The sequence below is a fragment of the Triticum aestivum genome, chromosome 3A (assembly GCF_018294505.1).
Source record: "Triticum aestivum cultivar Chinese Spring chromosome 3A, IWGSC CS RefSeq v2.1, whole genome shotgun sequence".
NCBI lineage: Eukaryota > Viridiplantae > Streptophyta > Magnoliopsida > Poales > Poaceae > Triticum > Triticum aestivum.
Window position 1 is genome coordinate 744,405,657 of NC_057800.1, and position 72,089 is coordinate 744,477,745.

Consider the following 72,089-nt stretch of genomic DNA (forward strand, 5'->3'; position numbering starts at 1 on the left):
GTGGTGCTATCCTACATCCACGTTGATGGAGACTTCAACCCACAAAGGGTAACGGTTACGCGACTCCACACAGGGCTCCACCCAAGGGTAACGGTTGCGCGAGTCCACACAGGGCTCCACCCACGAAGGGTCCACGAAGAAGCAACCACCCACAAAGGGTCCACGAAGAAGCAACCTTGCCTATCCCACCATGGCCATCGCCCACACAGGACTTGCCTCACTAGCGGTAGACCTTCACGAAGTAGGCGATATCCTTGCCCTTACAAACTCCTTGGTTCAACTCCACAATCTTGTCGGAGGCTCCCAAGTGACACCTAGCCAATCTAGGAGACACCACTCTCCAAGAAGTAACAAATGGTGTGTAGGTAATGAACTCCTTGCTCTTGTGCTTCAAATGATAGTCTCCCCAACACTCAACTCTCTCTCATAGGATTTGGATTTGGTGGAAAGAAGATTTGAGTGGAAAGCAACTTGGGAAGGCTAGAGATCAAGATTCATATGGTAGGAATGGAATATCTTGGTCTCAACACATGAGTAGGTGGTTCTCTCTCAGAACATATGAGTTGGAATGGTGTGTGTGTTCTGGTGGCTCTCTCCTCGAATGAGAAGAAGGTGGAGGGGTATATATAGCCTCCACACAAAATCCAACCGTTACACACAGTTTTCCAATCTCGGTGGGACCGAATCAATAAACTCGGTCTGACCGAAAATGTAAACCTAGTGACCGTTAGAGATTTCGGTGGGACTGACTGGATCAACTCGGTGAGATCGATGTGCTAGGGTTAGGGTAAATCCAAAACTCGGTTTGACCAATTACTCAAACTCGGTGGGACCGATTTGGGTAACAAGTGAAACTGAGATTTGGCCAAGCAAACTCGGTGGAACCGATTGCATATCTTGGTGGGACCGAGAATATTGCAATGGGTAACAGAGAGTTTGCAAGCCCATCTCGGTGAGACCGAGATCCCATCGGTGGGACCAAACTGATTAGGGTTTGGCAGTGGCTTATGACAAGTGAAACTCGGTGGCGCCGGATAGGAAAAATTGGTAGGACCGAGTTTGGCTTAGGGTTTAGGTCATATGTGCAAGTGGGAAAGTAGCTGAGGGTTTTGGAGCATATCACTAAGCACATGAAGCAAGAGGCTCATTAAGCAACACCTCATCCCTCCTTAATAGTATTGGCTTTTCCTAAAGACTCAATGTGATCTTGGATCACTAAAATGTAAAATGAGGAGTCTTGAGCTTGAAGCTTTAGCCAATCCTTTGTCCCTAGCATCTTGAAGGAGTTCCCACAACCTTTAGTCCATGCCACTCCTTTGTTGAACTTATCTGAAACATGCTAGATTGAGATGTTAGTCCAACAAGAGATATGTTGTCATCAATTATCAAAACCACCTAGGGAGCACTTGTGCTTTCACCCACGCGCCTGCCGGGTCCCACTAGCTGTGATGCCAGGTGGGCCCCATCGCTGGGGGGGACCGGGAGGAGAATCCAAAGGAGGCCAATGATGGGCTGATCTTCCTACCAATCACCCACGAGCAAGCAACGACACACTTCCTGGAACTGGTGGCAACTCCGGTTGAGCCCGCCATTCTGCATGCACCAACGGCCAAGCGCAGCCGCCCCTGCCGCCCCGCCAAGCCACCCGGAACGGCCACCAGGCGCAGCTACCGCCTCTCAAGCAAGAAGAAGCTGTTCCCGGAGAACCAAGGCAACATCATGACGCAGGCAAGGAAGCTGGTCATGTCCAAAAGGAGACTTGCCATACCAGAGCGTGGCGAGACAGAAGAGCAACGCCTACTTGAGTACAGGAGAGCCTTTGATGAACTACTCTCACCTGTCCAGATAGAGGCCCTTGCCTCGATTGCAAGGGCGGGAAAGAGAGGCTCGGCCGTGCCAGTGCCGGCCTCCGCCTAGGGCGGAAAGGCGGCCGTTGGTCGAGCAATTTACCTATGGAAAACAACTGGATTGTATGGAACGTGAGGGGTTTGAACAACCCGGCTAGGAGAACTGTAGTTAAGGAGGTGCTGTACCAGAACAATGTATCCCTAGTATGTTTGCAAAAAACAAAGCTATCTTTCATCGACAGAGCCATGGTGAACCAATGTTGTGGCACAGAATTCTCTGAGTTTGCATACCTGCCGGCTGTTGGGTCAAGAGGAGGTGTGTTATTGGCATGGAAGGGCGACCACTACTCCATGACCACCATTGCAGTTCAGGGGTACATGGTGGCGGCTGTGGGAAAAGATGCCAAGGGAACCCCAGTGGGTGTGATTGGGGTATATGGTCCGCAGATCTGGGAGGAAAAGATTGCATTCCTTCGGGAGCTCAAAGACACTATTCAGGGCAGTATCCCCAATGGCACTGCCCTGGCGCTGGTCGGCGATTTCAACGTCATCGCCGGCGCAGCCGACAAGAACAACCAGAGGATCAACAGACGCTGCATCACAGTCTTCAGAAACTTCATCAATGAACTTCAACTGAAGGACCTATATCTCCATGGCCGTAGATATACGTGGAGCAACGAGCAAGCAAACGCTACGATGGTGAAGCTAGACAGAGTTCTCATCAATGGAGACTGGGAGGAGGCAATGCCCAACTGCATGCTCCAAGCTTTATCCTCGGACATATCCGACCACTGTCCTCTCCTCCTCAACTGTGAGATTGCTTTCCGTCAGCGCAGAACATTCAGATTCCAGAACCACTGGGTGAAACTTGACGGCTTCGACGAGGTAGTTCAAGGGGCTTGGCATGGGGCACCGATGTCGGGGGATCCGGTCGGCCAATTTGCAGGAAGGCTTGCGGCCACAGCTAAAGCTCTGAAACAATGGCAAGGCCAATTCTGCAACGACATCAAACTGAAATCGGCCATTACAAGTGAGATCATTGGACAGCTTGACCGGGCCATGGATCTTCGACCCTTGTCAACAGCAGAGAGACAACTCCGTGCCGCCTTGAAGATGCAGAGGCCGGGGTATGCAGCGCTTGACAGAGCCATCTGGCGGGAGAAATCAAGAGTGAAGGGCATTAAAGAGGGAGACGCATGTGCAAAATTCTTCAAAGCGAAAGCATCAGCTAGAAGGAGAAAGAACTTCATCATCAAGTTACAGGTCGACGGGCTGATTATCACAGACCAAGACGTAAAAGTGAAGGCTATCCACTCCTTTTTCGAGCCTATTTTCGGAGCAAAGAAACCCCGCTCCAGGAAACTGAACCTGTCCAGGATTGGATACACAAGACTAAACCTTGCAGAGATGTACGAGGCTATCACGAAGGAAGAAATCCTGGTGAATATCAAGGAGTTGGATGGATACAGTGCCCCAGGGCCTGATGGGTTTACGGGCTTGTTCTACAAGCGGTGTTGGCCCATAATCAAAGAGGATCTGACAAGGGCTGTCCGGGCCATACAAGCGAACGCATCGACGCACCTGCATCGGCTGAACCAAGCTACTATGATCCTCCTCCCAAATAATGTAGAGACCCTGACCACAAAAGACTTCATACCCGTCAGCCTTGTCTGTAGCTTCGCCAAACTAATCACCAAGATTATGGCCACGAGGATACAGTGCCGGATGAATGAGCTGGTCGGCCCTTGCCAGAATGCGTTTATCAGAGGGCGCACCATCCACGACAACTTCTGTTACGTCAGCGGGCTGGCCAAAGCTCTCCGGCGTGCGAACACGCCGGCGATAATGGTGAAGCTAGACATCCAACGCGCCTTCGATACCGTTTCATGGGAGTTCCTGCTTGAGCTGCTTGCTGCAAGAGCTTTTGGGAGAGGATTCGCCAACTGTTTGTCAGCACTCCTCAGCTCCTCTTCGACAAGGATCCTGGTCAATGGTGATCTATCTGAACCGATCAATTTAGTGAAGGGACTGAGGCAGGGAGACCCACTATCACCGCTACTGTTCGTACTGGTCATGGACTGCCTTGCTATGCTCATCAACAAGGCGGTGACGGCCGGGATTTTGGGACCGATCGGCAGTCAACAACTACCCTTCAGGCTCTCGCTGTATGCAGACGACGCAATCTTGTTCATCAACCCATGCCGCAAGGAGGTACTGGCACTGGCACAAATTCTCAAGCTCTTCAGTGAAGCTACGCGCCTACACACCAACTTTGCAAAATCTTCGGTCTCCACGATCTGCTGCAATGGGATCGACCTCCAACAACTGCTGCAGGACATGGGCTGCCCCATCAAAGAATTTCCCTGCACTTATCTGGGCATGCCACTGACGGACAAGAAGCTAAAGAAGAATGACCTACAGCCGATCTGCGACAAGCTCATTGCAAGGATGAAGGGGTGGAAGCTTGCCTTTCTTTCCCTTGATGGGCGGCTGGATCTGGTCAAGACAGTGCTCTCGGCGATGCCGATTTTTCAAATGCTCGCATTGATACTACCTGGGTGGCTGGCTAAGCTGATCGACAAGGTTCGTCGTGGATTCCTCTAGGAGGGCAGTGAGGTGGCGGCCGGAGGCAAATGCCTCGTCAACTGGGGTACTGTCTGTCGACCAAAGGAGTTTGGAGGGCTCGACATCACCAACCTGATAGCCCAAAGTCACGCCCTACGGATGAGGTGGATGTGGCTCTCCTGGAACGACGGCACCAAAGCATGGCAGGTGCTGGAGTTGCCTATCGACTCATCGGTCAGATCTCTGTTCAACGCGTCTATTGACTTCCAGCTGGGCAAGGGCAACTGCATTCTCTTTTGGAAGGAGCCGTGGTATAAGGGCATCAATCTACAGGACACCTTCCCGGTGCTGTTCCAACATTGCACCAGGAAAAACCTCACCGTTGCGCAGGCCTTGGAGAACAACAGATGGATCCGGCACCTAAAAGCCAACCTCTCGGCTCAGGCGACGAGGGAATTCCTGAAACCGTGGGAGGCAATCCAAAATATTCAATTAACTCAAGAACCTGACCATGTCCAATGGAAATGGACAGCAGACGCCGTGTACACGGCGAGATCGGCATACAAGATTCAGTTTGAGGGCTGCACTCGGCCATCTTGAGTTGCATTCCTTTGGAAATCTGATGCACCGGGCAAATGCAAACTTTTTGCGTGGCGCTGCTGGGACGATGCAACACAGCCGATGTCTTTGCGAGGAAAGGCTGGCCTCACAATCCGTCTTGCTCTCTTTGCAATGGGCCAATGGGGGATATCGTGCACCTGCTAGCTTCCTGCCCCGTATCCATCCGAATTTGGCAACATATCATCGCTCGCTGCAACCTTCATCCGGGCCTCGCTCCATCCTCCGCTACAACCTCCCTGGGGACTTGGATCGAGCAGTCTAATGGCCTCATTTCTTCATCAGCTAGGAAGCCATGGAGTGCACTCGTACAGCTGGTCTGGTGGTCATTATGGAATGAACGCAATGCACGGATATTCAGAAACCAGCCATCGCCACAAAGGACCGTAGTTTCTCGAGCAACCATGGCCGGGCCATTCGCACCAACAAACAGCATCATCGGCACTGCCATTGCGCAACACCTTCGCCAAAGCAAGACCGCCATGGAGGATCGCCTCTACCCACCGCCATAGATCATCTTCATGACTCGTACAAAGGGCAACATGGAAATAACGGAGCATCGCTACAGCGCCAACCTCCCATCAACCACGGGTCCCTCCAGGCAAGAACATATACAAAACGATGGCCCAAAGAGGGTACACATCACATGTGGTGCCTGGTTATGGTTTGATCCTGGGAGAACCAGATCCAAGGTTACCCCTGGAGCTTAATACCTCCGTGGCGCATTCCGGAAGGTTACAACGCCCACAAGCTTTTTCATCGTAAGGCTTTCGCCTGGTAGTAACGCCATCACACCACGTTGTGAGATGAGGTCGGGCCTGCCAAAACAAGGAACCGACAACAACTAGATTTGAGCGGCCCGAGCCCTCTAGCTCAGTGGCACGATTGCCCATGCGACGGCCAGAAGCTGTCGATGGGGAGACACGGCAGAGCATGCCCGAAGACGTGCCGCCTGAGTTCAAGCCACATCGGGGGAGAGCCTTTGTTGTTGTGCCGCCTGAGTTCAAGCCACGTCGCTTTGCGGGGGTGCTACATCCTGCCACCAGTCAACAACGCACCACACCATTTGGAATCCGTTGTTGTGCCTAGAAGGACGGGCCGCCAAAGTCCCAGGCCAGCATGCCGGCAGCGTGACACCAAGCCTTGCTAGACCACCAGATCTCCAATGCCCCATGTGAGAGGCTCCCGCCTCCGCCAGCCACCAGTAAGCTTTGCTTGGAGGCATTTGCCTGCGGCGGCAGGAGAAGGAGAGGGAGGACTGGGTGCCGGTGACGCTCCCTTCGGCTTCCGCTCGAGCAGCCTCGCTGAGGTGTCGCGGGGGAGTTCTGTTGCACACGGTTTACGAAGTCTATCTTTGTGTAATTGACTTTAATCACCCATAGTTATTATCTTTCGACAACATTGTGGCCGCGAACCAGCATGTGGTTTGATGGTTAGGAGGACAGTGGTATCTCCTGTCCACTAGAGTTCAAGTCCCAGACTTGACATTGGTGCTCGCAATGCGTTTAGTGAGAGAAGACGTTCCCGTCGACTACTAAGGCTGTTTAATCCCTCAAAAAGAAATGAATTTTGGTGTGAATCAACTAGGGATTTGAGAGGGGATTTGAGAGAGGAGTTCACAATACAGAGAACTGGAGCGGCGTCCTAAGCTCCCGTCCATTCCTTTCCTTATCTCTATCTTCCTTCTTTACACTCTTGTCCTCCTGACATTTATAATTTACACATTAGTACATCATACCAAATACAAATTTACCACTAAACTCAACACTCCCCCTCAAGATGGGGCAAACACACCATATAACCCCATCTTGCTACATAAGCTAGAAAACAATTTTTCAGCGAGACCTTTGGTCAAAATATCCGCTAGTTGGTTTGAAGAGCTCACATAATGCATACATATTATTCCTTGGTCAAGTTTCTCTTTGATAAAGTGTCGGTCAATTTCTATGTGCTTTGTTCTACAATGTTGAACCGGGTTATGTGCTATATCTAGCGCAGCCTTATTATCACAATACATCATCAATGGTCTTGCCTGGAATAGACCCAACTCCATCAGTATGATTTTTAGCCATAAGACTTCATATACTCCATGAGCCATAGCTCTGAATTCTACTTCTGCAATGGACCTTGCAACAACATTTTGTTTCTTACTACGCCAAGTAACTATGTTTCCTCCAACAAACGTACAGTATCCCGACGTAGACCTTCTATCATCTAATGAACCGGCCCAATCAGCATCAGTATAACATTCTATTTGTAAATTGCCACTTGACTTATACAAAAACCTCGACCTGGGCACCCCTTTAAATACCAAATGATTCGATTTACTGCATCCATGTGGTGAGTTTTAGGACTATGCATAAACTGGCTCACCACGCTTACGACAAAAGCTATATCAGGACGAGTATGCGATAAATAGATCAAACGGCCAACAAGTCTCTGATATTGTTCCCGGTCAACAGGTTCCCCTGACTCACTAGTCAATCGGTGGTTTTGTTCAATTGGTGTTAATGCTGGACGACACCCAGACATACCAGTTTCTGACAAGAGATCTAGCACATATTTTCTTTGAGATAGATAGATACCTCTTGAGCTTCGTGAGACTTCAATTCCAAGAAAGTACCTCATTTCTCCTAGATCCTTGACTTCGAACTCGTTCCTCAAATGTTGCTTCACTCTTTCAATACCTTGATCATCATCTCCTGTAATAACAATATCATCAACATAGACAATTAATATCGTCAATTTTCCACCACATCTTTTATAAAATAAAGTATGGTCGGCATTGCTCTGGCTGAAACCCAATTTCAGCATAGCTTTTCTAAACCGACCAAACCACGCACGAGGAGATTGTTTTAGGCCATACAGTGAACGGCGGAGTTTCAAGACCTTTCCTTTAGTTTGTACCGTGTTGAAACCTGGTGGTATATGCATATAAATTTCCTCCTGAAGGTCTCCATGTAAGAATGCATTTTTTACATCCATCTGAAACAAATTCCATCCAAGATTAGCTGCACAAGATATCAAAGTTCTTACTGTATTCATTTTTGCTACAGGGGCAAATGTTTCCTCATAATCAACACCACGAGTCTGCGTGTAGCCTTTGGCCACCAACCGAGCTTTATACCTTTCTATTTTACCTTCGGGGTTACCCTTAATGGTATAAACCCATTTGCATCCGACTGGTTCCTTGCCCTTCAGCCATTCTACCAATTGCCATGTATTATTCTTTTCTAGAGCCTACATTTCCTCCAACATTGCTGCTTTCCATTTAGGATCATTCACTGCATCCTTCCAATCTTTAGGTACTGATATGGAATCCAAGGATGCAATAAAGCTCCTAAAAGAGGAAGTACACCTGTCATATGAAACAAATTTTGCAAGATCATGTTTATATCCAACACAATCCTTCAGACACGCGGGTACATCTACTTTTCTTTTTTCTTTCGTAAGGCAATTGGCTCATCATTTATTTGAGTACTAGAGGATGATATATGGGTTTCAGTACCTTCAACATCACCCTCATCATGGGCCATTTCTTCACTTGTTGGTGCCTCCTCTAGTACTTGTGATTGATTCACAACTTGTTCATCAACTTCCTGAGGTACACCTTCCCCATCTTCTGTTTCCATCTCCTCTTGACCTGAAAGATTTTCATACGCTTCAGATATTAATGTATTATCACCTTCTACATTTGTATTGGTAGTTTCCTCCCCCTCGATTTCATCTTCTGAGCGTATGATATCCCCAATAGGTATTATTACAGTTCCCCTATCATTGCTCTCTCCTATGATATTCTCCCCCTTGTTGCCTGTACCATTGTCATTCCCTTTTAAGGAATAGAATGGTTCTTTTTCGTGAAAGGTAACATCCATACTCACAAAGAATCTCCTTTCAGTAGGCGACCAACACCGATATCCCTTTTTTGTGGAAGAATAGCCCACAAAGATACATTTGACGGCTCTTGGATCAAGTTTTCCTGCTGAACTCCTGTAATCATGAACAAAACAGGTACATCCAAATATTTTTGGTGGCACAATAAATGAGTTAGAGCCATACAAACATTCGATAGGAGTCTTATGGCCCAGAACTCTAGAAGGCATACGGTTTATTAGATAGGCAGCAGTTTTGACCGCTTCTCCCCAAAGGAATTTTGGCACATTCATCATAAACATGAGAGCTCGAGCAACTTCCAGTAGATGTCTATTCTTTCTCTCTGCCACCCCATTTTGTTCTGCAGTATTCACACAAGTTGTTTGATGTATAATACCATAAGAAGACAAGAAATTACTAAATTTACCATTGATATATTCGGTACCATTATCGGAGCGTAATATTTTCACATTCATGCCAAACTGGTTACGCACCATATTAAAAAAATCTTTGAATGTAGGGAGAACTTCAGATTTATGCTTTAGGAGGTACAGCCATGTGCACCTACTAAAACCATCAATGAAGGTCACATAATATCTATCCCCTGTGAGGGCAGTTACAACTGATGGACCCCATACATCCGAATGCACCACATCAAAAGGTATCTTACTTCTCTCATTACTACTAGGATAATTGGTTCTAGTGTGTTTAGCCAGTTCACACACATCACACAAAAGCTTCTCCTTACAATAATTTTTAACTTGAGATGGAAACATGCGACCAAGGGCTTGGAATGACAGATGCCCTAGTCTATAATGCATCAGTAGAAATTCATCAGTGGTCAAACTATTCATCATACTGAGGGCATATGGAGATGGAGACGAGGCATTGGTAAGGTAGTAGAGGCCGTCGTGCTCAATTCCAGTCCCAAGATTTCTTCTTGTCTTCAGATCCTGAAATGTACATGAGTGAGGGTCGAAGGATGCCTTGCAATTACGTGAGTTTGTAATTGAACTAACTGACAAGAGGTCCACTGGCAAATTAGGGACATGCAAGACTGGGCTTGAGGACAGAGATGGAGTACAATTAATGTTCCCATAACCCATTATCGGATCTAAGGATCCATCAGCCATGCGTACCCTATCCCTTCCAGAACAAGGGGTAAATGATGAAAAGTTCTTAGATGAGCCTGTCATGTGATTTGTGGCCCCTGAATCAATTATCCAAGATGTTAAAAAATTATTCGTACCTTTCCCAGAATGAGCATCAGATGTAGCTTCAGCAGGGCCTTCTGAAGTATTTGCCATAAGTTTGCCTTTAGATTCTTCAAGTGCTTGGGCTGTTACAGCAGACCGTTCTCCCCCAGATAAAGTAAGATGAGCTCGATCTGGTGTTCTTGCATTACTACCGCCACTAGTGAATCTGTTAAATTGTTTCGGTTGCCATCCAGGAGGATAACCAACTATATCAAAACAACTCTTCTTCAAATGGCCTGGTTTTTTACAGTGGTCACACACCATCTTAGGCTTTCTCTGTAGTCGAATCTAGTAGCATTTGCTTGCTCATTTCTTGAAGTACCAGGAGACTGAATTTGCTTAACTGAAGATAGTGCAGCTCTGCTATCAACATTTGTTTGTGAAGTTGTGATCTGATTGGCCAGCCGTGTTTCTTCCTCAAGTATACTTGAGATGGCTTGATCCAATGTAGGCCAATCTGCTGTGGCTTGTATGAGTTGGGAACGGAGATTGAACTCTGAGTTCAGACCATCAAGAAAAGTCTGAACCAACAATGGTTCAAACCACTCTCGAAGGAGGGGTACGTCCCTGGGATCATGTTCCTTAAATGGTCTAAAATACTCCAGGTCTCTATAGAGTTTCTTGATTTCTCCCGCAAATTCAGTCACTGTCTTCTGCTCTTGCTTGATCTGCCTCAATTCATGGAAAATCCTACTGACTTGCATCTTGTTCGATTTTCCTGAGAACTGTTTCTCAATGCTTCTCCACACCTCAGCTGCAGACTGAAACCCTTCAACTTGTTCCCTAATAGTCTTCTCCATCGACCCCAACAGCCATACCATAACTCGCTTTTGATTCTGATCCCATTGCTCTTGTGTGACATCCGTTGGTTTTTTTTCATCGTCCTTCAAAAATTTCTGAAGTCCATGTGACTCCAGAATCAATGTGGCGTTCCGAGACCAGCTAAAAAAATCACCCGGACCAGTTAACCTGACAGGATTGGGTTCCAGGGTCTTCAAAATTTCAGAAGTACTGCTTGTCTTTGTTTGTGCCTGCTCCATCAGCTGTGAAATCATACGCTGCATACTTTCACACAATTTCTCAATACCGGAATCCCTACTGGTATCTCCCATGACCACTGAACAATTAGTGTATTTCTGGAAAAAACGAACAGCTACAATCCTTCACACAGTTCAATCCTCTCTACACCGAGTTACCACAAAACAGGAAGATTCAATCCACCACAAGCTGCTGGACTAAAAACACTTCTACCTTATTGAGACAAAAGGCAATACCAGCTGGTCCGTGGCAGTTCCTACTTAGTGCAGCACAGGAACACTTTAGAGTTCAGACCTGTACACCACGACGACGGCAACGGAGCAGCACAAAGGCAACGTGGAGCGGAACAGCAGGAGGATGCCGCCTGCCAGGAGGACGGCGGCACAAAGGCACTGCGGCGCAGCCGGAAGATGCGGCCCCGCACGAGGACGACGGCGACCTTGGCGAAGTTTGGCTGCCACGCACAAAAGCGGACAGCCGCTTACGACCACGACGAGCAGCAAACTTAATCAGATCAAATCCGGGTCCAGGACCGATTGCTCTGGTGCCATGTTGAATCCCTCAAAAAGGAACGAATTTTGATGTGAATCAACTAGGGATTTGAGAGGGGATTTGAGAGAGGAGTTCACAATACAGAGAACTGGAGCGGCGTCCTGAGCTGCCGTCCATTCCTTTCCTTATCTCTATCTTCCTTCTTTACACTCTTGTCCTCCTGACATTTATAATTTACACATTAGTACATCATACCAAATACAAATTTACCACTAAACTCAACGAAGGCATATATGGCGACTTTATCAATCTCAAATTGATCTGCCGGCTCGGCCTCTCGGAGGCACTCATAAGAGTAGGATGTAGGTGCGTGCGTTCATAGGGTTGATTGTCTACTCGTGTATGCGAGCGATTTCAATTGTACCATGCAAAAAAAAAAAAACAGTGTGGGCCTTATTACGAACAACACAGTTAGCCTTTCCCAGCGAGTTTGTGCACCATACGTAACTGAAATTGGGGCACGCGCGGTTTATTTTTTTTCAACCTTAGGCAACTTAGTCATCACACACAATTTCTCAGTGCATGCGATTGGGGCTATAGTACGTACCTGTACTGGTTTGAGCTAAAGGTCTCAGTGCATGCGTCAGGCTCTGTTAGCACCACATGCACCAAGACATTGAGTTCTTTTGTTCTCATCAAGAATTTCTTCGCAAGGACAAATCATGATGTTCACGTCGCCGATGGACAATAATTTGTCTGCAACACGGTGTACAAGACTGGCATGTAATGTCTTCGCATGGACAAATCATGATGCTCATGCTTTCGGTGCTGCAGTGCAACGGTGTACAACTCTGGCCTGACATTCTTGACTCGTCGATGCCGGTCATGAAATTGTGTGTCTGGTTGTCAGGTCGAGTACCTCGCCATTTACTAGTCGATGTCTACTTGAGTACAATTGTTATTATGTTTGAGATGTTTTGTACTTCCTCCGTCTAGTTGTGTAAGGCTAGTCACAGTGGGAGTAATTTAGCTAGTAACATAGTGCACCCCAAAAAAATTTGCTTATGTGGCAAGCATTTAATGTGAGGTGGTCACATAATATCTTACTGTAGCAAAGTGCTTCCCAAGACAAGATGAGTCTACAAGCTAATAAATGAAGCCATCTATGACACTACTATCATGTTACTTTGCATATGACACTAGTCTAAGTTACTCCCCACTATGACCAGCCTAAGTCACCTTACGAAAACAAAATAATCCCAAAACATTTAGGCACGGTACATTAACTCCCTTCTTGTTTCTTGTTTTGTGACATATCAACCAATAAGAGATGTGGGCCGCGCATGCTTTCAATGACTTGAGACTACCAAACATGACATACAGTGAAGTTCATTGCATGAAATGCTATTAATTAGCAAAAAGACATTAAGTTTTCTCGTTTTCTTCTCCACCTTAGTTGCGGTGCACAACATAAGATGACTTACACACCTAGACGGAGGGAGTACTTCTAATAAAGTTTTTTACAACAGATTTGAATCTTTTTTCTAAATAATGTTTGATTGGAGGCTTACTGTGCATTTTACTTACCGGTGAAGGTCCAAATTTGCAGACCAGTGGTCACGCTCTGTGAGCGCCGCATGCATGCACCAAGACTTTTGAGTTCTTTTGTTCCTATCAAGAATGTCTTCGCAAGGACAAATCAAGCTGTTCACGGATGCTGCACTGCAACATGGTGTACAGACGCTGGTCTATCATGTCTTCCCAAGGACAAATGATGATGTCGATGACTCGATGCTGCACTTCAACAAGGTGTATAACTCTGGCCTGACGTCCTTGACTAAACGATGCCAGTCAATGAACAGCCACGAAATTGTGTGTGTGGTTGCACCATGAACCTTCCCAACCGCCATTCGATGTAGCAATGATTCAAGCTGTGACGGACGGACGGAAATGCATTTTCGGTGCAGATCCATCCATGGCGTCACGACCAGGGCGCGAGGACTTTGTACCAAATGTGTTTGTACGTCCCTTGTTAAACACGACGGCTGACAGTCACATGCTCACAGCAGACAGTGTGAATCAATGGACATGGTGACGAAGTTGCAGGGCAGAATCCACAACTCCACAGTCTAGTAATATTTCCCACAAAAAAAAAAGATCCTGCCGATGGAATACAACATTTTACAGTAGAAGTTATAGGGCGTTATGACCTCAGGTCCCACCGGAATATCACAGCAACCACATCTCTTCTAGGATGGAGGTAGCTTAAGAGTGAAGAGGCAACGACCCTAATGCAACCGACTCATTGTTATATGAACTAGACGGTCTCGGCAGAAGGGCGGCCCACCCTAGGCCTTTGCATGCGATCGTCGTGGTGGTGGGAAGGACGGTGCCTTGGTGTCAAGGGTACTTTCTGGTGTGGTGTCGGGTGGTGCCCCGAGGTCTTGGATGCTTCACTGCTTCCCGCTGGTCCATTTTGCTGGCCGGCGTTGTTCTGGTCGGTGAGGTGGGGAGGAAGGGGAGGACCGACCGTCGTTGAAAAATGAGCGGACTTCGGTCATGACGAGGGATAGTGTTGTCTACGCGCCGTTACCCTGATGAAGGCATAGTCATTCCATGTCCCATCTGGTCGCCCGGGCTACTCCGGTGAAAACCCTTGGTATGGGTTCCAGATCAAACAATGGCAACACTCGGCAACGTTCTTGTTCTTGGGGGCATCGTTGTGGAGTAGCCACCGGAGGGGCATGGAGGTGGAGCGGTGTCCTAAACACCACATCGATGACGGCGGGTCTCGGTAGCATGGCACAGCAGAGTCTCGGTGGCGGATGCATCTTGATGGATGAGTGCGGGGTGGTGGTGTTGTTTGGCGTTGTCGCAGCTGGCCTGGCAAGGATAATGCGGATCTCTATCCAGAAGATGTGTCAACTGTTCAATGGTGGTGGCGACTTCTGAAGCATGTGCATGTGGTAACGGTTAGGGTCTGCTGGATCAAATATGTGCTCCCGGTACGCCATTCGGGTGGCTTCGTCATGACCCCCAAGATCTAGATGGCGAGGTGTTGTGATGGCATATCTATTGTCGAGTTTGTAGGTGCGCAGTGGTGGCTTCAGGTTGTTTGATTATGTTTTTATTAGACCTTTGATTTTTTTTGGCAAAACTCTATATATATTCATCAAACATCATGACAGTACAAAGAACAAAAGAAGTAATAAAAATCGCATCCATGTCCGTAGATCACCTAGCGACAACTACAAGCAGTGGAGCGAGCCGAAGCCGCGTTGCCGTCATCGCTCCTTCCTCACTGGACCCAGGCATACCTTGCTATAGTAGATAGTCAGAAAGTCGTCATGCTAAGGGCCCAATAGACCAGCGCACCAGAATAGCAACCACTGCCCGATGAAGAGAAATGTAGATCAGACCAACTTGTAGACACAAGAACATAGACAAATGAAAGACCACATACACACAATTCCGCCAAAAGGCAACACCGACCGAATCCAGCAAGATTCGCCACAGACGCATCTCCACACGCCCTCCAATGACGAGAGATGCAATGCTGTGACAGGAGCTAGACGGAGAGAACTTTATTCCATCTTGAGAAAGCTGTTGTCATACCTTCATGAGTATAACACAAACCCTAAAAAGACTAAAAAAACACCTAAAACCGAAGTATGAGCCCTCAAGCCGGCCAGGGCCAGGATCCTCACTGATTAACATCAAATTTAGAAAGAGTTAAATACACCGTAGGTGCCTCAACTTGTCTTGCATAATCAATTTGATGCCTAAAGTTGCAAAATACATAAAACTGGTGCTCAAACTTGTTCAGGTGTGCAAATACGGTGCCTCCTTACGTATTTGAATGTATGTCAAGCCCATGTGGCATACTAGCATGGTGGTGACCCACCCGTCAGTGGTTGAGAAAGGAAAGTGATGATAGCTCCGTGCCTGATGATTTTTTTTACAGAAACACACTCGTATTTTAATTTTTTTTTGCATAGAAAAGATATGAAATACAGTGTATAGTGCTCGATCTGTCCACTGGGCCGAAACATGACATGTGTTCACCTATTAGCTAGAAAGTTATGTAGACACTTTCCACGTACTGCTCTGCAATTTCCCCGCAAAAAAAGCTATCGGTTTTATTTTTATTTTATTTCGAGGTTCCTGTCTAGTTTCGTGACTCGTAAATCTCCCATATAAAAAATAAAATATAAATTATTTCTTATTTTAAATATATTTTTAATTTTAATTATTGTGTACTTTGAAGATGTAGACATGAACTTTTTCAAAAAGTTATGGGAACTGAAATAGTTCAACCTATACTAGAAATTACTATGTCAATTTATGTCTGTTCATTCTGGACAACAAGCACACACTATTATTGTTTATCTTCATTGTATTTCTAAAATATTTAATTAGTAACAAATTGACAAAGTTGTATTTTGTAAACTACTCAACATGCATTAAAGTATTGGGTTGAACTTTTTAATACAATTATTCAAAATGTTACAGAATTATTTTTTAATACACGTTGAACTTTTTAAAAAATACACATTGCCAATTTTTTAATGCAAAACAAAAAAAATCAAAAACATGTTATAGTTTGTAATACATGCGAACCATTTTTAAAAAACATGTTGACCATTTTTCAAATGCACTAACACATTCTTTAAGTTTATGGCAGTTGTAATTTTTCCTATATTTCTTTTCTCCTGCATGGTAAAATTAATATAAAAACTAAAAATAAAGAACTTGAAAAAATAAAACTTGTGCAGGTCCATAGAAGCACCATATAAAAATAAAAATCACTTCAAGAGTTACATAGCAACCAAATCAGATCTTTGGAGCACAGTGGCCACTAAGAATGCAGGGTGTAATATAACATAATTTCGTATGACATAAGTATTTTAGAAATACAATCAAGATAAACAATAATAGTGTGTGCTTGTTGTCCAGAATGAACAGACATAAATTGACACAGTAATTTCTAATATAGGTTGAACTATTTCAGTTCCCATAAATTTTTGAAAAAGTTCTTGTCTACCTCTTCAAAGTACACAATAACTAAAATTAAAAATATATTTAAAATAAGAAATAATTCATATTGTATTTTTATATGGGGACATTTACGTGTCAGGAACTAAACATGACCCTGGAAATAAAATAAAAATAAAATCGATAGCTAACGCATTACGAAAATTGCAGAGCAGTACGTGGAAAGTGTCTACACAGCTTTCTAGCTAATAGGTGAAAGCACGTCATGTTTCAGCTCAGTGGACAGATCGAGCAGTATACACCGTATTTCATGTCTTTTCTATGCGAATAAATAAAATACGAGTGGGTTTCTGTAAAGAAAATCATCAGGTGTGGAGCTATCAGCACTTTTCCTTCTCAACCACTGACAGGTGGGTCACCGCCATGCTGGCATGCCACATGGGCTCGACGTACCTTCAAATACGAAAGAGGCACCATATTTGCACGCCCAGACAAGTTTGTGCATCAGTTTTGTGTATTTTGCAACTTTAGGCATCAAACTGATCATGCAAAACAAGTTGAGACACCTACAGTGTATTTTACTCATTTAGAAATGGTGCTCTAATTTATCTATTTTTATTTTATATTTTTATACTGGAATGACCCATTTCCATTAATTAAATAACGGAAATACAAAACCATCCAGAGTTTAAGGAGACGGGAAAGGAAGAGGAGTCCAAAGCATCGCCGGAAAACCCACCAAAGGAGCTCGCCTACGAGACACCTGCTTTGGGGCGAAAAGCCAACAACACCTAGCCAACGGCTCAGAAAACAGTACCATAAGAGAACAGGTTCACAAGCGAGCATAAGTTTCTAAGGGGACACTCATGCAGGAGCAAAACATAGGCAGCAAAAGGAGTTTAAAACGCCTCTAAGGCTCGTAACACGTGTATAAGAAGCAGCAGCAGGAGCAGCACATCACCAGACACACAACTAAGAAAATCAATGGCCATCCCACTCAGCTCGGAGCTCCTCTCCCAGCCCCAACAATGGCAGCTCCTCCTCCTTCTGGCACTCGTCTCCCTCGTGCTCTTAACAAGGAGACTGCTCTCAAGTTACCGCCAGGCCCAGCCCGGGCTCCAATCCTGGGGAACCTGCACCAGCTAGGTCAGTTGCCACACCGGTGCCTACGGGATCTTGCACGGCAGCATGGGACGGTGATGCAGCTGCAGCTGTTGGAATTATGTGTCCTGCAACTATATTCAAATTGCTTGGAATTATTAATATTTGGAATACCTCATTATGAAATTGTACATGTATTTATACATGGAATTGATTTACATGTCTAGTATGGAATTGTTACTTGTTGGAATGTACTTTAAGTAATACATGCTTAAGGAAGTTGGTTGATTATCAGTGGAATACAATATACTATTCGACAAAAGTAACGAGCGAACGTTCTGGAATTGACAAAAGGTCCGAACGATTTCACAGCCGTCTGATCTGCATCTATCGTCGCGAGTGAATTGCCTCGTTGCATCTCAGTGTCTCTCGCGCGAGGGAGTTATCCCGCGCCCCTCTCTCCCTCTGGCAAGTGGCCCCGCCCGCCGCGGCTTCCTCCAATCCCCACTTCCCTCGCCTACGATCCCCTCTCTTCTTCTCCCGAACTGCAACGGCTCTCGCTCCACTCCGCCCACTCCTTCCACTTCGCCATTACTTCTCCTCTTCCTCTTCCTCCGAGCAATTCGACTCCAAACCGCTCGAGTTTCTGCAGATATGGCACGCACGGGCGCTGGTTGCTTCCGCGGCGGTCGTCGGCGACTTGTTCCGGTGAGATTTTCCTGCCCCCCCCCCCCCCGGTTGTGTTTCCGTTGTTGGGTAAAGCCTGGGGTTCCGCGGATGAGAGCGCCATAGTTGGTTTTGATGTTGTAGCGACCTGTTTTTCGTCGAGTTGTTTTGATCGAGTTGCGAGTGCATATGTGAGTTCATTCCATTCTAGGTCGTACGGGGGGAGGGGGATAAATTGTCGATTAGGCGTAGATGGCGATGAAATAGGTGGTTGAAGACCGTTTTTGACGGTGGGTGGCTTGTATGAGTCTGATCTGCACGTGGTTCCTTCCATTTTTAACAATTTTTTGGAATGTGGATGTGAAGTCTATACCCACCCCCTCCCTGATGTGTTTTCGGATGCAGATCTGGGATGTTGTATTGCGTGAGGTGTTGCTTGTTTAGATTCACATTTGCAACTGTAAATTGTGGTCGGTGCACAACTATCAGGACTCGTTCATTAAAGTTACCACCGGAATTGTTAAGTGTTACCACGAAATCCATGCTAGCACATGCTTCAGATACAGCTTACTTGCATAATGTTTTTTCCAAGTCCTTTTTTGCTTTGTCATTAGCACTGATTTTTGTTAGCGGTTACCCTGCAACCTGTCTGTGGTCCACTTGTTTTATATCTATCATTCTGTTTGATTTTTGCCATGTCTTATTTACTTCAAACTAGCACTTGGATTGTTAAGTAGTTGCCATTTTAATTACTCTATCTGCATTTTCAAATCACCCATTTGTCTCAGTATCTATTTTCAATGACATTTTAAGAAAGCTCAGTATCTATTTTTCAATGACATTTTAAGAAAGTTATCATGGCTGTTAAGTTCTGGCTATCAGTCTCATTCATACAAGTTACCAGACTTTTTGTTTTGTTATCTCATTGGTTGTTGTGTCTTCCAATTCACCTTTTGTAACTCCTTACTTGGCAGTCCTTTAATATTGTTTTGTTTCTCAGGGGCACGATGCCAAGGAAGCGCAAAGGTTCTGGTGATGACCATGAGGGTGTTCCTTCCAAAAAGCCGAAGCGCCCTCCACCTCGGAACAGGGCTTCGCCAAACTCACTTCTGGCTGCGTGTAAAGATCTGTCTGATGGTAGAAAAAAATGCTATCGATGAAATGGACTTTAAAAGCCTTCGAGAGATCAAGTGCGACCACCTCTTTAATTTTCTTAGTGAGTGGCTTGCTGGGTTATACGAGCCAGACTCCCGTGAAGTGGTTGTTCCGGGGCGTGGGAGGATCCCTGTTAACGAAGAGTCGGTTCATCGTGTGATGGGTGTGCCCCGTGGTGGGAATGATGTCCCTTACAGTCTGCCCACAGAAGCTGATATTGAGTTAGGGATTGAGATGTTTGGTGAGCTTGGTCACACACCGAAGACGACTGATGTCCTTGATCTCATAACAAGTTCTTCCAATTATGATGAGGAGTTCAAGCGGATGTGGCTTATGCTTGCCGGCAATACTGTCATTGCTCCTACTACATCCAACAAGATCAGCCCTAGATGGTATGGTGTGCTGGTAAGTACTGGTAACTTATGCTTTCGTGGCTGATAACTTGCATCATGTTCACATGGTAACTGTATTGCTTTATATCATGTAGATTTTTTGTTCATTTACTTCCTTGTTTTTTCAGCAAAACATTAATACAGTCAAGGACTTGAATTGGTGCAAGTTCATTGCTGATGAGCTCCATAAGGCACTTTTGAAGGGGAGGCCTACAAAGGGGTGTCTTCTTTTCTACAATGTAAGCGATGGTGCTTTTTTTTCTTTTCCTGCTGTCTGGTTGTGTATTTCTGACAGCAATGACTCTTTTTTACCAGCTTGTGTACATTGATGCTATCGATCTTACTGGTCTTGGTATCTCATTGCCCGTTGGAGCGTTTGCTATCAATGTTTGGACTAAATTGCATAGTATGGATGTCCAAGCGGATGAAATTTCTTATGGCAAACTACCGGTAACTTTGTTTTTCTTTTCCTTCTAATCAGTTCATGTACTTACTGCAAATGCATTTGTTCTTTATACTTTTCTTTACTCGTTTTCATTCTCAACAAATCACCAGTTGAAACCCCAGTTTGGCATCGATTTCTGCTTGTTTGGCAGTTTACAAGGTCTTGGGAAGTTCATGCACACCCCACCAAACTGCAATGAAGAGGTATGCTTTTTTTGTTTATATCTATTCTGGTAATTTGTAGCCTTTTTCTTTGTTGTTGATACATTTTTTGATGGTAACTAATGACTATGCAATCTTATAAGTGTTTTTGTATTACACATCTGAATTTTTTTCTTCATTAGCTATTTTTATGTTGTGTTTTTATGGTGGTAACTTTTGTTGCATACACATGGTAATTTTGTGTCTGTTTTACCTGATAAATCATGTTTTACCAATCTAAATTTTATTTTTTAACAGCTGATAACTTGTGTTGTAATTGGTTGATACTTTCTGTTGCACTCACATGATAACTTTAGAATGGAAATCCTGTCTATTTTTTAGTTCTCTTACATTATCTTGTTTTGTTTCTTTTATTAATGAGTAGAGACTTGCAAAGGCTTCTGAGTTCGTGGGTCGGTTTTCATCTGGCTTGGTTGGCCTGCTTGGCGATCTTGTGCAAGGGTTCGTCTCACTTGATGATGAAGGCTGTTCATATGTGTCTCGTCGACTAGACACTGATCTTAGGGCGATTTCTTTTGCTACCTGGAATATGGCAAAGCCCTCTCCTGCCCACCGTGCCCGTCAATCGGAGAGTCCCGGCAAGAATATTATGGATGAGTCTGATACTGACCATGATATGGATGAAAACGACGAGGACGAATCTGATGATGATGATGATGACTTTACGGTTTTGTATCATGGTTCTTCTTCCCGCAGCGGGGCAGAGAATGTGGCCTCTGGCAGCAGGGCAGCGGATGTGGATACAACTCACTCAGGCAATGCAAACACTGAATTGCGTGACAGTGTAACAGAAAATGTAGAAGGCATACCTGATAGTGTAGCAGGAAATGCGGACCCAACTCAATCAAGCGATGCAAATGCTGAAGCGTGTGACAGTGTAGCAGGAAATGTCGAAGGCATATCAGACCATGCGGGCGATGAACCTGTTATTGAGTCCCAGATATTGCTCACTGGTACTTCTAACACGGTGTAAAGCAGCTCAGGGGATGACGTGCTCAGCCAGCGTGATATGACAGACACGCAGTTTGATTTGGCCACTGACTCTTCTGTTAAAAGATGCGGTGCTCAGCTTGCCAAAAATTTGACTTACATGCGGAGGCGCAAGAAGTTGAAGCTACCATCTCCACCCCGTTCTGTTCTGCCACCTGAGCCTGTCCAGCTGTCAGAAAGGGACATCCATTTATCTGTCATGAAAGTTGTTGTAGAAGAGCTTGGGATCCGTGTGGCTGACAAGGGCACCGGTGAGGTCATTCGACCCTCAACTGGTACTAAACAGGTTCCACGCAGGTGAAATATCCTTTTGTATTTTTCTACTTCTTGTATTTTCTTCAGTTCTAACACTGCATGGTAGCTTCAACTGATTTTATGTGATAACTTCAGTAGGACCCTTCTGATAACTTCACCTTTTTTGTCTTACACACATCTTCTAAACTACTGGTCCAACCTCTTTGTTCACTACTTAATTTTATTTTTTTAGGGCACCCTGCAAACAAGTTGGTACACTTGAGGCGTCATCCAGTATCCCAAAGTCTAGGTAATTTGTTGGACCAATTGGTCTTCAATTGATTATCTTTTGTTAAAAAAATATGTTGCAGATTTTTCATTATTATTTTTGCATGGTAGTTTTGAACTGTTTGTCTGGTAATTTTAGTAGTATTACAATGATAACCTGTAACTGTCTCCTTGTTTCTATGCATCTATGCTCTTTTTATATGGTAACTTTTTTTTAGGATTCACACCTGCTACTTCTTATAAATAGCTATTTGTGGCTGTTCATTTTAACACTACATCTCACAACTTATCTTTTTTTTGCAGGAAGTCAAGTGGAATTAATGCCGCTAAAAAGGTGTGGTTTACCAATACTAGGTCTTCTCCTCGACTAAGAGCAGCATCTTCATAGCCGATAGAGGTTGTGGATCTTGAAGATCAGCCCACGTTGACGTCTCCTGTTATCGTTTCACAACCTATTGTGATGGGCTCTTCGCCAGCATCCGTCGAAGCAGCAGCTGCTCCCGAAGTTGCATCTGATGCTGTTGAATCTGTAGAACAACTGGCTACAGTGGCCACCGTCACTGCTGTTGTTGAAGAGCTTGCCACTGCAGCTGTTAATGATGAAATTGATGCTGATGAAACTCCTGTCGCGGACACTGGTATGCACTGATTGATAACTAGTCTGATGTTAAACATACATATCTAGTTTGTTCAATGTGATAACTTTTTTTGCCCTCTCATTTTATGCAGCTCAACATGTTACTGAACCCGTCACCGAAGCTGCCCAAGTGTCCATGCCCCCTGAAGCCGGAGTGGCTGTTGTAGTGACTGGTGTTGATGTAGGAAAAACAGCTCCAGGTATGGACTGTTCTGATGGTAACTATAACATTTTGTGGTGGTAACTCTTACTTGTTTATGATGGTAATTATAGTGTATTTTCTGATGGTAATTGTACTTGTATACTGCAGTCCCAGCTGTCAATTCTGATGCTCAAGATGAAATTGTTGAACTTCAAGTTGCGGATGATTCCCAGAATGTCCAATTACATCACCAAGTTCAAGCTGGAGACATTGTTGTTACTCCAGAAGCTGCAAGTGATGATGATGTATTTAGAGTTGATGGCGATTTCACCCCACCAAGCTGCTCTCTTGGACTTGGCTCCATTTTTGGTGTGACGCCTGAAGCTCCACCAGTGGTAGCTGCGGTTCAGGGTATTCCTTCATCACCTTATGCACCACAAACAGTAGCAGGAGCACCACAAGCAACAGAAGTGCTAGAATCAGTAGCCGCACCGCAAGCAGCAGAAGTACTACATGCAGCAACTACAACATTAGGTGATTTAGACGCGATCGTAGCGCCTGCCTCTACTGTCGCGGAGAAAGTTGAGGGCATAGACGTTGAACCGGCTGCTTGGGCGCTGCCTGCCAACTCCGGTAAGTGAAGACCTTTTTGTGTCTTCGCTTCACAGCAACGATTGAATGATGGAGGCACTTGATCAAAGACTTTTTTAACTGTTTTTATGTGCTTTCTTCCGTATTTAAGTCAGTTTTTTTCCTTTTCCCTATGTCTGTGTGCATGTGTGGATGAATGTAATATGACTCTTTATGCTTTTGTGTTATGTGAAATGAACCATTTTGTGATTCTCGTTCACCACAATTTATGTGTTGTGCTTTTGTATTTATTTATCTGTATGTGTGTACTCCTGATTGTGATTACTGATTACAATGTATTATTTTTACCTCCCATGACAACATTAATGTGTGTTGTTTTCATAATATAACCCCCCTTCTCCCACCTGGTAACTTACCTTCTCCCACCTGGTAACTTGATATGCTACATGATGGTAACACCTCTCATTACTCTGACAACATGCTCCACTAGCCTACCTTAGACCATATGTTCTATGGTGATCCAAGCTAACCAATTTTTTTGCATGACATCTTCTGCATTTTTTTATGGTCACGGTTAATAACAATTTTTTTGAACATTTTTTCATGTTTTTGCCTGAACAGTGATGTCCTGGTAAATGTAATTGTTTTGGCATGATAACTTTGACTCTAACAACATATTATCTTACCCAATAAGTTTTTTTTCACAACACTCCTATTTTTTGTTGTGTTGATAATTCACTCATTACTTTTAGATGGTAACATCCATTGGATTATACTGGTAACTATCACTCTATCCCAACGTTACCTTGCCCAACAAATATTTCTGGCGATAGCCCCTTGTTTTTTAGTGTGCCCACGGAGCTCATGAGTGTTATTTTCTATATATGCATTTTTTTGGTTTGCTTATCGTTAATATCCTTTTCTCATGCCCCTAATCTTACCTGTTTTTTTATGTTCATGAAAAGACCGTCGTGTTCGGGTGTACGATGTCGAACTTGACGATGATGAAGTACTTATATGGTGGGAAGAATTTGAACATAACAACCCATCAGCCAAAGGAAAAGATGTTGTGCAAGGAGGTAATCAATTTTTGTTAGTTTGAGAATGCCAAAGTTGTGACGTACCATATCAATGCCTGCTGATAACTTCTGTCCAAACTGCTGATAAATTATACATAAACATTCTGATAACTTATGATCTACCACTTTTGGTTGAAACCCTTTAGATTGTTTAACCTTTTTTATCATCACCAATCCTTGCTAAGCCTTTCATATTGTGTTGCAGATAATTGTCAAAGTCCCACATTTGCTACACCACACTTACCCCAACCCAAAGAGTGTATGCAGCCCAGTTCCACACCTAGATCACTATTTCAGAAAGTTAGGGTTACCCGCCCATCACAATACCTGCTGCCGCCATTTTCGGACCTCATCCCTAGCGAAGACGATGAGGCTATTTACGCTGAAGTTATCAAGCACACAACTGATTCAAACTCCAAGATTAAGGAGTAATATACGACTATTTTCTTAGTTTTTCATGCATTTTTGTTGCCATTCCATTTGTTTTTTAGACTCTTCCCCTCTGGTATTGCAGCGTCAGGGTAATCAACATTGATGGGAGGTGGGTCACACTCGGTGAGCTTGCTAATTGTGTGAGAGAAACGGAGCAGGTTTCAACCAGTATTGCTGAGTTGCATGTTCGTGTTCTTCAATATTTGGAAATGCCAAACAAAATTATCTTCCCTTGGTTGTTGTCCGTTTATCTGCTTATTGGAGACTTCAACTGTAAATCTGTACTTCATCATTTCCGACGGAACCAGCACTACATTCTGAGCAATCAAAATGAGGTACTTTCTGGGTTTTCTTGCCACTCTACACTTTTAATATCCATTGTCTACACTTTTTTTATTTTTACAGTGCATTTTTTCATGATAACTTCATTATACACAATCTGGTATGATAGTTCATTTACTTTTGCATGGTAACTTTAGCACTCAGTTTCTGGTAACTTGTTTCCTCTGCCATGATAACTTATATTGTTTTGCATGGTAACTTTAGCACTCAGTTTATGGTAACTTGTTTCTTCTGCCATGATAACTTTTTCTTGTGTTCCCTGTATTTAAATATGGCTCCCTCTTTTTTGTTACTGCTATGATTATTGTACCTTCTATTCCTTGCCTTGCAAAAGTTGGGACCGGGACCAGATGCCGGTCATTGGTATGTACTGTCGCTGAATCTTAAGGCGAAACGATTTGAGGTGTTGGATTCGTTGCGTGAAGAAGATAGTCCATCTTTAATCGAGCACGCAACAAGGTACATGAATGCTATAAAGAAGGCTTGGTTGATTTCATACAAGGACTCACACAAGCAAATTCAAGATTATGAACTCGTGTATATTGATGTTTTTAAACAAGAGAACAGGTTAGTTGTTTATCTGTGTTCCCTATTTTAGATCTAGCCCCATTTGTTTGATAACATGTTTTATGTACTCACACACATACTCTGTTTTCAGCATTGATTGTGGCTACTTCGCTTTCATGTCTTTGGAACTGTGGAATGGGAAAATTATTCCTGCGTTCACCCATGAGCAAGTACCGGCACTCAGAAATTTTTTGACATCGAGGTGGCTAAATCACACTCAAAACAGGTGCAAAGAGTGGCGCTACCATTTGTTTGGCAACAGTTCGTGAGGTATCAACTGTCATCATCTTCTTTTTTTTCGTTGTGAGAGCATTTTTCAGTGCTGGTCTTAAATTGATGGTAACTAGTCGAAAGAAGCATTTTAGTATTTTCTTGGTTGGCACACTAGTTGTTTTTTAGTGTCTTGTCATCACACATAGAAGAAATTCAGTACCAGATGGTAACATATAGCTTACGTGGCTGCTATTTTTCTTATATAAATAGGCTGATAACTAGTTTGTTCTCTCATTCTTTGTTGGTCATGAAATTTATCTGGTAACTTGCATTTAGTGTCGCTGATAACTAGTATGAATAAGAGCTGATAGTTTTCCAAAAAAAATAGCTGGAATAACTTTTTTCGATTGTAGATAGTGTTGAAAACTCATTGTAGTGTAATGACACATGTAAAACATATAGGAAACTGATGACAGCCCACAAATAACTTACCCAATATGTTTATGATAACTTTCACCACATAATTCTTAAAACTCCAGCCCACAAATCTGCTGATAACTTAAATAAATATAGGTGCTATAATTCGGATTACATTTTTTGCACTGATAACAATCAGCAAAACAAATGAAAATAAGTTTCTTGTCCATTCATTTGTAGCGACGATCTTGTTTTTCTCTTTCATTCATCTTGCTAGAGGTGATGTGCACCTCCGCTTGTCGTGGTGCACACTGCCACAAACACTGCACTTTCTTTGTTTTGCTGGTTTTGCAGTGTCAAAGGGATGCTGATGCTTCTTTGTTTTCAGCCGTCCTTTCGTGACAGTCTTCGGAGGGTCTAGTATCGTTTTTGTGTTTGAGGAATGGGATGCAGCGGCTGGCATGTTGGTGCTAGCTTGTATTGTCACAGGGATGCTTGTTTGTCCCGTGTTTGGGTTCTCCATGTTAGGTATGTTTCTTTGTTGTTCGGCATGGACAGCTTCACTCGTTGCGACCACTGGAATAGAACATGGGTCTTGTTGTGATTGGAACGATCCTCTAGCTTCTTCCTTGTCCTTTCTGGCCTTCTTACGTTGGCTTTTTGTTAGCGCGTCCATTTCTTCCTTGAAAGCATATAGGTGCTTCTTGGCCACCCTGGCCCAATCATCTGTGAGGCAAGCGTCCTTGGCTGTTGCCTTGAAGTCCCTTAGCATGATGTATATCGCATGACGCTTTTTCCCTCCTCTGGCATGCTCTTACTAACTGTTGGTTGTTCAAAATCAGGTTTGATTAGATCTTCCTGTTGATCCCAAGTCCACCTCTTTAGAATATACTTCTCAGGTATCTCGTAGACCCCAATTTGGTCCATCACTCGTAACACATGTGCACAGAATATACCATCTCGCTCAAACTTGCAGCAAGTGCATGAATATGTCCCTTCATCCTTGTTTGCTTGCACATGGTAGTCCCTGTCCCCATATTTTGGTATGATTCCTCTGACTTAGCCAACCTTGAATGACCCATCTTGCAATGTGTCACATTTGTAGTCAGTTTTCACCTTCATCTCCATCTGGAATTTGGTGAAAATATTATGCGTGTAGAGGCCCTGCACCCGTAACTCGAGTGGGTTGAAGGAGTATGTTTCCACCTCTTTGTACACTGTTTCCAGGTGCTCTTTTGACACGCTCACCATCACCTTCTCCTGTATTGCAGTGTACTATTTTGCAAATTCCACTAGCGAGTTATTTGGGTTGACGTACTTCTTCAACACATCGTTGAACCCTTCGCTCCTTGCCGTTGTCTGCAAGAATGGGAAGAAGTCGTGCATGTAGTACACCGGGACCCAGCATTCCCTATTTTCCCACAGCCAGTGGAAATGCTCGTTGTCCGTTTGCCCATGATCGTCCAGCATCTTCCACCATTTTTCCTCAAGCTCCTCAACTGCGTTCAAAAACCAAGTAGATGGTGATTTCAGTGCACACATCATGGTAATTCTAATACACTTAACATGATAACTTGCTTCAGGGGACAGTATGTGGTAATTTCAGTGCACACATCATGGTAATTCTAATACACTTAACATGATAACTTGCTTCAGGGGACAGTATGTGGTAATATCAGTGCACACCCCATGGTAATTCTAATACACTTAACATGATAACACCTCATGGTACTCATGTTCTCATATAACTCTTTCACTGCATGCAATAGTGAAAAGGATGGTAAGTCAACTACACATATCATGATAAGTTTTGATGCACTTATCATGATAACTTCCTTCATGCAACACTAGGTGGTTGTAGTCGATGCAGATTTTGGGAACTATAACTACATGGCAAACATGCTAAAGTGGTCATGGTCACTTAAGAACATGAGTACTGGTAACTCTTTCATAACAGTCCAGTTTTTCACACGAGTACCTTATTTTTTATCAATGTGGGAAAAATGTGTAATGCTGGTCATAATTTACTATAATTCAGCATGGTAACATTGGATATCGCGGCACAGTTATGTAGTTTGTGGCAATATGAGTAGAGTGTGTTGTGTGAAAATACAATACCATTCAAGCTGTTGTCAACACAATCTTTGAATGCTTTGTTCAGTGGTCCATCATCGGCCATTAACCTCCCAAGCTTCTCTTGTGCTTTCTTCATAATGTGTCATCTGCAATTTCTGTGTACTATCCCGATGAACACCTCGTCAATAGCATTCTATTGGAAATATGCCCTAGAGGCAATAATAAATTAGTTATTATTATATTTCCTTGTTCATGATAATCGTTTATTATCCATGCTAGAATTGTATTGATAGGAAACTCAGATACATGTGTGGATACATAGACAACACCATGTCCCTAGTAAGCCTCTAGTTGACTAGCTCGTTGATCAATAGATGGTTACGGTTTCCTGACCATGGACATTGGATGTCATTGATAACGAGATCACATCATTAGGAGAATGATGTGATGGACAAAGACCCAATCCTAAGCCTAGCACAAGATCATGTAGTTCGTATGCTAAAGCTTTTCTAATGTCAAGTATCATTTCCTTAGACCATGAGATTGTGCAACTCCCGGATACCATAGAAATACTTTGGGTGTGCCAAACGTCACAACGTAACTGGGTGGCTATGAAGGTACACTACAGGTATCTCCGAAAGTGTCTGTTGGGTTGGCACGAATCGAGACTGGGATTTGTCACTCCGTGTGACAGAGAGGTATCTCTGGGCCCATTCGGTAGGACATCATCATAATGTGCACAATGTGATCAAGGAGTTGGTCACGGGATGATGTGTTACGAAACGAGTAAAGAGACTTGCCGGTAACCAGATTGAACAAGGTATCGGGATACCGACGATCGAATCTCGGGCAAGTATCGTACCGCTAGACAAAGGGAATTGTATACGGGATTGATTAAGTCCTTGACATCGTGGTTCATCCGATGAGATCATCAGGGAACATGTGGGAGCCAACATGGGTATCTAGATCCCGCCGTTGGTTATTGACCGGAGAGTCATCTCGGTCATGTCTGCATGTCTCCCGAACCCGTAGGGTCTACACACTTAAGGTTCGGTGACGCTAGGGTTATAGAGATATTAGTATGCGGTAACCCGAAAGTTGTTCGGAGTCCCGGATGAGATCCCGGACGTCATGAGGAGTTCCGGAATGGTCCGGAGGTAAAGAATTATATATAGGAAGTGCTATTTCGGCTATCGGGACAAGTTTCGGGGTCACCGGTATTGTACCGGGACCACCAAAAGGGTCCCGAGGTTTCACCGGGTGGGGCCACCTGCCCCGGGGAGCCACATGGGCTGTAGGGGGTGCGCCTTGGCCTGTATGGGCCAAGGGCACCAGCCCCAAGAGGCCCATGCGCCAAGAGATAAGGGAAAGGAAGAGTCCTAAAGGGGGAAGGCACCTCCGAGGTGCCTTGGGGAGGATCGACTCCTCCCTGGCCGCATCCTTCCTTGGAGGAAGGGCCAAGGCTGCCCCCCCTCTCCCTTGGCCCTATATATAGTGGGGGAAGGGAGGGCAGCAACACCTAAGCCCTGGCGCCTCCCTCTCCCTCCCATGACACATCACCCTCCTCCCGCAGCGCTTGGCGAAGCCCTGTTGGAATCCCGCTACTTCCACCACCACGCCGTCGTGCTGCTGGATCTCCATCAACCTCTCCTTCCCCCTTGCTGGATCAAGAAGGAGGAGACGTTGCTGCTCCGTACGTGTGTTGAACGCGGAGGTGCCGTCCGTTCGGCGCTAGGATCATCGGTGATTTGGATCACGACGAGTACGACTCCATCAACCCCGTTCTCTTGAACGCTTCCGCGCGCGATCTACAAGGGTATGTAGATCCACTCCTCCCTCGTTGCTAGATGACTCCATAGATAGATCTTGGTGACACGTAGGAAAATTTTGAATTTATGCTACATTCCCAACACATTCCTCATGGCAAAGCTCTGGTCTGTGATTATGTTCTTTGGTGCAACCGCACCCATCGCATGCAAGAATGTGTTAAACTATCACACAAAGTTGTCAGTCAGTTCGTTTCGAACGAAACCACAACCGAATTGGATTGATTTCCCGTGGTTGTTAATGCCAATGAAGGGGGCACATGTCATCTTGTACATATTAGTCATGTACGTTGTGTCGAAAGACACAATGTCGTTGTATTTTCCGTATGCCCTACGTGATGCACCATCTATCCAGAACACGTTTTCCACCCTGTCTTCATCATCAAGTTTCATTCTCCAATAGAAATCTAGATCCTTTGCCCTGAGCTCCTCAAAGTATGCAATTGTGCTCCCCACGTCTGCATTACGGTACTCCTTGCGAAACTTGGCTTGCTGATTCGCCATGTCCTGTGTTGTTTATGGTACATTCTCAGCATCACCATAGAACCATGAAATTAGTTGCATTTGCCTTGTCGTTTCTATGTTGCATTCATGTAGAATCCGTAAGAAATCTTGCTCGTCTTTGGGAATGTTCCTATGTGAGGCTAGAAATTTTGTCAGAGATGGCTTTCTTATCAGTGGATGGTTGTGGTTATCATCAAAGCGTTCGACTCTCCACCACACATCCTTGTGCGTAAGGTAAAGGTGGGCTGGACACTCAGACCTCTTAACCTTACGCCTTTTTCTCTTCTTCATGATGCCTTCTGGGTTCAGTACATCCTGCACCTCCTCCTTCTTCCTCTTTGGCTTGCCGCCTTTCCCACACACCAGGAGTGCTCTGCTCTCACTGTGTTGTCCTTCACTGTTCTTGTGTAAGCTATCCTTGTCCCAAATCCATTTATGAGTGCATATAGCTTGTAGTGAGCAACAGCCTCCTCAAAACTTTCAAACTTCATTGTTGTACCAGGAGCCTTAGGTGTGGAGTATGCCTCAGCGTTAACCCCTCCTTGATCAGCGTTGGGCGCTCCTTGTTTCTGTACTTGCTAGCTCGCTGACCGACACATCATAGAACCTTTCTTCTCCCCCAACACTAGAACTTGCTTCCTTGTTTGGCTCATGGATCCTCTGGTTAGATGTAGGTGGAGCACCTGCATGTTTTTCACATGAAATGTTTTGTCATAACATGATTTATCATTGTTTGGTGGTAACTTGCATTGAACAAGTGTGGTAACTTGTAGTATGTTGTGATGATAATATTATGCTTCCAACATAAACATATAGTGTGACACTTTTGTAAGTGAGTTGCCACTTACCTGAACCAAAGCCAGTTGTACGCGCATCATCATCATGTTGTTTCTCCTGTCCAGCACTATCTGTGGCATTTGTGTTATATCCATGGTTTTCTGACATGTTATTGAAGCACCTGCTTACACATGTTAATAGCATATGTGAGACAACTGAAAATAACACTACTGTTTACATACATCAATCACATTTTTGCACATTGTGCATGCTATCTTTTTTTTACTTTTTTTGTGATTCTTTTTTGAGTTGACATGGATATTATCATTTTTTATGCAGGTAACAATTTGTTACTCATTTGGGACTCTACTCTACTCGGCACACCATTCCCTGCTTCAAAAATCAGTTCAATTTTTTTCTTGATGGTAACTTTTTGCATAGATGCACCATGATGGCATGGTAACAGATGACAATACTGATGATAACTTTTGTATGAAAAAATGTGGTAGCTTTCTCTACAATAATTATAGCCTAATTGTAACAAGAGTGGATTCTGTTATGGTGTTGTGACTTCCTTTTTTACATACAGCAAGAATTTTTTGTTGCCTAATTTCACTGTTTTTGTGCAACAAGTTCAAAAGGAGTTGTCTTTTTTCAAGAAAAAATCTTTTGCATATGCCTTGATAACTCATGTATTCTACCATGATAGCTTATATGCACATAGTACAATAAATTAGAAAAAAATGGCACTTTTTTCTTCCTTTTTTTCATGGGGCTATTTTGGGTTGAACTGAAATGGAATTGAGATACAGTAGGGAGTGCTTAGAATGTACCTGATCCGCCTGGATTCTTGCTGGATTCTAGACGCCTGGTAGGTTCTGGTGTCCCTGGTGGTAGATCAAGCCGAGATCGGGTGGTAACTTGAGACCCCCAAGCATTCCTGCATGATTTTGCGAAGGTTTTGCTGGATTCTGGACGCTTAGTGAGTTCTTGCGTCCCCGGTGGTAGATCAAGTCGAGATCCGGTGGTAACTTCAGTTTCCTCAAGTGTATTGCATGTTTTGTGAAGCGATTGCTGGGTGAAATCGGAGGAGGGGGAGGGGGTGGGTAGGGGACTGATATGAATGGTTGAGTTCGTCGCCAGGGAGAGAGGAATAAGGAAGAGGAGGGTCGATGGAGAGTGTTTGTTGCGTTTTCTTGCTATGGAGGTAAGAAAGTTGGGCTCACGTGATGTTTGTGGGCCAGGGTCAAGTCATGGGCCAGGTTCACGTGAGGGGCGCTGAGATGGGCCTCGCGATTGCCTCCGCTCGACGGCTCGGCCTCGCGCGCTACGCGCACTCGGCCTCGTGAAGGTGGGATCGTTCGGACCTTTTCTATAGGTATGAACGTTGGTATATATCGCAGTCCTATACTATTTATATTGGAAAGACTACCCGGGTACACTGATGATTGGAAGGAGTTAGATCGTATAATTAGATTACAGCCCTAATGTTGATCTACATAATTAGAGGAATTTACACTCTATTATGGCGCGTTGCTCACAAGTGCGTGCTCCGGGGACATAACGGGTAGAATCCATTAATAGACAAATATGATCGTGGTTGCTAATTTGATCCGGACTCTATCCCGGAAACTAGTGGAAAAACTAGGAATCTTATATCTGTATAAGATGTGGACTCTTTGGAAATACAGTATAAGAAGGTCCCTACCCTCTAGCCTCAGATATGCGAATTGTGAGCGACACCACGGATAAGCGTAGAGGAATAGGGGTAGACCACAAACCCTAAATTTCTAACATAGGCATCCGAGCCGGTCAACGACGTATTCATCAGACTCGATTCGATCCGTACTCAACTCCGCTGCGTACTCTACGGATTTCCAAACCAAGGTCAGCTTGGGTATCAATCTGTTCTATTCTTCGTAAAGATGCCTTACTATAGATCGGGCAATCGAGCGCCGCCGCACGCTCGGTCTTCTCTGCGCGGAATCCGCTATTAGCCACCGCCGCAAGTCGCCGACTCGATCCGGCCGAGGCCCGATCAGCGGCACCTCTGCGAGTAGCTGGCAGTCTGCGCTGGTGCCGGTCGTCGTCGTCGTCCGCCTCATCACCAGACCAGCGTTGCCAAGTCGCCGCTCGGTTCCGCATCCTGTCGCTGTGCCGAAACTCTCTCACGCGGATCCTTGTTGGATCCCCTGTTGCCGCATAATCTCGTGCGTGTTGGGCACTTGGGCTGATTCATGTACGCTAGACGTGATCAAGGGCAGTCCAAGCCGCAGGCACGGGCATCAGGGAATCTATGTAGGAAAGTGGTAGTCCAAACCAAGCACTCCATCTGATCAATGAAATCCAGAGTTGCACCAAGGCCTCAATTCTTGCACGGGAGACAAGCTATACTAGTTGTTCCTGTTCTATTCATGTACGTGGATTGAGGAAGGCGAATGTTTTCTGCATGTTCAAGACCTTGTGCAAACAACGGTCAACCTGCCGGAAGGACTACACGCACCAGGCGACGCACATGATTTCAAAATCACATATACTAGCTACTTTTATTCATTTTATTTGATCGTTCGATTAGTTTTTTTTTCTCTGGTCTGTTGCATGTAACTCGTAACGAGGAGATGAAATTTACTCCTGGGAAAAATACTAGTCCTTATGGATAATAATAATCCGGAGGACCCTGGATCATGCATGACTGGATGGAATGGCAATTACTCCTGTGAAAAGATAGCATGGAAATCTTGCATATCTAGGAATGATCTTATTTTTTGCTCTTGTTACGGAGGAAGAAAACGATCACTCGAAGAAACGGAAATTTGCTTTTTTTTCAACGATATGTCCATTGACAATGTTTACACTTTATATGTTATAATATCTTTCACTATTTTTTCAAATAGTTGGAACACAGTAGCAACTTTATTTGTATCATAAACAATTCCCAAGGAAGGTAGATGATGTCTATTTCGGCACTAATGCTATTTTTGAAATACTTGGAATTGGAAATTATGCCCTCAAACTCTGTTGTCGAGGAAAATTATTGTTGATGGACACACTATTATACTAACCTTGCATGAGATGGAAGTTAAAGAGATGTATATTATGAGCATCACTTATTGGTGGAGGAAGATGGAACCACTCCATAGAAAAAGATTTTTTTGCTCACTTAACGCTGGAATGCGATAGCAATTTTGTTGGCATGCTAACAATTCCAAAGGAAATATATATGTTTGTGTGCTTAGTCATTGCTGCTAAATCTTATAGACTTTGGAATTCGAAACCATGTCATTAAACTCCCTTGTGGACGAACACCAATACTATTATAGGACACTTGTTCAACTTCAGTGAGAAGGTATTTGATTTATTGATCTACCTTGGAATCTATTGACCATGTCATACTGTTTGGAAAAGGAAGAGTGGAAAATATTGCTCAATGGTGAAATTAATGCATTACGGTTTTTCACACAATGGTCTATCTTTCTTGATGTCCATTGGAAGTTGGCAAACAAAATTGTTTATATTTGGCAAAGATAACTCCATATGGAGGAATACCGACAATGGGAACACATGCTTGGAATCGTATTATCTACATCATCAATGACTTGGTCACATATCTTGGAACTAAATGAATTGGCTTATTGATTCTGGAATTCTAGACTTTAGTGGGAGGACTATGGTATCTGGTGAAGCATATATGACGGTATTTTCGGTTTATATACACCTTTTCTGAAGGTGGGAAAAGAAAAGGCTTCACATCATTATTTACTTTGGTAACCTTATGGTAACTTTCTTGGCACTCCCGCTAGAGGTCAGGTTATTTATTTTTATCTCATCATTGATTATTGCACTTGATATGGTTATGTTTATACTATTTCAAAATACAAGTCGAAATGTTTTACTGTGCTTGATACATGTTATACTGAAGTGCAAAATCAGTTGATTAAATAATATCATAGTTGTAACAACTAATTGGTGGGGGAATTACACTTCAGGATTATATCATTTGTATGTAAAGAGCATGTAACTATTCACCATTGTAATATACCGTACACTTCACAAATGAATGGAGGAATTGACTGTCTTGTATACTCCCTTGTTTCTTTGGAAATAAGCATTGCATACTATCATTTATTGATATCATTCTCCATCTAGTATAGTCACTTGACTGGAAGGAAATCTTCTATTTTGACATGAAATTCTTAGTTATTACAAAGCACACACCTGGAAATTTTTATGGTCATTCTAGTGGATCAAAGGATGTTCCCTTAGTTATCTGGAAAAAGAATACTAGTGGAAAATAGGAACAGAATCATTTTTATGATCTTGGTGGAACTATTGACAGTCATACTAGAATATAATATTGATCCCATGGAAATTCCCAACATGACATGCTTAGGATAAGTGGGAGGAATAAGCTTGGAATATCATGTCTGGATAATTGTTATGTGTTGTTGGAGGATGTCACTCTAAATTTTAGAGGAATCACTACATTCTCTTAAAGTTTTTTTAATCAATATCAACTATGGGTGGAAGAATTGCGGGAAGGAATAAACTCCAATGAGGAAGAGCATAGTTTGGGAACTTAATAGCATACCAAATAACCGCAAGCCTATTGTCCGGAAGTGATATTTTTTTGTAAGGATATTTGGCTCACTGGAATGTTATAATACCACTCTTGTTATTCAATTATTCACACAGAGGGAAATATACTTTGTGGAAACTCTCTTACCTAGAATTTTGGCAAAGAGGAACTAAAGACAAGTTTGCTAATTGAGTATATTAATGTATGGTCTTATAACAAGCTTCACACCAATGGAATAGCACATCATATGGTTTCCTAAATGAAGTAAGGCGACCATCTACAAAGTATTTTACATTATTATTGTAGATGTTAACATTGTTTTGTTGTTTGCAATGATAAAGTCACATTGATGGAAGTGAAAGCTTGGTCATCTTTTAAACTTTCGTATGTAAGGAACATTTGAAGCATACTATGTGGTGGAAAATACTTGATGCGGAATTTCACTTGAGAAAACAAAATACTCAAGGTTCCTATAAAGGTGGAATTACACTCGAGGAAATAATACTCGAGGCGCCAATGACAGTTATGCTGGAATAATTAAGCGGAAACTAAAGGTCTCTGGGGATCTTAAGTATCACAACAAGGAAACATACTCAGGGAAGGTACCACTATATATTTCTTTGGTTTTTCAATGTAGTTTTAATCTGGTTGCTGGCCGCTTCATTAAGCCTATTAGTCTTGAGGTATTTGGTAAGTATTTTAAGGCTACGGGTTTACGAATATTTGAACGATTGTTTTGGACAAGTGGGATATGTTGGAATTATGTGTCATGCAACTATATTCAAATTGCTTGGAATTGTTAATATTCGGAATACCTCATTATGAAATTGTACATGTATTTATACATGGAATTGATTTACATGTCTAGTATGAAATTGTTACTTGCTAGAATGTACTTAAGTAATATATGCTTACGGAAGCTGGTCGATTATCAGTGGAATACAATATTCTATTTATATTGGAAAGACTAACCGGGTACACTGATGATTTGAAGGAGCTAGATCGTATAATTAGATTACAGCCCAAATGTTGATCTACATAATTAGAGGAATTTACACTCTATTATGGCGCGTTGCTCACAAGTGCGTGCTCCGGGGATATAACGGGTAAAATCCATTAACAGACAAATATGATCATGGTTGGTAATTTGATCTGGACTCTATCCCGGAAACTAGTGGAAAAACTAGAAATCTCATATCTGTATAAGATGTGGACTCTTTAGAAAGACAGTATAAGAAGGTCCCTACCCCCTAGCCTCAGATATGCGAATTGTGAGCGGCACCACGGATAAGCGCAGAGGAATAAGGGGTAGACCACAAACCCTAAATTTCTAGCAGCAGCTCGGCACCGTGCAGGTGGTGGTGGTGTCGTCAGCTGAGGCGGCGCGCGAGGTGATGAAGACGCACGACAAGGACTGCTGCACCCGGCCCATGTCCCCCGGGATGAAGCGGATGTCCTATGGCCTCAAGAACGTCGTGTTCGCGCCATACGGGGCCTACTGGCACGCCATGCGCAAGTTCTTCGTGGTCGAGCTCTTCGGCGTGCGCCATGTCGAGGCAGCATGGCATGCACGCCAGCATCAGGTACGGACAAGCATGCAGCATGTGTAGAATTAATGCATACACCGTCCCATTGCAAGGCATTATGTGTAGAATTATCTCCACTCCAATGTATTCTCCTGCAAAAAATATCGCGGTTAATGTGTTCTCCTGTATTTGCATTGTGTATTTCTAAGCACAAAGAAACATGACACGCAACCATAAAATGAAACACTATAATGTGCTCCAAAACACGGTAAGAACCAAGAAAACTGGTTTGAAAACACACAGAAGCAAAACAAACTGTTTTGGTGCGTAGAAGAACAAGGTACAACTTGCATAGAAGAAGAAGGCCCACACATAGAAAATAAGAGATGGCATATGCTATTTACATATTTCAGTGGATTAATGTGGCACACGTCCTCATAAAATAAGAGATGGTGGATACAAATTGTGCATAGTATAAAACCTCATGGACTGTATTGGACCCATGGTCGATTAGGTGGAGAAACTGATGAGCACCTTGAGCGGCTTGGCCAGTAAGCCGGTAGCGCTCAAGGAGCACATCTTAAGCCTGGCCGATGGCATCATTGGCATGCTTGGATTTGGCGACATGTACAACAGCGACAAGTTCCCACACCACAAGAACTTGGAGCACGTGCTTGAGGAGGCCATACACGTGCAGGCCAGCTTTTCCGCCAGGGACGGATTCAAGGGGGGACGAGGGGGGGCGACCCCCCCCTAACGATCGTGCCGCACCTTAATAGCGATCAGCACTTCTTCTTCGGTACAACCCCCCTCAAAACATCAATGGTCCAGATCGTCCTATACCCCTTCGCCTGAAAACTTAAAAAAGGGTAGGATGGTCTTTGCCCCTGCCCCTCCCCCAGTCCCGGCCCCGCGACGTACCCGCGCGGCCCGTCGACGTACGTACGTCTACGCATTTTCTTTTTACTGTGGCGACGTACGTTTTTTTACCGCGTCGGTGGTCAAGCGCGTCGGTGGTCAAACCACGCGTCGCCCGCTGAAAGCGCGTCGTGGCGCGTGAACTGCGGCCCGCCGCCCCGTCCCGTCCGTCCCCTCGCCTGCCGCCCCGTCCCCTCGTCTGCCGCGCCGCCGCCCTCGACTGCCGTCGCATTGATAGCCCGACGGCCCGACCGCCCGCCGCCCCGTCCCGTCGCCTCGTCTGCCGCCCCGCCGCCCCGTCCCCTCGTTTGCCGCGCCGCCGCCCTCGACTGCCGTCGCATTGATAGCCCGACGACCCGACCGCCCGCTGCCCCCGCCGTCTGCCTATAAATCCCCCCGTCCGCCCGTCGCCGCAAACACCGCTCCCCGCCCGACGACGCAAAGACCGCTCCTCTCCCGTCTCCACCTCCCAAAATCCCGCCGGCGACATGTCGTTCCACCGCGGCAGCAGCTCCGGCACCGGCGGCGACGACGGACCCAGCGCGTGTCCGTCGAGCCTGAGTACGCCGGAGACGGAGGAGCTGCACCGGTTCGGGCTCCTCGTGCCGCCGGGTTGCCGTCTTCCGCACGACTGGAAGCTCGACAAGGACGGCTACCCGACGCGCGGGCCAGGCGCCACCGCCGAGGAGAAGCGGACCGGCGGCCGCAACAACATCGCCGGCCGTCACGCGTTCTGGGACGGCAAAGAGTACGCCGCCGTCATCGGCGCGTTCCGGCTGGCGGAGTCCGGCGTCACGCCTGACCTCGTCGGCGACCGTCGCCGCCTTCTTGTCCCGCGCCCCCGTCCAGCAGCGCGCGGCCGTCGGGCTCCTCCCGCACCTGCGCCGGCGCCCGCCGATCCCCCCGCCCCGCCGGAGGTGGAACTGCCGCCGGAGCAGTTAGTTCTTCGGGAGGACGGTGATCCCCACGATACGCCGGGTTACCTCGTCGCCCTACGCGCGTCGGCGGCTGCAGCGGCGGCTGCAGAGGCGGCGGCGGCTGCAAGGGAGGCCGCCGAGCAGGCGGCAGCAATCCAGGCGGCGGCGGCGATTCCGCCAGTGGTCCCGCAGGCGGAGGCGGAGCCGCCGGAGTCGTCGGACGACGACGTCATCGACTGGGAGCGGCTGGCCCAGGACAGCGACGACGACAACGAGGGCGGGGGTGACGGCGGTGACGTCGGGGAGGTCATCGATCTGTTGGGTAGCGACGACGAGGAGTAGTTATTTTTTTTAAATGTTCTAAGTATGAACTATGTATCGCTTATGTTCGAAAAAACTCGTCTGGTTTCGGTAATGTTGAATGGACTATGTAAAATATATTTATGTTCAATCTAGTTTGAAATTTGTCTTCAAAGTTTGTTCAAAAAATTAGCTAAATATTGAACGCTTATTTTGAGAAAAATTGAAAATTTTCCTCAAAATGCATAAAAATGTTTGTAATATATTTAAAAAATTTGCATCGAATATACATAGCACAGAATAAGGTATGCAATTATCGGAAACACATAAAATAAAAAATATTATCTGAAAAAAATTATTCTGTGAAAGTTGAGATATTTTAATTTTTAATTCATTAACATTTTCTGAAATATTATTAAATTCATTAACATTTATGAATCAGAGAATATTTTTAAATTCATTAACATATATGAATGAGTACAAGAATTTTTAAATTCATTTACATTTTCCGAAATATTTTTAAATTATTTAAATTTATGAACCAGAGAAAATTTATAATTCATTAATATTTATGAATCCGAGAATTTTTGAATTCATTAACATTTTTTGAAATAGTTTTAAATTCATTAAAATATATGAATGAATACAAGAATTTTTAAATTCATTTACATTTTCCGAAATGTTTTTAAATTATTTAAATTTATGAACCAGAGAATATTTATAATTCAGTAATATTTATGAATCCGAGAATTTTTGAATTCATTAACATTTTCTGAAGCGTTAATTGGGCACGTTTGGCGGATGCGAAGCGGAGAGGTGTGACCGAGGGTCCCCTCCGGCCATACCGAAACCACCCCCTTCCACAGCAAGTACCTGAGCGGTTTGACGGATTGCACCCAACTTCTGGGAGCGCGTGTGGGGCCCCACCCGGGCCCCCACGGCCAAACTGAACGAAATCCGACAACGAACGCACGTTGCGTCACGTCCGGGCAGTATTTTCTGGGTTTTCTGCCTGGAAAATGGTAGGAAATGCATACGGACTCGAAACGGGATAATTTTTTGCGTGCGTGCCCTGCTAGGCCACAGTAGCACGTGGAAAAAAATTGGGCACGTTTGGCGGATGCGAAGCGGAGAGGTGTGACCGAGGGTCCCCTCCGGCCATACCGAAACCACCCCCTTCCACAGCAAGTACCTGAGCGGTTTGACGGATTGCACCCAACTTCTGGGAGCGCGTGTGGGGCCCCACCCGGGCCCCCACGGCCAAAATGAACGAAATCCGACAACGAACGCACGTTGCGTCACGTCCGGGCAGTATTTTCTGGGTTTTCTGCCTGGAAAATGGTAGAAAATGCATACGGACTCGAAACGGGATAATTTTTTGCGTGCGTGCCCTGCTAGGCCACAGTAGCACGTGGAAAAAAATTGGGCACGTTTGGCGGATGCGAAGCGGAGAGGTGTGACCGAGGGTCCCCTCCGGCCATACCGAAACCACCCCCTTCCACAGCAAGTACCTGAGCGGTTTGACGGATTGCACCCAACTTCTGGGAGCGCGTGTGGGGCCCCACCCGGGCACCCCACGGCCAAAATGAACGAAATCCGACAACGAACGCACGTTGCGTCACGTCCGGGCAGTATTTTCTGGGTTTTCTGCCTGGAAAATGGTAGAAAATGCATACGGACTCGAAACGGGATAATTTTTTGCGTGCGTGCCCTGCTAGGCCACAGTAGCACGTGGAAAAAAATTGGGCACGTTTGGCGGATGCGAAGCGGAGAGGTGTGACCGAGGGTCCCCTCCGGCCATACCGAAACCACCCCCTTCCACAGCAAGTACCTGAGCGGTTTGACGGATTGCACCCAACTTCTGGGAGCGCGTGTGGGGCCCCACCCGGGCACCCCACGGCCAAAATGAACGAAATCCGACAACGAACGCACGTTGCGTCACGTCCGGGCAGTATTTTCTGGGTTTTCTGCCTGGAAAATGGTAGAAAATGCATACGGACTCGAAACGGGATAATTTTTTGCGTGCGTGCCCTGCTAGGCCACAGTAGCACGTGGAAAAAAATTGGGCACGTTTGGCGGATGCGAAGCGGAGAGGTGTGACCGAGGGTCCCCTCCGGCCATACCGAAACCACCCCCTTCCACAGCAAGTACCTGAGCGGTTTGACGGATTGCACCCAACTTCTGGGAGCGCGTGTGGGGCCCCACCCGGGCACCCCACGGCCAAAATGAACGAAATCCGACAACGAACGCACGTTGCGTCACGTCCGGGCAGTATTTTCTGGGTTTTCTGCCTGGAAAATGGTAGAAAATGCATACGGACTCGAAACGGGATAATTTTTTGCGTGCGTGCCCTGCTAGGCCACAGTAGCACGTGGAAAAAAATTGGGCACGTTTGGCGGATGCGAAGCGGAGAGGCGTGACCGAGGGTCCCCTCCGGCCATACCGAAACCACCCCCTTCCACAGCAAGTACCTGAGCGGTTTGACGGATTGCACCCAACTTATGGGAGCGCGTGTGGGGCCCCACCCGGGCACCCCACGGCCAAAATGAACGAAATCCGACAACGAACGCACGTTGCGTCACGTCCGAGCAGTATTTTCTGGGTTTTCTGCCTGGAAAATGGTAGAAAATGCATACGAACTCGAAACGGGATAATTTTTTGCGTGCGTGCCCTGCTAGGCCACAGTAGCACGTGGAAAAAAATTGGGCACGTTTGGCTAAGTTAAAAAAAGAGCATATTTGATTAAGTTTAAAAAATTGGTTAAGATAAAAATTTTTGATACAGTTAAAAAAAATATGCCAATTTATTTAGTAAAAAAAATGAGGCCCTGCAAAAAAAAACGCCGGCCGTCTCGCTAACCGACGCGCATGCGTGCATGGGGCCGTCCCACTAACAAACGACGCCGCAATCAGCGCTCGGGCGACGTCGTTAGCCGACGTGCATTCAAAATTTCCTTCTACGTCACCCCGTCTCGCCGCCGCCGCGATCTGCACGTGCTGCCACCGTACACCGCCCGTCGCCCCACACTCCAAAACGGCGCCGGTGCGGCCGCGCCGGCCTGCCCTGACCTGACCCGTCGCCTTGTTTACGTTGTCGCTGCCTCTCCCACCGTCGCCCCACCGTACAAACTCCGTCGGTGCGCCCGCGCCGGCTTGCGTCCCCTCACCCGTCGCCACTATACGCCGCCGGTGCCTCTCCCATCGTCGCCGTCGTGTAAGTTTTTTTTCCAGTTCTTTTATACAACGAGGCTCATAACAGTATGATGGTATGTGACAGAAATCTATTTGATGCAGTATGAATATCGACGGTGTGATTCCATGTTCTGTTCAAAAGTGGGTTAGCCTAGTTGACAAACTGTCACCAAGTCAGAAATTCAGGTTTTATGAAACGGATATGCAGGGCATGTTTAGAATACCATCGATAAGGATACGTGATTTTTTGCTTCACTTTTTACTCCAAAGTTACAATCCGAGTAGCAAAAAATTCATGGTTCAAGAGAGTTCTGGAAGTACTGCTGGATGTAAAGGTCTTATTTCATTAAGGCCTGATGATGTGTACTCCATATTTGGTTGGAAAAACAATGGAGTGGATGTTTTTGGGTTTCTTAGTACTGAAGGAGAAAAAGCAACCAAAAAAATACCAGTTAGTTTTGTTAGCAAGAAAAATGGTAAGATCATGATTGATGATCTCATAGAAAAGATTGTGAAGGATAAGAGCACTGATGATGACTTTATTCGGATGACATTTCTAGTTCTCTTAGGAACTATAATTGCACCAGTGTCTCATGAATACGTTCCGAAAAAGTACTATGCCTTAGTGAAAAATATTAAGTTGATAAGGAAGTTCAACTGGAATGCATTCACTTCACGATTCTGTTTATCGGAGATTGGTAAGCTTCTGCAGGACGGCCATGTTAGGCAGTGGCCCCAGGGGAACCTCGCCCTTTTGCAAGTACGTTCTATTTATTAATTTCAACACTTTTGTTATAAAATGGCACGGAAGAACATGTAATTTAATTAGTTTATGTGTTTTGCAGTACCTATACTGGGAGAAGGTGCAACCAATCACCGGTCCAAAATATGATCCGTTGGCATTGTTGAGCCCGCTGATGAGGAACTGGACGGAAGATATGGCTGTGAGAAGAGACAAATACGACTACGAATATGGTCGTGGTGTTGGGATGGTAATCCTAGTAATCATTTTTTTACATTTAAGAAATAAAGTAAAGTGTGCATATGGTTTTTATGTATAATTATCTTGTTCCACTTGTAGATCGATGACAACATTACAGAGGAGTATAGGTTGAAAAAAATTGCGGAAGAAGAAGCTCAAAAAACCAAGAAAGCTAGTAGCAAAAAATTTAACGTTACTGGAACGAGGAAAGAGGGCAGTACCTCAGAGGCTTCGAGCCAGAAGCCTACTATGGACCGGATTTTGAGTGAGATGAATGAGCTTCGGAAGGAAATGCTTCGTTTGACAGAGTTATGCGCACAGGTAACACTTGAGCACGTCTCTTTAATATCCATCACTGAATTGAAGAACTAAGATGAAATATTTTCTTGCAGAGGATGATTGAGAAACTGAACAAAACCGGCGTCTCCTACAAACCCAGTAACCTGGAAGAGGACGAAGAGAATCTGTACGGAGGCATTAATGAGTCTTCAAACGATGTTGGACGTCCGCAAAAAGAGTTTGTATATCAAAAAGATGATTCAGACCGGTTTCGCACACCTTCCAAAATAAATTTGCAAAAGGATGATAACGGCGTTGATGTAACTTCTCGTGAAAACACACCTTTTTACTGCACACCTGAGTACTGGGATAGTTGGGTGATATGGATGATCCTGTCCAAGTACCAGAAGTATCAGATGAAAAAGCTGCCACATCTTTAGAGACGGACGAAATCGCATCGCATGCGTCGGTTGGTTCTCAAGGAGTACAAGAGGAAGTGGAGGAGGTTACTGGCAGGCGCAAGCACAGAGGATCACAACATGTCAAGTCTCCTTATGTGGTCCCTAAACCAAACAAACGTGCAAAACGTTCTGCCAAAAGAAGTAAGTTTTCTGTGTTTCTAATTGTTATTGCGTAACAATTATTTATGTATTTGCGTTTGTAAGTATTTGAGTGGTGCGTTACAGAACTGTTCCAAAATGGTGATGTTAACAAATCTGGTGATGAGTATGATGTGGTGAAAGCGTCCATCAAGTACGTGCGTGCGCATGAGCATTTACAAAAACATGCCAAAACAGAAATTTTCAATGATGGCATGGAAGAAGGTCTCACTGTGAGGAGAGCTTGTCAGATTATTAACCATGAGTGGCTAAGTGGCGACGTAAGTTAATTTCATATATTGTTTTACAATTCATTCGAAAATACCATTGTTAAACCTAACACATTATTTATAGGTAATTGATGCATACTCATCATTTTTGGTCGACAAAGTTAATGATGATCGTTTCATGTTAACAACTTGGAGGATACATTGGTTGCTTCACGTTAGACCCGGAAAGAAGACCGCCGGTAATGATTATGAAGCAGAGTCGCATAGTAATGGACCCGTGAACAGATGTGAGGACGAGTATTTCAAAAAATCAAAGGTAAGTTTGATTGTTAACACGGCACCTACATACGATATTATGTGATGATTGTGTTTTATGGTCCTTGTGATGCAGACTTACATTCCTCTAAACAAGCAAAATAATCACTGGATTACTGTCGTCATGCATAGCGGAAAAAGAGAGTTTCAGGTTCTTGACTCGTTGATGACCGGAAAACTTGACACTGTTACTAGAGAACTCGTTGAGGACCTGGTAGGTTTAACTTGCAAATGTGCATTTGGTAACATTCGTTTTCTTTAGTACACTGAATGACATGCTTTCCACCATGTTTGTTATATCTTTAGAGAAAACAACTAGCAGAAGATATCCAAGAAGCAAATGCAACCGGAATTGTGAATTATCCGGATGTTTCCAAGTGGCCTATTCAAACGTATGACATGCCAAAACAACATGATGGGTGAGTTTTTACTTTGACAGAATGTTGGTCTTGTATGTACAGTAGATATTTAATCTTCGTAAATTGTATGCACTAGGAATTCGTGTGGACTATTTCTCCTTCGATGCTTTCAAAATTGAGATGGTGACAAATGGACAGGCTTATTTTCACAGGTATGCAAGTCATGTTTGGACTACGATGTACAATGAACGCTGTGCTAACACCATTTTTTTTTCAGACCTCAATTGATGATTCAAGAGAGTTAATGATTGCGCAACTTATATTTTCGGAAAGAAACAAGCTTGATGAAGTGAAAAACAAAGTTATTCGGATATCAAAGAAGAAGAAATAGATGCGGCACGGAGGAGTTTTGCATGTGATTGGGTGGTACTGGAGGACTTTATTTTCCAAACGCTTTGCGCACTTACTTATAAATTTTATGTAATACACTCTGCTTCTGAATAGTTATATGTAATAGACTCGGCACTTTTCCAAATGTTTTTTTCTGTCCACATGATATTTCGTTGCATAAATATTATATAATGATTTATTTTGTTTACATGTTTTTTTTGTTGCCGAATAGTTATATGTAATCATGTCGTCGTTAAATTTTTGTGCACTAAACTATGGCAGCACACTGCGTTTTACTTAAAAATTATTTTACATAAAAAAATGCCCGCCCGTCTCCACGGCGTTTCTTAGTAAGCCCGTCGTTATCAAGCCCAACGGGCGACTACAATAGGCGTTTCGGAGCACGCCGTGGAAACCAGGCCCAACAAGGCAGAATCGACGCGGCACATCGACGGGGTAGTAATCAGGGGAGTTCAATGCAACGACGGGAGCTGAGTATATAAGCAGGTCGTCGTCCCCTTCGGCCGGCGAGGTGGGACTAAACTTGCGTCGGCCGCGGGGCGACCTGGACACAGCCAGACGCGACGTGGGCCGGCCCAAAAAGGCACTGGACGGCGCGGTCTTCTCGACTGCTCGACGCGACGTGGGCCGGCCCAAAAAGGCTATTGACGGCGCGGTCTTCTCGACGGCTCGACGCGCCGTGGGCCGGCCCACTTACCACCGCTGAGACGCCGCGCCAGTGAAACCGACACAAGTTTAGTCCCACCTCGACGGCCGAAGGCGACGCCGACTAGTTTATATACTCAGCTCCCGTCGTTGTATTGAACCCTCTGATTACTACCCCGTCGATGTGCCGCGTCGATGCTGCCCTGTTGGGCCTGGTTTCCACGGCGTGCTCCGAAACGCTTGTTCTAGGGTCCCGTTGGGCTTGATAACGACGGGCTTACTAAGTCACGCTGTGGAGACGGGCGGGCATTTTTTTCTTTTTTTTTTCAACAACAGTTCACAGAGTGCTTTTTCTATTTTGATATATTTGACAGCCGACGGGACTGTAGTAAATACATGCAGAATTCATAAAATAAACAATGAATAGTGAATATTTATATCAACAACAATGTTGTCTCAACATAACAATTGTCACCACAGTAATTTTATTGTAGTTGACACAAAATAACAAGTCTGAAATGACAACGGTCCGTACGCAATAATCATGTTTCACACATAAAATACTCAACACGAACATAAATTTTACAAATGTTCTTCATATAAATGGAAGAGGTAAAACACTCGCATCGTCTACACTTGAGTCTTCAAGCCCAGTTGCTGCATACAAAAAATATGAGAATCAATGCACCGTTAATGAAACAACAAAACTGACATAAACAAATAATAGACATACTCTTCATTTTTGCTGCATGTGCTCCTGTTATGACCTGAGCCGCTGCATATGCTACATTTTCGTCCAGATTTCTCGTCAAATGCTTTAGGCCTCTCATTTTTTGTCACATCTGGGCCACCCTTACCGCGACCTCTACTGTTCTGCTTAGGTGCGCCCTTGGTGGAAACCTTTACTGGATCACGAACCAGAATATGATCTCGGTTAGGCTCAAATGGATTACTGTTCACGAAGCTTCGCTGAATATCATCGTCATTTCCCTGAATATCCTTATTCACTATAATATCATCCAGAGCTGCCATCAACTTGTCGAATAAGAAAGGATTACTGCATGCGACATGACAGGCTTCTGAAGATTTAATGGTCAACTCACTATATCTAGCTCTGTCCTCACCACTCGACCAACCCCACGCAAACAAATCGCTGGTGCGCTTCACTGGCAGTCCAGCTCGTGCTTTTTTTGAGAATCTTCGCAGGACACAACACTTGGGTATCACAGGTAAGTTCAGTGCATTCAAAACATGAATAATATGCTTGCAAGGAAGCCCTTTGCGAGTCATACTTCGGCAACTGCACTTTATAGTTTCTGCCGAGTTACCTGGCGTATAGTCCACATTAAATCTGTGATCCCTGTTATTCTTCCACGCAACCACAAATCTCTGACTATCGGTCCCTGTCAGTCTATCAATTACCTCAAGCTCCTGTACCTTCTTCATATCTTGTTGCAACATATAAAAGTTTGCCTGCGTGAATGCTTTCGCAGCATACGACTCAATGGCCTGACACTCAGTCACTGTTACTGGAAGAGTCTGTGAGGCCGTGTAGTCATCATAAGCTTCATTCTCATGGAGGCGAACAATACAATTCTCGTAGTGTACAATCATGTCAACCATCGTCATACCATAGTCAAGATGAAGGTGCAGGCTGGAGTTCAGACTCTCACTCCTCTGATTACTGCGCATACCAAGGAAAAACCCACCAGACAAATATGATGCAGCCCAAAGCGTCCTCTTCCTGTACATCCTATGGAGCCATGTTTTTATTTTCTCCGTCTGCCATTTGCGCACAAACGCGGCCCATCTCTCCTCAAAAACCTTATGTGTAGTGGCATAGTACAATAATGCCCTAAACTCCTTCAATGACTTGTGGTTGAGGTGTTTCTGCATATTCTTTTCAATATGCCATGAACATAGACGATGCCACACGTCAGAAAGCACCTTCCTAATAGCCCTTATCATCGCTGCATCTCCATCTGTAATAACTGATTTGGGCCTCTTCTGACAGTTAGCTTTCAAGAACGTGTTAAGCAACCAGACATATGTAGCCTCAGTCTCGTCTGAAACAATGGCGCAGGCGAATACAGTAGTGCAACGGTGGTTGTTCAGACCCACAAAAGGGATGAACGGCATTCCATACATGTTCATCTTGTATGTGCTATCGAAGACAACAACATCACCATAGTCTAGATAATCCCGGCGTGACTGCGAATCACACCAGAAGAGGTTTTGGAGCCTGCCTTCAGCGTCAACCGTGTTCTCAAAGAAGAAGTCTGGATCTCTGTCCTTTCTGGTCAACATGATTCCTACGGCAGTATCAGCATCACCTTGTGCAAGCAATTTCATCTTCTCCCTATAGCACATGTTGTACAACTTTGTCCTCTGAAATGGTGACTTTGCATACGACCCATACCTGCTAACGATGTTGTCAAAAATGATATGTTTTCTTATCCCAGCTCCAGACATAGCTAAGATCTCAGCTCTCTCAAATGCTTTCATCTGATTATGAGATCGGAGGAAAGGGACTTCGTCCGGTCGTGCAAGAGTGTGGCTGTGATCATCGGAGAAACTGCTGACATACCAAAGATTGAGCTTTTTATCAAGCTTAACTGTCAAATGGGCTTCGCATAAGAATCGACTCTCCGGTCTAAGCCTGCGGGTCCGGCCTTCCATGGTACAGAACTTGGCCTGTCGTTTTCCTGCGGCGGAACAGAGATACCTCCTCAAGCGCGGAGTCCTTGCGCGATCCTTCAAAAATTTTAGCGAGTCCTTCCTGATACTGAACCCACGTTCTCTCGCGTGCTTGTTGTAGAACGTGTAAACCTCGTCTAATGACCTGAATGTCTTTACCATCACTGCCCAATGCCTATCAAGTGACTCTTGCTGATATTCATCATAGCACATGTCAAGGTCAAACTGATCATCATCGATGTGCTCATCATTCCCGCTAGGACCATCAACACCTTCCTGCAAAATATGACATATAACCTTGCATGTCAATCTCTTCTTATATTCTTACTAACCAAAATTAATGTAAAGAACTTACTTGACTACCGCTCACACTACGAGATGCATGGACCTCGCTCTCGGCATTGTCATCATCTATATTATTACGCTCATTGTCACCATTAGCATTTATCTGTGCACGTATAAAGTAACATAAGTGGTCATACAATTTTAATGTCAATCATTTCTCTACAATTTTTTCAACATACCTGGCTCACACTATCTGCATAAAATTGTTCATCTATATCATATTCCTCATCGTCAGCATTGCCATGTACCTATACAAATTTAAAAGGACATGTTAGTGTCAAATAACTAGTTTTTGTTCAATATATTTTTGTCAACGTTAAAGGTACTTACATTACCACTGTACGATTCATCCTGACTCATATAGTTGTCTCCGGGAGGTTGGTTCGCATTCAATGACGAGGATCCATTATCGCTACCGGAATCATCACTGGCGTATCCGGTTACTTGCTCCATCTATGCACATACAAATAAGGTGTGAGATCAATGCCAACATTCCACAAAAAATCATCGCGAATACAGTAAATTCGTCAACAGTGCCATGACTATGTGGCATGCATACAAATTTGAACATACAAAATCATTATGAGGTCATTAAGAAGTCACTACTCTCCTCTCTTATTTAACTAAGTAGGGAATCATTTTGCATTACAAAAATGCACAAAAATGCAATGGACAAATCAAAATCATCAAAAAAAAGAACAAAAAGAGCCATCCTAACCTACTCTGCGCCGTCGAGGGGTCCTCGCCTGGGGTCGACGCCGATGCGTTGCTGCCACCGACGTTGTGGAGGGCGCGTACCAGGACAGAACGGCGAGCGAGCGCTGGGCGTTTCACCGGCGACACGGCGTGTGGTCACTACGGACGCCGTCGGTGCTCGCGACTAGACGGGCACATCGGGGTCGACGTCGTGACGGCGGTGGACCACGGCGGCGTTGATGACGCTAGGGTTTCCTAGGCGGGGATGGGGTGTCGGTTTCACGGCGCGTGGGTGACTACGGACGCCGCCCGACGTCGTGACGGCGGTGGACCACGGAGGCGTTCATGCCGCTAGGGTTTCGTACGTGGAGTTGGGGTCTCGGGGTGGGGCGTACTTTTTTTTTCCTTTCCCGATCGCACTACCGAACCGCACGCGTACGACGCGCGGGAGTACGGGGCGCGACGTACACGGGCGGCCGGCCCTACGACGGACGGCGGGTATAGTGTACGTGTAATTTAGTATGGACAATACTACCCCTTATACGTTTATTGGGGGGGGGGGGGTTGTACCGAAGTCCTTCTCAGCGATCAGTTGGTCGCTAATTTTGTTGGCTACGCAAGTGTACGTGGCTTGCTTCGCCCCCCCTGTGTGATTTGTGCTTCCCATAGCCAGCGAGGGCCCATGTAATGGTGATCAGTTGATTGCAGCCTAAAGGCCCAAATCCCAGAAAAATAAAAAGGAAACATAGCCCATCATGAAAGCGAAGGGGCCAGGCTACGAAGCAGTACCCACTAATCCCTTCGATTCCAACCTAAAAGAACTGCTCCAGAGATCGCGCCGGCCGTCGGCCGCCTGCTAGATCTTCTGTCAAATCTATCCATCCAGAAGGGAAGGCGACATGAAAGTGTCATTGTGTCGATCCAGCAGCTCATTCTGTCCGGCCGGCCTCATGGATGGATGAGCTACCTAACGAGGAAACAAGGTTTAGTTTTTATTTCCAGCATTAGATTTGGTTGTGTCTTTCAAACCATAAAAGGAGCGATTCTAGAATTAGAGATATTAACAGCTTGCTCACATGATTTGACCCTGAATTCCCAATATCGCGGCCGCTTGTGGCGATCAGCCACATGGATCGTTGTATCTTTTCTCCACCCAAACTTGATTGCGGCCGCTCATCTCAGTTGACAGCATTAGATCGTTTCTCTAGGTATAACCATAGTATTAATCAGACTGGTATTAATATATACTTTTTGACATCAACGTATTATTGATCTGGCCTGATACGGTGATCCCTAATGCATTAGTTAGTAGCAATTCTGAAGTTGCAGTAACATGTATTCTCGGTGATAGATATAGATCTAATTTAATATACTTATCTTTTATCTCTGTTTAGCTGTACTTCTCTACACAAAAAATAAATAGAAAGAAAAGAACATATTGCTACTTTCAAGCCATCTGCTTCTTGTTCAAACTCTTTGTACTGAAAATCCAAATTCAACTTGCTAATCTTATGATCATATAGGTAATCATAGAGCTAATTTACATTGACAAGGGCAAAACATGTGCTATTTTTATACATTAATTAATACTTGTGCAACTGTTGCAAAGTATACATTTGACATTTTACGTGAGACTTGATATACATATTATTATGTGTGTGACAATTATCTCTTTTTGGGGTAAAATAAGACGGTTATCTCTTTTTGGGGTAAAAAAAGACAGTTATCTCTTTCGCCCCCCCTATGTTCAAATCCTGGCTCCGTCCCTGTTTTCCGCTGAGGACTATTTCCCCAACATCGTTGGCCGCCTAGTCGACCAAATCACCGGCCTCGCTTCTCGTCGTGAGCGGATCTTCAAGCAGCTTGATACATTCTTCGAGGTCATCATTGAGCAGCATCTTGACCCTCAGCGTGTCAAGCCTCGGAACGGCGACCTCGTTGACCGTCTGATCGATCTATGGAAGTACAACAGTGGCACCCTCAACATCACAACAGACCACGTCAAGGGCAACATATTTGCAAGTCATATTAATTGCCTCTACATCATGTCATGTCTCAATTAAGGAAAAAAAAGAACAACTGACTGACATCACTCACCACCATGCATGCATGCAGGGCACGTTCATTGGTGGCTCAGACACAACCTCAGCGATGATTCTATGGGCGATGGTAGAGCTAACCTGGAATCCCCAACTACTGGAGAGGGTGCAAGACGAGATCAGGGCTGTGGTGGGAGGCAACGAGAGGGTGCGACCAGACGATCTAGCCAAGCTGGTCTGCCTCAAGATGGCGGTGAAGGAGACCCTACGGTTGCACCCACCAGCGACGATGCTACTGCCGAGGGAGGCCATGCGGGATGTCCGAATTGGGGGCTATGACGTGTTGACCAAGACACAGATCTATGTAAACGTGTGGGCTATTGGTAGGGACCCGACAAGCTGGCCAGATGAGCCGGAAGAGTTCAAACCAGAGAGGTTTGAGACCAGCGAGATAGACTTCAAGGGAGGACATTTAGCTAACTCCATTCGGCGCACGACAGTGGATATGCCCCGCACTGTCTATGAGCACGGCCACCGTGGAGTTCACGCTTGCCAACCTTCTATATAGCTTCGAGCGGGCGCTTCCGGAGGGAGTCGTAGTGAGCATGGAGGAGGAAGGAAAGCTTATCCCCCTCCTAAAGACACCGCTCTTGCTGGTGCCCACCCCATACCGGCACATCTAAGCACATCGAGGCATGGCATGACACACCCTAGAGAGATCCAGTCAAAATTAATTTGCTCCCATGTATGGAGTAAACATGCATGTAATCTTGTCACTATTATCTACTTTGTATGTACTACCAGTCTATTACCTTGAAAGACAATGTATCTAAATAATAAACTTGGCACCTGCATATTGTTGTAAAACGAGATGAATATACAAGAAACATTTTTTTAATTATTAAGCCTCAAGGGCAAGGGCATATAGAGGTACAAACTTGGTGGACAAGTATCCTAGAGGCTAGGAGTGTTATAGGTGTTTATTTCTGGACTAAACAATATCCACTGTTTAAAATTAAACACATATTTTGTATTCTAACATTCCCCTTCAATGGCAACACACAGCATTAAGACTGAACATGATTAGAAAATATGAATAAGGTGCCTTTCGTGCAGCTTTTGGCATCATAGACGTGTAAGCCACTGTGTGTGTATGCCTCGGCCACCTGTCCATTGCCGGGTCATGAGCTGTCTTGATGACCCCATGTGTGTTCCAAGTTGTAGGAGCATCGTGAATAGTAGTGGCAACGCGGACACTTTTGGCTGGAATAGAAGCCATCGAAGTTGCTCAAGCAAGGTGATAACCATTGTTGCTGAAGTCATTGTGGTCGAGAGTAAGGATGTGGTAGCCCTGGTTGGTTAAGCCATTGGTGATGACGCCGAGGGAGGGTTAAGCCATTGGTGGGGCTATCCTAGCATTGAGAGAACCATAATCTATTTTAGGCTTGTAGCAAAGATGAACCGAGGGTGAGCGCACTGGTGTGGGTGCTTCTTCCGATTTTCAGCATCAAACGTTATTAGCATAGGGGTATGAGTTTATGGACAATATAATTGTAGTGGTGTGAATGCGTATGCATGCTAAAGAAATGTGTTAGGCGGCATATTTTGTTAGTGTTATCGATGGAGCATTGTTTCAAGAACTATTATTTTGATAGACCTATACGGATTTGGGATCATGGACAGTACTTGACCCCCTTGTGTAGTAGAAACGAAATTTTAGGATGCTACAACTTACCCCCTAAGCGGTAAGAGGAAAATTTGATCTACTCATCGGCTTACCAAGCGTAAATTTGGCTATCTATACATGGTAAGTATAACTGGATAGAATAATAATAATATTTTGACAAGTTTAATGTCAACACCTTTCAAATATATGATGTGTTGTACGTGTATTCTAGCAAAAGAAACATTTTTATATGGAATTTGAAAGCAATTAATAAATAATAAGTAGGATTTGTCAAGTGCCACCAAACCAAATAACTCAATGTATGTCACACTTGTAACGGATGGCTTGTCTCGAGGCTCAAATTTAAATTGTGTAATATGTTCAAATCCAATCTCCTAGACATGATGCGACTCTACCATAGTGAGCTTCTACCAGGAGGATATAATAGTGATACTTGAAGCACAGATTTCCCATCATATCTGGAAATGTAGCATTTTGAGCATTTTTCGTCTCTTATACCTTAGCAATGTGCTCTTCATTTAGTGTGGCCTTCGTGTACCTCGTGGAAAGAGAGGAGGACGATAAGTTCATGAGTTATTATATCTTCTTCACCAGAAGCTTACATGGTTTGCATACATGGTAACAACTACGAGTTATTCAACTAGTTTGTATATGGTGCCGGCCCCATGTCTACTAGAGGCCATTTGGATTTTCCCCGTCGTAGCTTTACAATCCGTTTTTAATTACTAGTAGATCAGTTGTTGCACCCATTGCGCACATGCCAAATGCAATCGAGAAGTTAGATAAACTATATGAAAAAATATGAATTGTTCGTAAAGTATTATCTTAATTTATGACATGACAACCTACAATATGAACTTATAATGTCAACTGCCATGGCAATATATATGATACATTTGCTCTTAAAATCACTTGTGTTTGAGGTGTTCGAAACCATTTTTTGAAGGTGCTCAAACAACCCATGAAAGCGTCACCGAATATTCCTAAGAGTGCTCAGAGTAGTTTTGAAAGTTGTCATCGCTAATTTTGAGAGTGACTGATCTACTATCAATAATAGTTTTGAATAATTGTGGAAGCACTCGGATTATTTCCACAAGCAATGATAAATTATGTAGGCACAACCTTTCACATATGTTTTACGTAAACCACACATATTTTTACATAAACATCACACATTCCCCCTGACTATATACATGAGCCAATATAAATAGGAACCGTGTGGTTCTCTGCAGTTGGAAAATACTATACGAACAACATGTTGACCTAATTTAAATATTGGATGAATATAACTCTTAAAACTAAACCGACATTCCAATTCAGCATAGACATCTAAGAAGAAGCAACCTACCACCTGTAGTTTCCTTTCCGGCATTTGTAACCGCCTGATGATCCCTCGTCTGCCTTGTTTCGGGGTAGGAGCCTTTCCCTCAAGGATGGTAGGATAAATACTCCGTAGTTTAGTCCTGGATGGTGATGCAACCCATCCTTTATGGTTAAAATCGCCGGATAAATCTCATAGCTCACGAAGGCATCCTTCCCTACATAGGTTAGGTGTAATGGAGTAGTAAACAACTTCCACTGCTAGTAGTCGTGGTATGGTTTCGGGAATGTCGTTTTCAAGTCCTTCTACGAGAGGTCTATGATGGCCACTGTGAGGTCCCCTCACCACCACCGTTGATCTGAAACTATGGATATCGATGTGGTACTCATCTGGAATGATGATACTCCTAGAAAAGAGCTTTCTTCCCTCTCTAATGTCCACACTATCGGAAGTTATCTCCCAGCGTTTTAGAAATCGTCAAGTGCTTGACACCACTTCTTTGCCCTACAGAAGTGGTACAGGAGGACGTGCGCATATCGATAGTTGCAGGACTACGACCCCTTGTGGCTGAAAAGGCACGCGAAAATGCAGGCACCGATGCGGTCGGTAGAGGCGATCCTCCGTGACAGTAGGTAACATAGTCATCACACACCATTTCTCTTTGGTGTGTGCGATTGGAAAGCAGCGATTTGGAGCCTGGGCTCATCTACACCTGCCCACGAACAGTAAATTTGAAACAGTTCAAAAAGAAATATGTCATTTTTAGGCATCCAACATACTCAGGTGTGCTTGATGCATGCAAATTTTCATGGTTAAATGACATCCGAGGAACTCATGAAAAAAAAGTTGACTATCAAATAAACTTTGAAAAACAGCATTGTGTAAACCAGGTTTTTCTTCACAAGCTCCTCAGATGTCTTCTAACCTCAAAATTTAGTATGCTCCTAACACACTTGAGCATCTTGGATGCATAAAGATTTCTCTTTTTTCAAGTTTTTTTACTATTATTATGGCATTTACTGTTCACTAAAAGTAGATGAGGTTGGGCTCATCCCTGGATTACCAGTGCGAGTGATTGGGGCTATAGTACGTATATGTCTAGTCCCTGTTAGCGGAGTATGTGGTCGTATGGTACGTCGTCATTTGGTTTGGTTTCGTACGTTTGTTGGTTTTCACATTAATTGTAAAGAGTATCCTTCTTGGATGGGAGGATCACGTTAATTAATTATAGAGAAATTTTTTTGGACCGGTGGATAACGTTAATTCTGAAGAGTATCATTATTTAGACCGGAGGATCACGTTACTTGTATCATTCTTTTGATAAGAGGATCAGATTAATTAGGGAAATTATCATCGAGCGTTGGACGGGACAATCACTAAAATACGTATGTTCCTATTGCAACGCACATGTAATTAGCTAGTTTGAGCTAAAGGTCCAAATTCGCAGACCAGTGGTCACATTCTATGAGCATCCAGTGCACTAAGACATTGAGCTATTTTGTTCCCATCAAGAATGTCTTGGCAAGGACAAATCATGATGTTCACGTTGTGGATGCTGCACTGCAACACGGTGTACAAAGACTCATCGTGCCAGTCAAGGAACGGCCCACAGAACAATGATTCAAGCTGACACGGGAATGCACTTTCGGTGACGAGCACGTCGACCAAGGCCTGGCGCGAGGACTTCGTACCGAAGGTGTTTGTATGGTGGATGCTCCTTGTCTAACGCGACAGATGGAGCAGCAGACAGCATGAATTAATCGAGGCGGTACGAATTTGCAGGCAGAATTCCACAACTCCACAGCGTTGTACGAATTTGTAGTTTTTTCCCGCACAGAAAAGTAAGGTGTTGCTGATTGATACGTACAACTTTTTATTGTAGAAGTGAAGATTACGAGTCCAGCTCATTAAAGTGATGCGGATCACGAGTGTTTGAGCAGATAATTTATTTACTGTCAGATCCGGTGATTCGGCGGCGCGGTGCGGTGGGATCCTGGCGGCTGATGTGGCGGCGGTGATAGCGGCAGCGCAGCCTCCCGCGGCGGAGGCGCCCCTGTGGCAGTGGCTAGATGGGCATAGGCGGGTCGACGGATCTGGTGCGCGGCGGCAGGCTGGCGCAGTGGGCCTGACGTAACCGGCTGCTCTGGCACCGTGGTGGTGCCATGGCCGGTCAGGCGGCGGTGGCTGGGTCCTTTTGATCTGGTCCCCGGCATAGAAGGTGGCGATCCGTGCACAAAAAGCTGGATGGAGTACTTCGAACAGATCTGGGTAAAAACCTGCTCTTGGGTAGATGCCAAGACCGGCGATGGCGGCGTTCTTCGGTGCCGTTCCCTTCTTAGAGGCATCGCCATGGAGAAGTTCTAGGCCAACATCTGCTACCTCCGGGGGAAACCCTAGATCAGTAGATCGGAAGACGGCGGCGCTCTTGTGTCGTTTCCCCCTGGGGGCGTCGTTCTTGGAGGTGTGCACGGGCTCGAGGGACGAGTGGACCGCAACTTTGGTGGAACGGTGCTTCATCCTACACATTGATGGTGACGGATCTCGACGGCGTGGCGCGGTGCAGATTCGGCGTCCGATGTGCGTGGATGGACTCGCGCAGGAGGACGACGCTGTTTGGCGTCGTGGTGGCGTCGATGGTAGAGAGGTCTGACATGGTCGATGCGTCAGTTTCTGCTCTGAAGATGGACCGATGGAACATGGTGGTGTCGGGCCTTGCAGGGTGCGGATGTGGTGCCCGCTGTGAGTGCGTCGGACCGGTGTATGACCCAGTCCCGGTATGTGGCTAGGCTGGGGCATCCGGTGTTAGATGTTACGCTTTGGTGCGATGTCTGTTTGGTATTAGGCTCGGACATTCGGCACCCCTTCATCAAAGGGATAAGTGTAGCAACAGGTGTTGCTTGGATGGTGGCTTCAGGCGTCTGATGTATTACTTTGTAAGGTCTTTGTGAATAATTGATAAAATGGCATCCTAGAACAGCATCTATGAGATCAGCTATCCTTGTGGCGTGCGGACAATTTCAACTGAAAACATATCAAACCCTTATGTTTGACAACCAATTTGGTTGCTTAAGGTCAGCATTTTCTCTGCTAACCATCTAAGCAGAGAGGGTTATGATACTGTTAATTACTGTAATGTCTTTCTATTGACTCATCATGAGAGCCGAATGTGCAAATCTATAAGAGCTTTGTAGCGGTTGGAGTTGATCCATCTTTAATGGGTGTTGGTCCTGCTGCTGCAGTCTATAACATTTTGGAGTCTGAAGGAACACACACACTTGCATAGACAAATTTGTGGTGTTTGATTCTCCTGACCTTTTAGATAACTCCAGGTTAGAGTAGGTCAAGGGAAAACACAAATAAAGAAGAATCTATCGGAACACAGCGACCTCCTTACATTCTTTCCTTTAGCTAAGCACACGATTACAACAAGTTTATAACATTACACTGAGTGTTAACACTAAGTTTATTTGAAAAAAAAGGATGAAGAAAAGTAGCTGCCATGGAAGCAAAGAAACCAAATGCAGAAGGGAAATGAATGCAAATGAGAATCTCCAAACTGTGATGTTTAAAACAAATGCACTGATGAGCTCAGGCTTAAGAAGAACTACCGAGGATACCTTGAAGATGAAGCGAACTCCTCTTCCATACTATACTGCCTGGACAATACCTCGCTCCTACCTCCATCTGCAGTCCATGGACAATTTCTTACATTATCCCCCTCATGTCCCCTGGATGCTTGAGTGCCTTCGAGTTTGATCTCCACTTTCTTCATGGACGGACGATCCTCTCCTCTTAATGTTATACACATTACTGCAATTGCTGCCACTTCTTCCATTTCGCTGCCTCCCTCTTCCATAACTTGCGGATCTAGAATTGCTGGCAAATTGCCTTGTGTGAATAAGGTAGAAAAATGTGAAACAAGGCCTTCATCTTCAGAAGAGATGTATGAAAATGGTTTCTTTCTAGTCAACAACTCCAGAAGCAGGACACCGAAGCTGTACACATCACTTTTTTCCGTCAGACGCCCGGTATAGAAATACATGGGGTCCAGATATCCTCTTGTACCTTGCACTCTTGTTGTGATCCCTGATCTATCCACCGGAACATATCTTGAAGCTCCAAAGTCTGCGACTTTTGCTGTTAGAGTATCATCCAAAAGTATGTTAATAGACTTGATATCTCTATGAATGATGGGTACTGAAGCTGTTGAGTGAAGATGAGCTAAAGATCTAGCAGTCTCAGTTCTATCCGTAGCCTATCATTCCATGACAATGATCTTGGTCCATCAACATGAAGATGATCATAAAGGGTACCATTGGATATAAACTCGTAGACCAATATGGGGACCTCTGTTTCAAGGCAACAACCATAGAGTTTTACAACGTTTCTATGGTTGATCTGTGATAGGATAGCAACCTCATTAATGAATTCATCAATCTCCTTTTGAATCGCTGCCTTTGGTTTCTTGATGGCTACAACATGGAGATCGGATAGGATCCCTTTGTAGACTGTACCATGCCCCCCACCACCAAGCTCACGAGCTTTATCAAATTTATTTGTTGCCTTCTCAAGCTCGTCTAAGCTTATAATCATTCTTTCTGCAATATCAGCTCTTTGTGATACCAATTGTTGCAACAACTGTCCTCGATTTTTTTCAAAGAACTTCTGTCTCAACATCTGCGCTTTCCGATGTTTGAATTTCTTATGAATGAAGGATCCAGCAAGAACAAATAGTATGATGCCTGCCCCAACAGCAACTCCTATGCCGAGGTATATACCTACAAAGATGTACACGGTATTATTCATTTCGTCTATCATGGGAGCATACTATTGTACGCTTGCTCTAGATTTACTCAGCAGCAGGAGTAATCAACAAAGTTCACTGAAGTAGGCTTTTGGCTTCATTAGTTCATATTACAAGAAGAAAATTGGTTTCAAATAGTTCAAGGGCATACATAATTTTAAATGTAAGAGTTCAAGTTGGACAAAGAAACATACATCAAGTTCTCTTCTTAATTACGAGTAACAAGCAAGAATTTTTATGTGGAGAAGTAAATTAACTCGATTAGTAAGTAGAATGCCAATACGTATTGCTTGAAACAAATACCAAGTGAAATACAATCCTTGTCTTGATGTGAAATTAAACAGAAGGAGGAGGGTGGAGGGATCCTCATAAAGTTGCAGCGTTGCTCACCTATTGATAAGGGCCTGCGGCCACCTGGAGGCAAAAACTACATATGTTAGAGGGACAAGAAAATTAATAGCGTAAACACATTCTATGTTAGAATAGTAGATAGATATTCTAACCTTTGCATCCATCGGCGAGGTAGGGGTTGCTGCCGGGTTTGTCGTAGCCATCCATGCACTGGCATAAATAGCCTCTGATCCCTCGTTTGCAATCGTTGTTCTTGCTCTTGCAGAGCTTGCCCGCGACCTCCGATGGACAGCCTGGATGCACCTTCATGTCCGCTGATCGGGGTAAGCCCTCGATGACCTCCCACTGCAGAACTAGGGGAACCTGCACCTTGGGTATTTCGGATTTCTCCTGCCCTGCTATCTCCTTGGACAGCTGTTGCTGATCGAACCACCCCTCCTCTGCGATTAGCACGTATGCGGGCTGCGACGTCAACTCCTGGTCATCGTTCTTGTTGAGCTCTTTAAGTTTGAACGATGTGGGAATGTCGTTGGAAGACATGGGGATATTCGCCTGACAGCAGCCCATCCCATTGCAGTATCTTCCTCTACGCCGCAGTGCCATCTCGACATCGGTGTCACTTACATTGGAGGGGCAGAAGGAGGCACAACCACTGATGAAATCCTCAAGGCCACCGCCAGTCAGCGTTGCCTGAAGGTTGCAGCCCCACAGGATGAACTCGTTGCCGGTCGATAGTGAGTAGGGCGTCCCCGAGAAATTGCGCAAAATAAAAGTAGTTGAGTGGCTGGGGTCAATATGCATGATGAAGTAGGAGCTGAGGCGCACCGTGTTGTTCTGGAGGGAGATCTCCGTGACGTGGATGGGGTACTCAAGGAGGACGAGGAGTAGCTTTGCTGGTCGTTGGCTCGTATCACAAGTGAGGTCGAACCCTGGCCAGTAGCAACCGGCAGAGCCAATTCCGAAGGGGTACGGCACGTTTATGTCACCGCAGGATGTGCTGCAGTTACCTATTTGATTGATAAAGTAGCAACGTCATTATCCATTTACTTCAACATAAAATGGGTCTGGGCTGACTCTTCTTCCTCCCCTTCAGATAGCACATGCTGGAAGTTGTAATCAGATATATACGGATTGATTTTTATTTCCTTGCTCATTGTACATGTGGGGAACTGGGGATAGCTTCTGTAGGCACACACAGGAGAATGCCAATCACTTGTTCATGGAGTGCTGTAATTAACATAATCTGGAGGGCTATCCTGAACTAGGCAAACCTTGAAGAGGCTATCCCAATTCCTAATAATAGTTTCAGGTTGTGGAGCCGTGGTGGTTTAACACATGTGAAAGGTTGTAGGGGAAAAGGAAGAAGTCGTTTAATTCGCTTGTAATATTGGCCGTCTAGTCGATATGGAAGGAAAGGAACAAGCCAGTCTTTGAAAACCTTCAGACTTGAATCCAGATGTTTGAGGACAGGATCAAGGAAGAAGCCAAGCGATTTGCCTTTGCGAACAGCGAAAGAAGGAATTTCCCCGTAGACACTGGAAAGTTTCTTCCTCGTTTCTTTCCTACCCTCATGTGTGTTTTCTTCCTAGGTCGTTTGGGTGTATGAGATTTTGCTCCCTGTTTTTGTAGTGCAACTTTTGTACTGGTCGTTTGGACCTCTGGTTTTTTCTCATCCATATATTTACATGCAGTTCTCTTGTATGGTTCGAAAAAAAATGTACATGTCACTCGCGTATATGGCCAGAGTGGTAGATCTCATGTTCTCGTATCAGTGATGCTGTTGCCTGTGGTTTATTTTCTTTCATTTTTGGTACTAGCCAAATGGAGCGTTATTGGAGAACGGGTGAAGTTCATTTCTTATATTTTAATGTCTTTCAACTTAATGATCCTAATTGTACTTAGAGCAGTTCCAAGAGTTCCCCTAAAAAACATCCAGTAAAATTTATGGGAAGTTTTCGGATAGTCATTTTTCTCAGTTCCCGTAAACATCATCCCATAAAATCCTTATTTTTCTATTATCAGTTTAAAAATTCTAGCAAAAAGCATAGGGCCCGCATATTAGTGACAGAGACGGGACGACGAGTGACGGCGGCACGTGGCGGCGGTACACGGGAGCGGCGGCAGCGGCAGCAGGTGCCGGCAGAGCGGCGGAGACGGTGGCCTCGCGTAGTCGTTGACGGCGGCACGTGGTGGCGGTGCATGGGAGCGGCGGCAGCAGCGGTAGGTGTCGGCAGAGCGGCGGAGGCGGTGGCCTCGCACAGTCGTCGACGGCAGCGCGTGGTGGCGGTGCACGGGAGCGGCGGCAGCGGCGACGACGTGTGGCAGTGGTGGCAGGTGGCGGCAGAGTGGCAGAGGTGGTGGCCTCGCGTAATCATCGACGGCGGCGCGTGGCGGTGGTGCACGGGAGCAGCGGCAGCGGTGACGACGTGTGGCAGTGGCGGCAGGTGGCCACAGAGCGGAGTAAGCGGTGGCCTCATGTAGTCATGACGGCGGCGTGTGGCGGCGATGCACGGCAGCGGCGACGACATGTGGCAGTGGCGGCGTGTTGCGGCAGAGCGGCGGAGGCGGTGGCCTCACGTAGTTGTCAGCAGCAGCCTCAGTGCACGGCGTTTCGGCGGTGGCGCGGGGTGGTCCGGCGTTCTGCTCGTGAAGTTTCAGGCGATTATCCACCCGCCAAAATTATATGGGAAGGCCATCTTCCTGTAAACTTGGAGGATTGATAAGGTGTTTCTAGGGGATCCGTTCCAGGCTTAAGAGCTGTTGGAGGCCTTCTTTTTCCCCAACTTCCCGTAAACGGTAGTTTTTTATGAGATATAGGAGCTGTTGGAGTTGCTGTTATGATGCAAAATTCGTGTATGGTTTATTGGATGAGTATTTTAAACATTGTTGCTGCTAATATTTTTTGGCAAAAGTTTTATCTGAAAAAGATTTTCGCTGATTTGCTGCAAAGGTCTCTATGCTCAATTGGTTTGGCTTAAGTGCTGAGCTACTGAATCATTTGCCCTCATTTTTAAGTTGGGGCAAAAATATTTCAATATTCATTTTCGGCCTTAGATGCGAATCTCCACCTTTGATGTTTTGGAGGGAAGTCTAAACTAATAGTTCTGCAACAAAATGATGTTTTTCATGAGTACGTTTGCGAAATTGGAGTGAAAAATACTAATCTCTAGATGATCTATTTTCTTGTTTAAGTCCGCCTATGGTTTCTTCCTCTTGCTAAGTAAATCCGTAAAGTCTCACTAGTGTGACCTTTTGTTTGTTTTGTGTATAATTCATTAGGTTAATGTCAATTTTAGTCCTGCATTTGTTCTCTAAGATGATGGCACTACATAACTAACTGTCAACTCAGTTGCTGTATGTGGTGTTGAACTTTTTTTGTACTTGTTGAGGAATGAATAGGATCTGTTCTTTCTTGTTCATCCCTTATTTGCCTTCATCTTGATAGTAAAAACAAATGAGATTGCCGCAATATTGCTTACCTGGGACGAAATTGATGAAGCAGCCATCGGGCATGGTAGGGTCGCCATGGGTTCCTAGCGGACACCGGCAGTCATGTGATCCATCCGAATTGGTACAATCACCATAGCACATTTTAGGGTACTGTTCATTGCACTCATCGATATCTACACATAGCCGAACCAACACATGCTAGCATTACACAAAGAGAAACCTCCAAAGTTTATTCCTCGTCTCAAATCAGGAAAAGAAGCAACTATTAACAAAGACCATACCTTTGCATCCATTGGCGATGTAGGGATTCCCTTGGTAGCCATCATTGCGTAAGCATATGTAGCCTCTCTTACCCTTTATGCAGTCACTGTGCTTGCTCTTGCAGACGTTGGAGCACTCTGCGCCATGGCCAACAACCTCCCAATCCAGCAACAGGGGAAGTTGTATTGCATCCGCTGACACAGGGGCATCTGTTCGAAATAGCTCCTCGAAGACCGGTGTATGGCTGAACCAATCATACCTCGCAATGAAGACGTATGCCGGCCACTGGTGGTCCGCGCTGCGGTTCCAGCCGAACCATTTGAGCTGCACGTCGTAGGACGTGCTGCTGGCAAGCCTTCCTTCTACGTCCGCAGGGTCGAAGATAATGTCCGACTGGCAGCAGCCACTGCCAGAGCATTGCATGCCTTCTTCGAGTGTGGATTGCACATCGGAGAGTCTATCACCGTTTTTGCAGAAAGAAGAACAGCTGCTCATGATCACATCACTGTTCTTGAGTGTCGCTTGAACATTGCAGCCCATCAGGATGAGCTTGTTGGATGAAATCGTGTAGGGCCCGTTGGTGGTAAGACCACCGCCGAGTGTGCCTTCACCATTTCCGTCGACTTTTATGTCGCCCGTGCGTATGACGGCCACAAATGTCGACCAGTTAGTGAGGGAGAATTCTTTGACTTGGAGGGTGCCGTCGCCGAGCAGCAACCGCGGCGGATTGCTTGAGCGGTTGCAGGTGAGGTTGAACCCCGGCCAATAGCACCGGGCTGGGCCCATGCCAAACGGGTACGGCAAGCTCATGTTGCCGCAGGTGATGTCGCAGTCGGGCATCCCTTGCGCCTCCGCCGGATAAACTTCTGCTCCAGCAAGGAGTGGTGACATCATCATCGCCGCCGCTGTGGCCTCCATCACCACTCCCAAGATCGTTGTTATGTGCGCCATTGAGTGGTTGAGCATATGTGCCTAGCTAGCTAGCTCCTGAACCATGCATCGCTCTTCAGCCGGGCCGGCTTATAAAGATGGCGCGCACTCTGGTTGCCCGGAGCAGCACCTGCTGCGTGGTAGGCCCAGCTATCAAGCAGTAAAAACGTAAATTCCGACAGGTGAGAACCAAGGGCATCTCCAAGGGGCGCGGTCAAATGTCCTCTCCATCTGTCAAAAAAGTGTAGCCATGGTACCCAAGGGAAAATCCCCAGCTGTCCACGTATTTTATCGAACAGGCTGTGCGCCCCGTGGAGTGTGAAACGTGACCAGGATGAGTTGCGGTGATGGTCGAGAGCGAGGCGTCCATGACGACCACATACGCATGATGCTCTCGTCCGCCGGACCGCCGCCCCCGCCTACCAGCGCAATAGAACCCGGTAGCAGCCGCACACGCAACAGCCCATGTAGCATGCACGCGGGCGAACCCGTGCATGTATTCTATCGAATAGGTTGTGTGCGCCATCGAGTGTGGCGAGACTTGAGGTAGAAGGTGACCAGGATGAGCTGCAGAGCTTCGGACCAGGGAGCGAGAGAGAGAGACAGTTAGGGGCCGGAGACGAAGGGACCTGAGGCTGGGACTCCGGCGAGCTGGCCGGCCGGCGGGTGGGGTTGCCGAGGAGAGAGAGGAGCAACGCGTGGGTTGGGAAATAGGGTTACTTCCATGTGGGGTCTGCGCGGGTGTCTCCAGACCGAATAGTCGAACAGTATGCGCTCTCCAGTCACAAATTTTTTTCCCATATAAAGAGTCTAATCATGGTACGTGGTGTAAGGGCACCTCCAACCGGCCGACCCAAACTGTCGGCCGATGTAACGGACCAAAGCGCCGGCCCAATGCGCGGACCCAAACTCGCGGTATGTATGGCAAGGACATCTCCAAACACATGCCAAAAAATGCCCACAAACGTCTTGGCAGACGCGTCCGAACCATTTTTTCCATCCAACGCGACGCCACATACTTATGTGGACGCGTTCACGTGCTTGAATTCTGGCAAACTAGTTGTAAAAGCTGGGTGTGGTTTCAGGGAGTCCGGACCTCCCCCACCTAGGACTCCGACAACCCTGTTGCACAGCAAAACTCACCTAGAGCTAGTGTCTTTCTCAATATATCCCTCCCGCCTTGCTCAGTACCTGCTCCCTCCCAGACCAACAATACCGTTATACCACCCCGGCCTCCCGCCCCATACCCTGTCAGACCTCCGCCGCTCGACCCGAGTATCAGTAGCTGAATATTTACACATGTAGCCTCCTCCAATCCGTTCGGTGAAATGTTGTTAAGCATTTTTTTGAGGGTTTCATTGTTTAACTTTAGGGAAAGATGATGGAATTGGATGAGGAGTACTACTACAATGAGTTCATGGAATCAACGCAATTAAAATCTCACAGACTAGCCCCAAATTTTTTTTGGGGGGGGGGGGGGGGGGGGGGGCTCTAGGGGAGTCCTGGTGTGCACCCATAATCCAGGACACCGTCACCATGGCCATTTGGTTATTTTTGTGTCCAAACAAGGGCCCAACTTAACATCAATAAATTGGTAAAAGTAGTAGAGTACAGAAGCTAGCTGGAATATAATGATACATTTTGATCCAACATCTGACATGTGAGTAGGCCGTACATGTGGCGTGATGCATCACGCTCTGAATTTTTCGACTGCCAGGATTCCAAGAGAACATTTGAGCAGGCAGAACACGTAGCATGGTACTCACTCTGAATTTTGCAGGAGTGCCGAGATTCCAACATGTGAGCAGGCAGGAGCAGGACAGGCGTGAATCCCGTTCTCGATAAATAAACAAACCTATCAAAGAAACCTTGCCGGCAGACCTGGGCTCTGAGTCCTAGGCTGACCATAGTGATGGTATCTTAGTCGGTATCATACACTCGGGACTAGCAAACACACTGATGTGGCAGATAATTAAAGAAGAGAGAGAGAGAGTTAGAGTAACATATATAGATACCATACCATAATTAATACTTTGCTAAGATATGACATGCATGACCATAAATAGAATCATCTATGATAGCAATCTGTGATACTATGCACTATGAGGGTAGTATCATACACTAGTATCATATGCATGATACTAGTATATGATACTCCTGACTATGAGTAGCCTTAAGAACCTCTAGGAGAGTCTCAATATTGGGCAAATTGACATAATAATTGTCATTATGACAATTCTGACAAAAAATGCAGCCAGAGTCTGTCATACGGGGCCCAATCGTCATAAGTTTTGGAGCAATTCAGGTCAGTATACCGAGCCTAAAGCGAGCCCTCTCAGCGATTTGCATTTTCGATAGTCCGATTTGACGATCTGGGTATCTCTGGCCGTCGGATCCCCTGTCTACAACCATCTGTCCCGCATGTCGCCTAGCTGTCCTAATGGGCTGCTGCTCTCGAGGCCGAAACGATGAAATCTGGCAAACTGGGCATGTTCGGCCCATAAGTAGAGTGTGTTGTGTCTGTGCGCTCGTTATTTTTTCCCCATAGAGGAGATAGAGCGACCCGGGATGCATGAGAGAGGGATCGACCCAAAGGCGATGCAAATAAAGAGGAGAGGGATCGAGCCAAGGCGACGCGAGACGTGCGCTGGGACCGGCCGGGACACCCACCACCAGTCATATCCTCTTTGGCTTCTCCCTTCCCTCAGTCCCTCCGTGACCTCATCCGCCCATCCACCCCCGGCGGCTCCAGGAGGAGCACCAAAACCGCAAGCACCGGCGGCGGCACGCCATCCACTCCCCATTCGCGCTCCATTGGCGACACCTTCCAGTCCGAGCCCAACTCGCCGCGGTCAGCTACGGCGGCAAGGTGGCGCCTCTCCTTCCACCGGTCCCGAGATCCACCTACTGTGCATTTACTTACTGGTGAAGGTCCAACTTGCAGACCAGTGGTCACGCTCTGTGAGCCCCACATGCATGCATCCAGACTGTTGAGTTCGAGGACAGTGCTGGTAGGCAGGACAGTGGACATGCATGCATCCACATGCATGCATCCGGTCCTAGGCCTTTGCATGCGATCGTCGTGCTGGTGGGCAGGACAGTGCCTTGGTGTCGAGGGTTCTTTCTGGCGTCGTGTTGGGTGGTGCCCCGAGGTCTTGGGTGCTTCCCGCTGGTCTGTTTTGCTGGCTGGCGTGGTTCTAGGGGGTGAGGTGGCGAGCTAGGGGAGGACCGAGTGTCGGTGAAAAATGAGCGGACTTCGGTCTTGACGGGGGGTGGTGGTGTCTACGCATTGTTACCCTGATGAAGGCACAGTCATTGCAGGTCTCGTCTCGTCGCTCGGGCTACTTCGGTGGAAACCCTAGATATGAGTGTTCCAGATCAAACAACGGCAACGCGGGGCACCGTTCTTCTTCTTGGGGCATCATTTTAGAGCAGCCGCTTGAGGGGCATTGAGGTGGAGAGGTGTCCTAAACACCACATCGTTGACGGCGGGTCTCGACGGCATGGCGTAGCAGAGTCTCGTTGGCGGAGCGTCTTGATGGATGAGCGCAGGGTGGTGGTGTTGCTTGGCGCTTTCGCAGCTGGCATGTCATTGATAATGCGGATCTCTATCCAGAAGATGTGTCAACTATTCGATGGTGGTTGCGACTTCTGAAGCATGTGCATGTGGTACACACTTAGGGTCTGCTGGATTGGATATGTGCTCCCAGTACACCATGCGGGCGGCTTCGTGATGACCCCGGTGATATAGATGGTGAGCTGTTGTGATGGCATCCCCATTGTCGAGTTTGTAGGTGTGGACGGGTGGCTTCAGGTTGTTTGATATATGTTTTTATGAGACCTTTGTTTTATTTTGTGGCAAAAGTGTATATCTATTCATCAAACATCATGGCAGTACTGAGAACACAAAAAGTAATAAAAATTGCATCAATATCCATAGATCACCTATCGACAACTACAAACACTGGAGTGAACCGAAGCCGCGCTGCCATCATTGCCCCTTCCTCGAGCCAAGCAGACCTTCCTGTAGTAGACAGTCAGAAAGTCGTCATGCTAAGGCACCAAAAGATTAGCGCACTAGAATAGGAACCACCGCCGGATGAAGAGAAGCATTGATCAGAAGAATCCAACTTGTAGACACATGAACATACCCAAGTGAAGACCACATACACACAGATCCGCCAAAGACAAACACCAACCGAATCCAGGGAGATTCGCCAGAGGCACATCTCCGAATGCCCTCTAACGACACGAGATGTACTGACGCGATAGGAGCTAGACGGGAAGAACTTTATTCCATCTTGAAAGAGCTGTCGCCGCCTTACCTTCTTGAGTATAACACAAACCCTAAAAAGACTAAAAAAACACCTAAAAACGAAGTATGAGCCCTACAGCCAGCCAGGGCCAGGATCCTCGTTGATTAACATCAAATTTAGATTTGATGTTAATCAATGAAATGTCCGATGCTCTAATTTATTTCATCTTTTATACCGGGATGACCCACTTTCATTATAACTGTATAATGGAAATACAAAACCATCCAAAGTTTAAGTAGACGGGAAAGGAGAGCGAGCCCAAAGCATCCCCAAAAAACCCACCACAGGAGCTCGCCCACGAGACACCTGTTCTGGGGCGAAAACCCGACAACACCTAGCTAGCCAACGTCTCAGAAAACAGTACCATAAAAGAACAGGTTCACAAGCGAGCAATAAGTCTCTAAGGGGACGCTCACGCAGGAGCAAAACATAGGCAGCAAAAGGAGTTTAAAAGGCCTCTGAGGCTCGTAACACATGTATAAGAAGCAGCAGCAGGAGCAGCATATCACCAAACACACGACTAAGAAAATCAATGGCCATCTCACCCAGCTCGGAGCTCCTCTCCCAGCCCCAACAATGGCCGCTCCTCCTCCTTCTGGCACTCGTCTCCCTCGTGCTCTTAACGAGGAGACTGAGCAACAAAGGGCTCAAGCTACCGCCAGGCCCAGCCCGGGCTCCAATCCCGGGGAACCTGCACCAGCTAGGCGTGCTGCCGCACCGGAGCTTACGGGATCTTGCGCGGAAGCACGGGCCGGTGATGCAGCTGCAGCTCGGCACCGTGCGGACGGTGGTGGTGTCGTCGGCTGAGGCGGCGCGCGAGGTGATGAAGACGCACGACGAGGACTGCTGCACCCGACCCGTGTCCCCCGGGATGAAGCGGTTGTCCTACGGCCTCAAGAACGTCGGGTTCGCGCCATACGGCGCCTACTGGCACGCCATGCGCAAGTTCTTCGTGGTCGAGCTCTTCGGCGTGCGCCATGTCGAGGCAGCATGGCATGCACGCCAGCATCAGGTACGGACAAGGATACATGCTATTCAGTACATGTTTCAGTGGATTAATGTGGCACGCGTCCTCATAAAATAAGAGATGGTGGATACAAACTGTGCATAGTATAAAACCTCATGTACTCTATTGAACCCATGGTCGATTAGGTGGACAAACTAATGAACACCTTGAGCGGCTTGGCCGGAGAGACGGTAGCGCTCAAGAAGCACATCTTAAGCCTGGCCGATGGCATCATCGGCATGCTTGGATTTGGCGACATGCACAACAGCGACAAGTTCCCACACCACAAGAACTTGGAGCACGTGCTTGAGGAGGCCATACACGTGCAGTCCAGCTTTTCCGCGGAGGACTATTTCCCCAACATCGTCGGCCGCCTAGTCGACCAAATCACTGGCCTCGCATCTCGTCGTGAGCGGGTCTTCAAGCTGCTTGATACATTCTTCGAGGTCATCATTGAGCAGCATCTTGACCCTCAACGTGTCAAGCCACACAACGGTGACCTCGTTGACCGTCTCATCGATCTATGGAAGGACACCAGTGGCAACCTCAACATCACAAGAGACCATGTCAAGGGCAACATATTTGTAAGTCATATTAGGTTTTTTTTACTATATGTAAGTCATATTAGTTACCTCTATACATCATGTCATGTCTCGATTGAGGGAAAAAAGATCAACTAACTGACATCACTCGCTCACCACCATGCATGCATGCAGGGCACGTTCATTGGTGGCTCGGACACGACCACGGCGACGATTCTATGGGCGATGGCAGAGCTGACCCGGAATCCACGACTACTGGAGAGGGTGCAAGACGAGATCAGGGCCGTGGTGGGAGGCAATGACAGGGTGCGACCAGACGATCTGTCCAAGCTGGTCTACCTCAAGATGGTGGTGAAGGAGACCCTACGGCTGCACCCACCAGCGACGATGCTACTGCCGAGGGAGGCCATGCGGGACATCCGAATTGGGGGCTATGACGTATTGGCCAAGGCGCGAATCTATGTGAACGTGTGGGCCATTTGTAGGGACCCGGCAAGCTGGCCAGACGACCCGGAGGATTTCAAACTGGAGAGGTTTGAGACGAGCGAGATAGACTTCAAGGGAGGGCATTTTGAGCTAACTCCATTCGGCGCAGGGCGGCGGATATGCCCTGCACT

General features: G+C 45.6%; 2 protein-coding genes and 3 pseudogenes across 2 annotated transcripts in view; 3 read left to right on the forward strand and 2 right to left on the reverse strand.

Annotated features, from left to right (window-relative positions):
- Window positions 1–9,436: 9,436 nt before the first annotated feature.
- On the reverse strand, window positions 9,437–11,832 carry LOC123059664 (uncharacterized). The gene is made up of 2 exons (XM_044482175.1): window positions 10,153–11,832; window positions 9,437–9,856 (listed from the first exon to the last, which is right to left on the reverse strand). Exon 1 carries the CDS (start codon window positions 11,269–11,271, stop codon window positions 10,387–10,389), a length of 885 nt encoding a protein of 294 aa, XP_044338110.1. The 5' UTR covers window positions 11,272–11,832; the 3' UTR covers window positions 9,437–9,856; window positions 10,153–10,386.
- A 5,836-nt stretch (window positions 11,833–17,668) lies between these two features.
- LOC123059666 (4-hydroxyphenylacetaldehyde oxime monooxygenase-like) lies at window positions 17,669–53,680 on the forward strand (annotated as a pseudogene).
- On the forward strand, window positions 43,159–46,362 carry LOC123059665 (uncharacterized; annotated as a pseudogene).
- Window positions 53,681–59,082: 5,402 nt separating the features above from the next.
- LOC123063686 (wall-associated receptor kinase 3-like) lies at window positions 59,083–65,657 on the reverse strand (annotated as a pseudogene).
- A 4,758-nt stretch (window positions 65,658–70,415) lies between these two features.
- LOC123059668 (4-hydroxyphenylacetaldehyde oxime monooxygenase) overlaps window positions 70,416–72,089 on the forward strand; it is a 1,998-nt gene continuing 324 nt past the window's right edge. Inside the window, exons 1-3 of the mRNA XM_044482176.1 lie at window positions 70,416–70,936; window positions 71,077–71,514; window positions 71,647–72,089. The exon at window positions 71,647–72,089 is cut by the window's right edge and continues 324 nt beyond it. Of these exons, the coding sequence (XP_044338111.1) occupies window positions 70,457–70,936; window positions 71,077–71,514; window positions 71,647–72,089 (1,361 nt within the window). The 5' untranslated portion in view covers window positions 70,416–70,456. The remainder of the gene's footprint in view (window positions 70,937–71,076; window positions 71,515–71,646) is intronic.

Excerpts from the sequence above, each read along its gene's own strand:
- LOC123059664 (XM_044482175.1), bottom strand. The coding sequence starts at position 11,271 with ATGGGAGATACCAGTAGGGATTCCGGTATTGAGAAATTGTGTGAAAGT.